Here is a 72,089-nt window from a genome sequence, read left to right on the forward strand (position 1 = left end):
CAATGTACCGTCGCCATTGGAATAATCTTACATTTGTCTCTTAATTTTATGTGTTTAGCTTTTTTCGTTTGTTTGCTGGTTTTATTGTTTGTGTTGGTGCACCAAGTGGAAGACAAATGAGGTTGTTTCTGGGCAGCCAAAATAATGAATATTATTATATCTCATTATGCCTCCCAAGATATCTAAAAAAAATCTCGCTTCCCTAACTGGTTCTTTCGTGAACTCAGGAAGCTTTTAAAACGGAAATATTTTTTGCACAGGAGGTTTAAGAAAAGTGGTCTTCCAAAGTGGGAAGTTGAATTTAAAGTTTGCAGAAAGCGATGCAAGAAATTTTTAAACCGTGATTGCCAGGCGCATTGTGACTCGGTGGAATCAGATCTATTTAAAATCCGAAGAAATTTTGGAGTTACGCTAAATCGCGCTTGGGGAAAACTATTGAGTCGGAAATCATCTTGAATCAGCATAGCGACAGTGCGAAGGGCACGTCTGAGTTGTTTGCGGATCACTCTGCGTCAGTCTACAATAATGATACTAATAATAACTGCTCCTCAAGTATATTGCCTCACTCGGACGGGTTTGGTGACTCATTAGGTTTTGTAGTTGTCGATGAGGAATGTGTTAGGCTATGTATTAAAAAATGAGACCCTCATTGTCTGAAGGTCACGACGGGATACCCGCTGCAATTGTTACGGGTTATCATGAATTATTTACGCCCATAGTATGCACAATATTTTATAACTCCCTGACGTCAGGAATATTCCCTGACTAGAAAGTGGCAGTGGTTGTTCCGGTCCTGAAATATGGAAATAGTGGTGACGTTCTTAATTACAGACCGATTTCTCTTCTCTCTTATTTTTTTTCAAACTCTTTGAAATGGTAATACATCAATTCCTGTCTTTTTAGTTTTGTAGTACAATCATTCTAATCACCATGGCTTCATGTCCGGCAAGTCGACATCTAGAAATCCCGTATCTTTTACGTCTGCTGAATCTAAAGTAGTTTGTAATAGACGTCAGCTCGACTTTTTTTTTTTATTTTGACCTGAGTAAGGCTTTCGACACAGTCAACCACAACATCCTCTTATTCAAGCTTTCCTTGTACAGAGTATGTGGTTCGATATACAATTTCTTAAAAAGCTATTTGTCTGATAGGCAAGGCTACGTCTGCGTCAACAATACTATCTCGTCCTTGTACAAGGCAAGATCTGGAGTGCCTCAGGGATCTGTATTGGGCCCCCTCCTTTTTAATTTTTGTAAATGATGTCTCTCAAGTTATATCAAACTCTTCATTTCTGCAAATTTTTTTACAGACATATCTACCTTAGAAGATTGCATCGCGCTTCAGAATGACGTCTATTCTTTCGGTAATTGGTGTTTAGACAATGTCCTCCGTTTGAATCATTCTAAAACAAAAGTAGCGACATATTCTCGCAAGATCCATGATATTTTTTTTATATATAGTTACCATGGCAAACTAATGTGACGTTCATAATTACTTACAGCGCGACTGGGACAAGGACAGAAAGAGGAGAAACACAGAAACACAGGACAAGCGCTAATGTGACCTGTAAGTGAACTGAGAGACCTTTGAGTTGTTTTTGATTCAACCCTGAGATTTGACAGTCACGTTACCAGAGTGGTTCAATCGGCCTTGCGCATGTTAGGTGCCGCGTCTCGCATAACGAAGGAATTCAAAAGCCCGTCCGGTTTTTTCACGCTTTACTGTACCTTATTTAGATCCCAGCTAGAGTACGCCTCGGTTGTTTGGAAAGGCATTTCCAATATTAACAGTTTATTTATCGAGCGAGTTCAAAACAAATTTATTTTTATCTTTAAATATCCTTACCTTGAGAAAGGTGATCCTTGTCTAAACGTTTGGCGTAACTCGACACTCGTCAACTTGGTGAGTCTGCAGGAGCGTCGGGTGAAAGCAGATCAGTTGTTTTTTGTTTAAGACCCTGCACGCCTGATTAATTCTCCCAGCCTGCTGTCTGAAGTGAGCCTCACAGTTCCACGTGTGCCTACACGGCTTCAATCATCTTTTGACATAGCTCGACATTCTAGCCACTTAAACCCGATTCAAAGATTGGCTGAGTGTTATATCCGCTACCCTGATACACTTGGTATTTTTAACTCATGCAGGAGCAAGTTCGGAAACGCTGTTCGAAACTTTTTCTTGCAAGAAAAGGGATGATCAGTTGAAGGTTTGATGTTTGTCAGTACTTTTTGCTCTCATACCTGGTGATGTCTCTGTTTTGTGCTTTTGATTTCCCTTATTGATTTGAGTGGCTTTCGTACTTGTCAATATTTTTATTCTCAGACTGGTGAACTACGTTCTTCTTTTGCACTCGTGTGTATGTTTTTTGTATGTGTGTGTTTTTGCTCGTGTTTTTAAGTGTGCCAGCACTAAGGCCGGTTGGTTGTTCCTTTACACTATAAATAACACTGATTGATTGATTGACTGATTGATTGGTTGTTATTGCGTGACTTATTTTGAGTAACGGATAACGTAGTTGGGTAATTCCCAACTCAAACATCCTAGACGTTGAGCTCGACCATTTCGATTTTTAAAAGAAACTTTGTGGCTTTTGTTCCAAGGTCCTCAACCTTTCCCTAAAATATTTTCACCGAAAAAAATTTTGTTTTAGCGTGAGCGTGGTTTTAACTTTTGATGTGGTATAAAACTAGACATGAATTAAGAGTTGAGTAAAACTGAGATATTCTTCGAAAGGCGTCACAATCTATGTTATAATATTCGAGCGGTTTTTAGCTTGCTATATTGTGATGAGTATGAAACTTTTGGTGTTAAAATATTTTTAAAAAATTCAACAATATTAACAGAAATGTTTATATTTCTAAATATTTTGTTTAATTGTCGCTAAGCGCCTCACAATTGTAACTTTTTTTTGTTGAAAGCCCTGTAGATGCGATAGAAATAAAAAAATGCTTAAATCCGTACAACGAAATATTTTACAGAAACAACAAATTTAAAAATTCGTTAAAACCCTTTTTACTGCCTTAACAGCCGTTTATTCTACCATGAGGTGGTCTAAGTGAAAATACAGAACATAACTACTTTGGAGAAGTTTATTGTCTTTCATATATGAGAGTTTAATCGAAATGGTTTTTGTCTAAAGCGATAAAAAAAAAATATCGAACTTGAGCTCCAGCTTCGCAACACGGACTGACTTCTTAGCTGATCTTCCTCGCAGAGCACGGCACTGGTGACACTGTAGCCATACGAAACCCACGATTGTTTGTCTTGAGGGGAGTGTCCATCGCGGGTAGACGCAGAAACGTTGTGTTTTCCTATAGATATTAATGGGAAAAGGCTCGCTTCTGCTTCCTTGGGTTGCCAATCGCTGCAAATGCAACCGCCGACAGCGGGGGAGTGGTCCCGTGATCTAGCACGGTTTGTCATATCTGCTGTTATTTAAGCGTTGCTTAAATAGCAGCAGATCCACCACCAGGTCAGTTGTTTCACACCACATTTTTTTCCCTCTTGTCAGTGTCAGGACATACGTAAGCAGCAGCATAAAAGCCCCGTGAGTAGGCGATATGAAAACGACCTGTACTATATGGTGATGAACATATCGCAGCAGTGCTATGTTCTTGCTCATGCGGCAGTCGAAGGACCACGCCCCGTTTGTTTTTCCTACTTTTGCGATTTTCATTGGCGAAATTTTATGAATTAGGACAGCAATTCTGAAATATCGGTTTGGAAATTGCAAATTCCAGTGTCTCTCAATAGGACATAAATCCAGCGCGTAGGGTTGAAGGTGATGCTAGCTTGAAGTGATGAAAACTCCGCGTCCCTTTGACAGGAAATATTGAGCTGTATTGTGTAGTTAGCTGAATTCGGTTTTCTTCAACCATTTCTATTCGAACTAAAAAATTGTTATACCTCCAATGTTATTTTTGGTCCAGGTTAGCAGCTGACAGCGCGTCATAATTTGATTTTAAAAGGGACTTTCAAGACTGGCCCGTGCTACCCCCCCTCCCTCCCCCCCCCCCCCCCCCCCCCCCCCCCCCCCAGGGCGTCACTCTTTCCCTACTCCGGCACAAGCACTATTGCCGAGCAATGTGGCAAAACATTTAATTCAGGGAAAGTAACGTAATCGTTGCAACTGAACAGAGCCGGTCAAACATTAGGAGAAGTAAACAGGAGTGAACTATCATCCTAGTTTAGAAAATTAAACCACACGAATGTCCTATTTACACACAGCAGCATCCGCACCAACCGCTGATTGACTTGCATGTGCGGATTGAACTGCTTCATCCACCGGTGTGGAATCGTACTCTGCCGAAATATAAACTTCTTTCTTGGCCAGATTCCCGATCGCACAAGTCAGCGGTAAGATTATTCGCAGACAATACCCCCCGTTTTTGTGCCCTTTGTACCAGTCGGTCCTTTCCTTTCAAAACCGTTTCACCTTATGATGGACCGCAGCAGACGCTACGCGGTATTTTAGCCATTAAAATGCCGCGTTAATGTCACGTGACATTCGAGAGGGGCACAGCGACGCGCGAGGCGCGGTTGGTGTGATTCGTGCGCAACGCTGGATTGGCTAGGATTGATCGTAGCCTCCACTGCAGTACGTAGTAATTTGAAACTCAGTATAGTAGGAATTTCGCTCTAAAAAAAAGTTAGGTCACGAACGATCTGGTCAAGGTTTAATATAATTTAAGACAAGCACCCGAAACTGGAGGAAAATACGAATGACAACACAGCACACGAAGTTTCAAACCTTAAATTATCTCAAATCTCGCTATAACGTCATCAGGTTTTCTGAAGACAGGGAGAGGCCGGAAAGATGCCGACGCCGATTACGCATAACGTTTCGGAGTGAAGGGAACTGACTTTTGGTATAAAAGGCGCAACGAGCCTGCTATGAAATGGCGGCACGGACAATTATCAGACGATATCCGCCGATGTTTACATTACAACCGAGAAGAAGGACGAGTGGAAGCGGCCGTGGCAGACCATGGCGTATCTTTAGTTGTAAACAGTGACTGTCTAAGACAAGGCAATCACGAGTCAAGAATGCGCATGCGCAGAACCCCCTGCGGAAATCCCATCCTCGACCAGGAATTGCCTTTCATGAGCGCGAAGCTTCAGACCTCTCGTGTCAGCTCTCGTGTTAGGTGTCTTGTGCAATAAAGCGGCGCTAAGAAACATTTCCAGGTTGCGACGCGGAAGCTCAACTTATATATTTTATTTCCCAATTTAGACAATAACCAGTTTGATTAAACTTTCAGAAATAAACTCAATAAACCCTTCGTATAAGGCCGTTATGACTCGTATTTTCACTTGGACTACCTCAAGGTAGAACACACGGCTGTTTAGGCAAAGAAACGTATTTTTTAGAAATTATTTTGTTGTGTCTGGGTACTTTTTTGTTGTACAGCTTCAAGCATTTTATGTATTTATTTATTTCATATATTAGTGTTCGATCACACGGATTCAAGAAAAACGTTTATAATTGCCAGCCGCAAGGCGATAACTAAGTCAAAATTTTAAATATGCTAAATGTTTGCATTTAAAGAAAATCATCTTTTAACTATAAAATTGTCATAATTGTCGCAACATAGCAAGCTAAAAGCCGCTCGTATTTCATACAACAAATTCTTAAGCGTTTCGAAACAAAATATGAATTCTACTCAATAATTGATCGACGCCTAGTGGTACTCCTATATTAGCAAACCACGCTCACGCCATAAAACAAAATTGTCGAAAATAATTGCGTATAAGTTTAGGGACCTTGGGGTACAAAGCCATTATTTTCTTTTAAAGTCGGAAATAGTCGAGCTTAGCGTCTGGCACGTTCGAGATGGAATGGCCCAGTTACATATACTCATAATCTATTCTCAATGCTTAAAAACGTTGAACTTCAATTTCTGTCGTGTTTTAGGCGCCAAGACATGAATTCTTGCGTTTTTTCGCCATTTCTTCGCCTCTTTTTTCATGAGTATTCAGGTGAAACAATAACAAATTTAAGGTACTTATGTTAGGCTTGTGCGGGAACGAAATCTATATTGACATGTGGCACTTTTGCATACAGGTAACGCCGAAACAGTAAAACGGTTTATTTTATAAATAAAAAATAACGACGATGTAACGCGTGTTACTTTTTTTTTTGCTAACGGTAACGGTAACGCATTGTTTTAATCTGAAGTAACGTAGGTTGGTAACGTGTTCGTTTTGTTTCCAAGTAACGAATAACTTATTTCGTTATTCGCTACTTGGAACGTCTAAAATTCCGTATGATTTAAGCACTGCGTGCTATAATGGACGTCTGAAGTCACCAACCTCGATATAAAAGGGACTGAAAAAGTCGACGCCTGTACGAAGCAATCTAAACTTTTTGTCGAAGGTGAATTTCACGGGTCTCTTTTTCTTGTAAAATTACAAAGCGTAGCTCCCTTTCTGAAACAAATGGAGCCAAAACACTCGCCAGGGTCAACGGCTGGTGGCGACGCAGACGGCTTAGTCGAGCGAGCCGTGGGGCGTTTTGGCGCACGTATTCATGGATGGCATCGGTAGCAGCCGATCAGATAAAGAAAGCAGACGGTGCACGCAAACGAAATCTGTCGGCAGCAAGAAAGCCGTCGTTATGCAACCGCGCTTTGCTTTTTTGTCTGCATGTATTTTTAAACCATGGGTACACAACAAAAAGATTATCTTCATTCTAGTAAATCACGGTCGTCGCGAGCAGTATCGACATGGAGGTAGCGCCCCGCCGCTCGATTCATTTGCTTGCGTCGCAGCCCGCCGTTGACACTGGCTAGATTTTGGTCCTATTTTTTCCGTAAATGGAGCTGCGCTCTGTATTTTTACAAGAAAAAACGCACTTCTGAAATGAACCTTTGACGAAAAGTTTAAACTGCTACATGTAGGCGTCGATTTTTACGCCGAGCCGTGTATACAGAAAGTTCGACCATTGAATGGGAGGTATAGCAGAAATATGAGGAGGTATCATTGGCCGAAAGTGGGCTGGGCGTGTTCCAGGGTGTCTTGACAAATTCGAATGTGGCCAACCACACGCAGGAAATAATTCCCTGGCGGTGGTCGCGAGAAACAAACTTAATAAGTGTGTCGGAGTAACTCTCGGTGATTGAAAATATGGTGTACGTGACGTTTCAATCACGATAATCCAAAATCATGTTAGAAGGGTGCGACTAACGGAATGATCGACATAATCCGTACGCCAGGCGCCGAGGGCAGGGAATCTGCCGTCCGTCAAGGCACACTCTGTCCGAGCAAAACAGAGTTGAGCGGCACATTCGTTTTTTACATCTTTCTGCATGATAATGATTGAAACATCACGTTCAGCCTATTTTTATCCATGAAGGGTTACTACATGTAACACTTACAAGTTTGTTAAAATCATATAACTATGATTAAAACTGTTTTTCCGCTACCACCACTGCGGGATTCTTTTCGGCTTCTGGTTGGCCAAGAAAGCATTTCAAGCCCTCTTTCTGCGCCTGGTGCACGCCCTGGCTCTCCCCACTCCTCCCATTGACCAAACTCTTTCTATACACGGCTCTGCTTTTACGGTCAATTTTAGGTCAAGCCTGGTAACTTCACAAACCCTAAATTTATAATTCCAGACGTTGAGCCGGAACAGCATCCAATGAGCTTCGAATGTTCGATGCGGGTAGATATGGTTACTGATACAGTCACTGGCTGCTCAAAAATCAAGGGGCGTGGCTTATTGTTTCAAACGCTTCTTGTTTTGCGATTCGTTCTTTGGCGCACTTATCGGCTAATTCTGCAAACTCATTGACAGCAGAGATATAATCCGATGCTTGAAATGTTCCCCGTTCTGCGTTTCTTAATTTATCAGTTACAATCGTGGCATCTTGCAATGTACACCAGTTTCAGAATTTTTTTTTTCTCAAATAAATAGAGAAATGATAATTGGAAAGTAAAACATTCTCTTAATGACGTTCTCTCCACGACTTGTGGGATTGAATTGTACACGCTTCCGTGTCAGATGAAAACGAATACCTGACAAATTGAACAATCCGGGTACGTTAAATTTCCTAGTAAAACAATCTTGTATGTATAAGAAATTGCTTGGTACAATAAACGCTTATGTTTAAATAAGAAGATATAAGAGCATACAAGAACCTTATAGGAACATATAAGAATAATATATTATTAATAAGCTATTATAAGAAACTAATAAGAAGTTTCTTATCACTTCTTATATAATATTACATTGTTTTATATGCCCTTAAAAGGTTCTTGAAAGTTTCTATATGATCTTATTTAATAATATACGTTTATTGGACCAATAAACGTCTTATATATATGACTTCTACTAGCGTTTTGGGCCCTTCTATGCATCCAAAACTGAAAGGTACTGTACCGTGTCTCAAATATGACTCGTCATGCAAGAGCGAGGATTCGGTCCATTAATATTATTGTAAAAGAAGCTCAAAGTATTTTTCAAGAAAATATATTTTGTTTCGAAGAACTTTTTTAGACGTCAAGACGCCTTTGCCACCTGCTTTTCCGGGCGGCCGAAAAAGCGCAAAAAGAAAAAAGGTGGCGTTTGAATGGTAAATGGTAAACATCTTTCTGTATAGGCCACTACAATAATCACCTTCCGTCAGCTACCATGTATATGGACTGTGCTGCGACATGAGCCTCGAGCATGCGCTGAAAAGCGCATGCCGCCCATGAGCCTCAAGCATGCGCTTGGTGATAAGCGCTGAAAAGGTATATCTCCTCAGATCCCGCGTACATTCTAGTGCGTGCTTGTTCTCGATACGAAAAAAAATGAAAAACAGGTATTCCAAAAGCTGAGACCGAATGGCAATCCTTGTGTACAACTTCTGCCTCGATTTGGTGACTGTTTTACGGGGTATGCATCGCTCAGACGAGCCATGTCTATCTTTCAAAATGGCGATGGCGTTGATTTAAACGTCTCACTTACTTTATCCAAGTGTCATCATTTTCAGTTTATCTCGTTTTGATGATAATTGGTATCTCAAACAAATTTAAAATAAGTTGGAGGATTACAAGAATAATAGGAACTTTCTGGGAGTCCGTTGAAATATTTTCAACAAAAGTTTTTTTTTCTTTTGCGTATATTTTCAATAAAATGCATATCCTCATATAGAAAAAAAAACATCATGCTTACAGCTCTAAATGTTTTGGAGTGACATTCCTTTACCCTATACTCAACCAAAATCACTTTTTTTTATCAAACTATGTGCAATGTACGCCAGATCTAAGGAGTGTATAACAGCTCAGAAGTATTCCCCATCAAACAGAATAGTAGATAGTCTCAAAATAGTTTTACATCCACTGCAACGGTGCCGGAACTTTGTTTTTTGGCCCCACGAAATGTAACAAATTGCTAGCTGCCTCTGAGCCAAAGAGCATTTAGGAGTCTAGCAACGTCCATAGATCCCATGGGTGCTTCGCGGACAAATTCGATGGACCAATTCAATAAACCTACGCGAACCCACCTGGGGACTTCCCAGAAAGTCTGTTTGGGCGTTCGTTGTCGAGACGCCTGATACAAGCTTATAAACGGTCTGTCCTTTAATTTAATTTAACCTTACCCCAAGTAAAACACAATAGAAAAAACTTGTATAACAAAAATTAAAAAATCCTGCTACTTCACAATCGATTACAGTCTTCCCAATAGGAACCTCTCAGACAGCACCGCTAAATTGGAGTTGAAGTTGAAAGCAGTTAGAAGATGCGGACAACGCAAGCCTGTATAATAAAACCAACAAAAAAGTCTCGATTCTTTTTCTTCTTTAAAACAAAAGCAGCGCAAAACTTTTGTTTTCAAAGCTTTTTCTTGCAGGTTTTCTTTAAAGCCTTAGTTTCGGTTCAGTCGTTTTTCATGTTTTCTGACCAATCACCGAGGCTCAAGAAGTCTGCCAAACAAAGTTGAGGCAGGAACTACTGCTTGCTTTTCTCCAAAGACGATACGAAATAAATTTCAAAGCTCGCAGTTTGGACGCGTTCGGCTCAGATTATTGAATGCTGCGTTCACTGCTGGACTCCTGGAGGAAATATCCGTAATCAGTGCTCTTTGGCATAAACGATGAGCCGCTTGACGCAGTTGTACGTCTAGGATGCACCCGATAGCGAGACAGGAAGTTGGGGTTTACTCGTAGACGATGGAGCACGTTGCGGCCCGAATGCGACGTGTTAAACGGTCTAGAACATAGCGCTCTGTGTGGGCGGGTTAGAGGCCATTGGGTGGCTCTCCTCCCGTAAGTATGCCTGAATTTGGAGAAGCTTATACGGGAGTGTGACGTGTAGAGCGTTCCACTAGGACGGTTTCTTGAGTCGCCTTTTTCAGTTCCAGTAAACTGTAAGTATGACTCAATTTGGGGAAGGTTACACGGGAGAGTGACGCATAGAACTTTTCACTAGGACGGGTTCCCGAGACGTCTTTTCACTTCCGGTAAACCCCGTTCTGCTATGTTGATGAACAACGACCGCTACTTTCGCCATTAGTTCGATGCAGACAATTAGCCATTGGCGTCGTTCAATAATGTTGATAAAACGCACAATAATTACGAGTGGCTTCGTCAACGACAGAGCTGATAAGTAGGACCGGGAGCGTATTTGATGCCGCGAAATAACAATATTTACTTTGTTTTTTTCCCCGTCGGAGTCACCATGGAGGCACCTACTGCGGCCAAACTGGCCGGCTACGGTTTAACTTTCTCCATCGCTGGCTCCTCTTAAGTCTCATTATACTTTTATGTGCAAACGTCGAGTACCAACCGATGCTCTTTTCAGTTCTTGACTGCTGTGGCTGGCGCAGTCGATCGGGATGCTAAACAAGAGAAACCTGGAAAACTCTGCCTCCGATTATTGAAAATCATACGGCGAATTTTAATTCATTTTTTTTCGTTTAATGTAATGAAAATATACTGCGTCTTACACACGTGGCTTTGACCAAGTAGGGGAAGATAAATTTTTTTTCTATAACATGCGATAATACGTTTATGAGCACTATCTCGCTACAGAAGTAATGGCGTCTACAAAGTCCTCAAGTAATGGAAGCCATCATATCATTTGACGGCGAATTCCATTCGTTCATTGCAGCTGGGAAAATTTAATACGTTAAAACATTATTGTCACGATTGATTTCTTTTAATACAATGCTATGAATTAATTTGGACGATCTGGTCGTTGAAAATTTATACATATTTTGCGCTTAACTTAAGAAACAATATAATTGCCAAAGAATATACGGTAGTGAAAAACTATTTTTTTCCCTTTTTAGTACAGAAAACTCGACTCACGTCTAACAATTAAATGACCGCCAATAGTTTAAATAAATTTGCTTTATTCCTCACTGCACGTCATCGTGAAGTCTTTTTAACAGTAATTATTTGAATTCTGCAAAATCGAAATTTACTTTTTTTTTTTTTTTTGCTTTCGAATTGAGGCATTGCATGTCTTCACGTTGTGGCAGTGTCTGATGACCGCCATTTTGCTGTTTTTTAGAAAGAATCTGAATTGGTTATGGTTTTCTAATACTTTCCTTTTGACATACGCATAATTATCAAGCAACAGAAAAAAACTGAGGGACACAAATTTAGCGGAGAATGTCTAAAAGGTGACTCGTATCACCAGTATCACCATCAACGATTTTTGGAATTAAAAAAAGAACGTTCGGAGAGGGCGTCTTTACTCAGTACTTTCGACGACACCCAAGGTTGACGTCCCACCTGGTCGATACGAATATTGTTGGGGCGAGGCACACGAACACTCGACTGTCGGCCATCGGGATTTTTTGTAGTTCTTTCATGAATCGGGATTCAAAGTGTCTCCATGGACCGCGAGACGCCATGTACGAGCTGCAGGACTAAATGCTTGTAGGCCAGAAGTTAATGAAAAATAAAACAAACTTGGCATCCCAGTTAAAGTGGGCGGTCAAATACCTCAACTGGACTTCTGACGTACCAGTTAGTTTTTTTCTGTTTGGTACCGATGGAATTCAGCACGCGTCTCGTCGAAAGGGCGTCACATTCGATACCTGCTATTGGCTGCCTACAGTGCAGCATGATGGAGGGAGCGTCATAGTATGGAGCCCTTTCTCTGCCCGTAGTCCACTGAGCTAACATGCATGGTGGAAAATACGCCTAAAAATACGGACAAAGAAAGAAGCACACAGGACCGAGGCGTAACTTGCAACTGAATGTTACTGAAGAAAACACATAAAAGAATAAAACTGCACATGCGCAAAGATGATGGGCTTTTATTAACTCCCTGGAAAGCCTGCCGTCACTGTTAAATGACCGATAAAAGCCTGCTCCTTATTGGATCAGCCAACCGAAGGAGCACTAATACACACATTCGTGCCATGGGCCCTAATCATGAATGCCTCGTGTATCTCGCGTTCCAATTTCGTTTTGAATTTTCCCATAATCTTAGTATTATTGAAACTCGGCCTGACACTCACACCTATAATGTTTGTATTTGTAAAAGCCAATGTTCCTCTTTCTTTCTTTTCGTGGAATTGATCCTCTTCACCAATCTCATCGGATAATGACGAAAGACGTTTGGAAGAGTAGTAGTGATAGTAATAGTGAGTGATATTTATTTTAGCTCAAGAGAGCCGCGGCTAAACAAAATAGCACTATCACTCTTACAGACCTCCTTCATCGTTATTCAAGAAATTTTGTGAAAGCAAAAACATCAAGAACAGAAATAAATAAATATAATTCTTGAGGACAGTCATGCTTTCCTAAGCACATAGGAAATTATTCCGTAGCTAAAAATTCTAAAAAAAACAGTGACCCCAATCACTAATTCGGAGTTAAAAAAATTTGTTCAGGAAAAGAAGGCGAAACCTGATGGTCTTTCCATGTAAGTCATCGGAACTTAATTTAATCAAGCATCTTTTGGAAGGGTTGGACTGCCTTCTCAAGGAAAAGAAAGCCAGCAACATTGAGCAGACGTTTGACCAACTCTAGCATGAATGGGCGAACCTAGAGCAGTCTTCAACAATTAGTTAGATTTCATGACTCATCGTTGCCAGGTATTTATCGATTTTAAACGCTTCTTCACGATGTATTCATCAGCTTAAGTTCATACCTGAAGATGAGGGCTAGCATGGTGTTTTATTTTGTCACAACAGCCATAATATCGCCAATGTCCTGTTGTGCGGCTGGTACGAAGTTTGGAATATATGTTAATAAGAAATTAATTTTAACTCATATTCCAGTAAACATCAGTTCGTACCATGTAGAGGTTAATTTAATTTTACATATTTAATATCCAAGTACTACAGTTGTCGCAAAAGTTAACCACGTAAAACTGAAATATAATATATAAATGTCACCTATCCTAAATTTTTTAGTATATTTATCTTCGCACTTGTCTCTAACGGTTAAACATTAGATTCTGAAAGCAAATTTGAGGCAGAAGAGCTAGATCATTGCATGTCGATCAGGCAAGTTCTTAAACCGTATTCATATTTGTTTTGCAACAAAACTCCATAAGACTAGGATTCCAGGCATTTCTGGTATCCGTGTGGAAATGCATACACGCCTCGTCACCTCGATACGGATTTTGATAAGAAAAGACGTCGAAACATGTAATGATGAAGATACGAGTGGTGATCAGAAAGTTTTGCAACTCGGCTATAACCATAAGTATGACAGGGATGTCTATATAACAGTTGGTTAGCTCATCTATCTGGCCAAATATGTTCGTAATATCAAGACTTCCTGTTCCGCTTTTGGTCTGCACCATTCAGTTAAACATAGCCTCCTCCCCTGATTTCAAGGTTGAGTGCCGGAGCGTGATAAAGTTTTTCTGCGAAGGGAGTTACACCAAGGAAATTCACAGTAAAATGGTGAATGTGTACGGCGATCAATGCCCTTCATATGCTACAGTAACTCGTTGGTTAAACGAGTTTAAACGCGCTCCTGTGGACGTGCAAGACAAACCAAAGCCAAGGCGGCCCACCACTTCGGCCGATTTGGATCATTCAGCCCGAGCTGAGATCCTCATTCTAAAGAATCGCCGAATTAAGGTGTCCGAAGTTGCTACAGAATTGAACATTTCGTATGGCAGTGTTTTTACAATCATTCATCATGTTTTGGGTAAGTCCAAGGTCTCGGCACGATGGGTGCCACGGAAGCCACGCAGGATCGACAGCACCGCTTGCATTCGTCAAGGGAGCTTTTGAGCTTCTATGAGAGCGACCCAGGAGATTTTCTCTCCCACCAAGTGACTGGGGACAAGACGTGGATTTACCAATAGGACGCGGAAACAAAACAACGGTCTATGGAGTGGAGGCATTCGGGGTCTCCCCCTCCGAAAAAATTCAAGACGCAACGCTCGGGAAAGAAAGTGATGGCGACAGTTGTTTTGTTTTTTTTTTACATAAAAGGAATTTTACTGAATGATTATCTATTATCTAGAAAGCGGCAGGACAAACACAGGCGAATACTATGCCAACGTTCTCGGCAAACTGCGTGAGGCCATCGTGAAAAAACGAGGAGTATTGGTGACAAGAGGCGTCCTCCTTCTGCATGACAATGCCCCGGTGCACAAGTCTCGCGTTGCCCAAGATGTCATTCGAGAGTGTTCTTTCGAAGAGCTTGACCACCCACCCTGCAGTTCTGATCTGGCCACTAGTGACTTTTTTTTATTATTCCCGAACTTGAAAACACACCCAAAAAGCAAGGTTCGATGATTTGAGTGCACTGCGAACTGCCACAAAGCAGTGGCTTGACAAGCAAAAATAATTTTTTTTTTTGAAAGAGAGAGATAGAGAGAGAGAGAGAAGGAGAGAAGTATCAAAACTTTTGAAAGAAATTGAGAGATGCATTTGTGTAAAAAAAAATTATGCTGAAAACAAAAGTTTTTTTCAAAGCCCTGGTCGTTTTTTGTCATATGCGAGTCTAGCAGCGGCAACGGCAGTACCTTCTTGCCCTAATACGTCGAACTTACAATTCCAGCTCCAACTGACCGCTGAATTGCTTCGTTGCTCCTGGACGCCGCCGACTACTGCAAGCTATCACCTGACCGCCATTGGACAGCGACAAAGAGGCTGAGCGACGACACCACGCTAACGCGGATAAAACGACTGTCTTCAAGACGGCGCATCAGAAGCAGTCTAGCAGCGGCAACGGCAGTACCTTCTTGCCCTAATACGTCGCACTTACTATTCCAGCTCCAACTGACCGCTGAATTGCTTCGTTGCTCCTGGACGCCGCCGACTACTGCAAGCTATCACCTGACCGCCATTGGACAGCGACAAAGAGGCTGAGCGACGACACCACGCTAACACGGATAAAACGACTGTCTTCAAGACGGCGCATCAGAAGCAGTCTAGCAGCGGCAACGGCAGTACCTTCTTGCCCTAATACGTCGCACTTACAATTCCAGGTTGGTGCATTGCTTTTTTTTTTCTATTTCCTTAAACTTATAAGTTTCACTGCCATTGCTGCTGCTACTGCTACCACTAAATTTAGGATTGTTTTAGTGCGATGTCATCCGATGAAGGGGATTCAGCACGTATAGCGTGCGATGAACCCTTGCCAAAAAGTGACTCACTTATGTGTTGTGCTGAATGTGAGTTCAGCTTCCACTTGGGGGCGTGTTCGGGAGTGCCTAAAAGCGCATTCAAAAATGAAAGCCGCTTACAACCCCCTGTAACGCCGAATTAGAGCGCAGCTCTTGAGGAGGAGGAGGGAAGGGCACTGCGGGGGGGGGGGGTTAAACTAACCAGGGGGGGGTCACGTGACCCCCAATGCCGATGATGTCATCAATGACGTCACTGATGACGTCATCAGTGACGATGACGATGCGGGTACCGATGACGTCATTAGTGACGTCACTGATGACTTCACCAGTGATGATGACGATGACGATGCGAATGTCGGTGACGTCATCAGTGACGTCGCTGATGACGTCATCAGTGATGATGACGATGACGATGCGGATGCCGGTGACGACATCAGTGACGTTACTGATGATGCCATCAGTGATGATGACGATGACAATGCGGATGTCGGTAACGTCATCAGTGATGATGACGATGACGATGCGGATGCCGGTGACGTCATCGGTGATGATGACGATGGCGATGTGGATGCCGGTGACGTCATCAGTGATGATGACGATGTGGATGCCGGTGACGTCATCAGTGATGATGACGATGACGATGTGGATGCCGGTGACGTCATCAGTGATGAAGACGATGACGATGAGGATGCCGGTGACGTCATCAGTGATGATGACGATGCGGATGCCGGTGACGTCATCAGTGATGATGACAATGTGGATGCCGGTGACGTCATCGGTGATGATGACGATGACGATGTGGATGCCGGTGACGTCATCAGTGATGATGACGATGACGATGCGGATGCCGGTGACGTCATCAGTGATGATGACGATGACGATGTGGATGCCGGTGACGTCATCAGTGACGATGACGTCATCGGGGGGGTCACGCGACATCGGCGGGGGTCACGTGACCTCGAGGAGGGGGTCACGTGACCTCAGGGGAGTCACGTGACTTCGGGGGGTCACGTGACCTCGGGGTGTCACGTGACCCCCACGAGGTCACGTGACCCCGGTGGGGGGCTCGCGCGGTGCATTATGGGACATTTCCCATGATGCACCGCGCGGTTACGCAGACTGCGACTTCGACGCCGCTCACGCCGGAAACGGGCCCCTAAGAGCTGCGCTCTAAAAGAAAAGTGCTGCTTCGAAGGAATCCTGGACGTGTCTAACTTGTAAGAAAGCAAAAGCAAGAATTGATCCAGTAGGTGAAAATCCCAAATCAAGCAACGAAAAAGATGATGGAAACACACTTGCGGAAATAAGTAGAAAACTCTCTGTTTCGATGACACTACACGCAAAAGTTGACGCATTGATGGAAATCAAGAACACTGTTGATGGAATCGAGCGCTCGGTCCAGGTCATGTCTGACCAGCATGACGTACTGCTTACCGAAGTTAAGCAGCAGAAAAACGAAATCAGCGAGCTAAAAAAGCGTATCGAGTGGGTGGAAATAAGTGGCGACACCGAGGTCCAACAGCTCAGGCGCGAAGTGAACGATCTAGAACAGTACAGTAGAAGGCAAAACATTGAAGTGCACGGGCTGGCACCTTCCGCAAATGAAAACTTACTGGGTCAACTAGACGCGCTCTGGGAACAACTTCAGTTACCAAAGCTGACCGAGCAAGATATCGAGGCAGCACACAGACTCCCCCCCAAGTCCGACAAAGTTCCAGTCATCTTAGTGCGATTTGCGTCACGTCTCACCCGAGATAAGTGGCTACAGGGAAATGCGCGCCTAAGGCAGATGAAATCTAAAGTGCGAATCTCTGAAAACCTGACAGCTCAAAACAAAAAGTTATTCTGGCAGATTAGGACCAAAACCGCTGAAAAGGGCTATCGATTTGCATGGCACAAAGAAGGAAAGATGTTCGTGAGAAAAGCTTCCGGTGACCGTCTTATCAGGATAGAACGCGAAGATGACATGGAACTGATACGTTAATCAGAAACGCGAAGTTCACTTTTACTTTTATTTTTTCGATAATGGGTAGTTGTTCCACAGAACACAGTTATTATGATAACAATTCGTTCAGAAATCTTGCTAATGGAAACATTGCACACAATGACAATAGATTATCTGTATTTCATTTAAACACAAGAAGCATTAGAAACAAATGTGACGAAATTGAACAGTTACTTGACTGCCTAGAACTACGCTTTGATATCCTAGCATTCACTGAGACATGGCTTACGAATGGTTCACATATTCCTGAATTTAACGGTTACTACCACACAGAGATATTTCGAACTGGGAAAAAAAGTGGGGGAGTGTCCCTCTACTATAAAAGCTACTTGGCATGCAGTGTTATCTCTGAATATACTCGTGTCTCTGCGAATTATGAGTGTCTTTTTGTAGGGTGTCGTGATTACATTATAGGTGTTGTGTACAGACCGCCATCCGGATCACCTAGTGTTTTTCTAGACTTCTTACAAGAAATTTTTCTGTATGCATCTGAGAGTAAACTTCCTATGATACTAGTTGGTGATTTTAATATTAATCTGATGTTGTCTGACTCATGGCAATTAGAATTTTTAGATCTCGTGCAATCACATGGTTATGAAAATGTAATTGATTGCCCTACCCGCGTTACATCTGAGACGGAAACTTTAATTGATTTATATTTGACCAATGCAATGAGAAATGACGTAGTATCTGGTGTACTGACGGTGGATTTAAGTGATCACTTACCTCTCTTTTGCTTTCTTCCATGCGCAAACGTCGGCTACAATAAAACGAATATAACTAACCCTTATTATCGAGACAGAAACGATTATAGTATCGAACGCTTCGTTACGCTTATATCGACCATACACTGGAATGATATATACAATGAGCCAAACCCTAGTAAGTCCTACGATAAGTTTATAAAAAAGATAAAAGGAGCCTATGAAGATGCGTTTCCATTTAGGAAAGCTAAAAGACACAAGAAATCACGGAAACCCTGGATTACCCTAACACTTCTCAAATGAATTAATGAGCGAAATAAACTTTGCGACACATTCATAAAAACAAAAGCCCTCGATATACTGGCTGAATACAAAAAGAGACGGAACAAGTTAAACTCCGACATAAAAAAGGCGAAAGTAAACTATTATAAAAATAAATTCATTACAGTTCAACATAATCCAGTGAAAGTATGGAAGACGGCAAAAGAACTGATGTCCAAGTCAAGCAATACCATCCCCAATGTCCTTAGAATAGATGACGTGGATTATTCTGATAGAGAACTTGCAAATCTATTTAATGCTCATTTTTTGCTTTCGGGCTCTCCAACCTTTTCCTTACAACAGGAAAAAAACTTTGAATTTCATACCCGCGTATGTTTACAACAGTCTATATTTTTGTCACCAACTACAGAGACTGAAGTGCTTAACGTAATAAATTCATTAAGAAACAGCGGCGCATGCGGCGATGATGAGTTGAAAGTTAAACCTATAAAAGCAATTGCTGGGGTAATATGTCAACCACTATCAGCAATCTGTGACAAAATATTAAGCACCGGGATATTTCCTGCTCAATTAAAAATCGCCCGAGTATCAGTAATACACAAAGGTGGGCCACTTAATAATTTAAACAACTACAGACCTATATCTGTATTGCCAGTGTTTTTAAAAGTAATAGAGAAGATAATAAACTCCAGGATGTCGGACCATTTTATTAAAAATAACCTAATTGTTGAACAACAATATGGATTTCAAAAAGGGAAATCAACCGAGGAAGCTTTACTGAAAATCAAGGACAAAATTTTAACCAATTTTGAGACCAAGCTTTACACATTAGGAATATTTTTAGATTTCAGGAAAGCGTTTGATTCTATTAAGCATTAAATAATTCTGAAGAAGTTGTATAACTATGGTATTAGAGGAGTAGCCCTAGAACTTATTCAAAATTACTTATCAGGTCGTGTGCAATATACGACTTTAAGTTGCGAGAAATCAGAAATCGGTAAAATACAATATGGTGTTCCCCAGGGGTCTATCCTTGGCGTATATTAATGATATTGTCAACATTCCCCACACACCTGACATTCTGCTATACGCCGATGATACAAACGTATTTTTTTCTGGTGCCAACATAGATGAACTTGAATCACTTGCGAATGATTGGATGTTAGAGTTAAGTGCATGGTTGACATGTAATGAATTAGAGCTAAACACCGAGGAAACAAAGTATATGATATTTCGAGCAAAAAATAAAAGTATTAATCAAGAAGTTAACCTACGATTTAGAAATAGTGAAATTCAATATGTAAAAGCTCACAAGTTTTTAGGTGTATACTTTCAGGAAAACCTTAATTGGTCTTATCATATTGATCAGATCCGGCCAAACATCTCCCGGTCAATAGGCATTATAAATAGGCTCAAATATATTATTCCGGTTTGGTTAAAACGACAGTTATACTTTACTCTTGTTCATTCTCGTTTAAATTACTGCAGTTTGGTATGGGGTACGTGCTCACAGACCTGTATATCCAAGCTGCTCATTCTACAGAAAAGAGCAGTACGGTCAATTGCCAATATCTCATATAAGGAACACTCTAGCCCATATTTTATCAAGTATTCTCTTCCTACGGTAGAACAATCACTCATTCAAAAACTGGCAATTTACATGTTTTACAAAATAAAAGCACACCCTCAATTTGTACATGAAAATTACATCAACAATGCATCAATATACTCATTTCGCCATACCCACTACACTCAGTCCAGAGTACGCACAAACTACGGTAAACAAAGAATATTTTATCAGGTCGCACAGCTATTAAACAACCACCCTGAAATACTGTCCATGATAAATAATTCCAATACCATATACACATTTAAACGAACACTGAAAACGTACCTTTCAGGTATAACATGATTTATTAAAGTTTCCGGCCGCATTTCTTTTGTTATATCAATGTATCTTAGTGTAATCCCACTATTAGTATTTGATTGTTTTTGTTCCTATGTTTCTGTACGTTGTGCTGCTGACTGTACAGGGGGATGGAGCCCTGTCAGGCGATTTAAATCGCCTTTTGCCCCATCCTCCTAGACACTTGTCTGAATAAAGAATATTATTATTATTATTATTATTATTATTATTATTATAAAACATTCTGATCACCACTAGTACATTCGGGAACAATAGGTCTTCTCCCGCTCGACTCGGGTGAAGTCGCCGCTTTACATATATAGAAGCAGCAGCTGCCGAGCAGGACATTTCATTGTGTTCTGCAGTTGCTATGGAAAGACCATGTATAGTTAAAACTCCCGAAGAGCAACGCGCTTGTGTGGAGCGCCATCGGTTATGTATATATTTTATTTTAGCAAAGAATCTCACGAATGTTATAATGGACTCGTAAGTGTATATCATAGCGTTCCCAAAACAATCGTCACTACCGTTTGAAAATGATGTTTATTTACTGTAAGTAAACATTTGGTGAAGAGTTTTTGTGTCTCTCGGTGATTCATTTGTGGTGGTGCCCTCCAGCTTCGCTGGCCAACCGCCTTCACCTAGCAAAATGTCTCCAATGTTTGTTTGTTTTATTCCTACAGTTGCTGCGGATAACATACAATATTTGCATATTCCAGAATAGGCCTTGTGAGTGTAGTATTCTCAGTTCTTTTCGTTTTGCCGGACGCAGCAAACATGACGCCCTGCGAGATTTTGTTTTCGGAAGTACGCCACGTGGAACCGCCCAATAGTCGCATTCTGCGCACGGCCAACTTTGAACACGGTTAAAGTTGCGCAAAAGATTTGCGCAAATCAAACTGTATTTAATCATTACCAACTCTCCCAGCTTATCAACTAAGTGCAATTTTTGTCAGTTGTAAAACGCGTTCTGAGCTTGCGCTGTACTCCTCTTTCGCAGAATAATAAAAACCGCGCATAGTGTCCGCACCCTAGTGATTCTACAGATTTCGCCGGCATAATAAGCGATGGGATTATGCATATTAGTCTAAATGTCTTGGTACACTCTTGTGGTGTTCTTTCGTGACGTCCGGATCAGAAGTTGCGAACTACAAACTTGACGGTGCGCGAAATATTAACGGCGCAAGTTCGGAGTCATCACATATTCAAACCAACATCATCACGGTTGACACTCTGACATAACTTTAGAAAGAGGTTTATACGTAATGACAGGGAACGAGGCAACACTCTTTCAACGTTCAACACACAAATGATTTATTGCCGACACGCATCGCCTTGTGAAGCTCACCAGAGGAAAGGGAAAAGGTTAGGAAGAGGGGGTGGGGGAGGGGAAGGACGGGACAAGAGAAGGCGCCCTGGAGAAAGACGGGGAGAGGGCGCAGTGGGGAAAGTAAAACGCAGAGGCAGCGATGAAAGAGAGGAAGAAGGAAGGCGGCATCCCGATTTTTCTCGAAAGCAATGCCCACTCGCCCGCCCCGCCAAGGTCCTCAACTCTGGCCCGAGGATAGTCAACTCCCTCTCCAACAGCGACACGGAGGCTGACGAAATGGTCCTCGGCGCTTCTTTTATGGCGTACGCCTCCAAGATCTCGCGTCCGTAGTTGTTCTTGTTGGACTCCAAAACACGCGCGGACGAGAACTGGGGGGCACAGGGGGTGAAAACTTTGAGGTGGTGGACCATGGGGTGACTGGAATCCTCTTCGTTGTTGTTAGTTCTCTTTCGGGTTCGCGCAGGCGATCGCTGAGGCAGCGGACAGTCCGCCCGATGTAATCTGCGCCGCTCGAGAAGGGCACGGAAAACACCAGTCTGGCCGCACAGGAAATAAAGAGGTCGCGTGTCTCTTGGTATGCCGGGCAGGCTTCTGTGCGGTGGCTTTTTTGATGATTGGTTTTCTGAGTGTGAAGGCCAGCAGGTCGCGTGTGTATCCGGCGTTTTTGAGGCGGCTGAGCTGTCCCTCCAGGCTGGATGGGGAGAGGTGATTGCAGAACTTTGTGCGGGTAGATGAGAGTAACCAATTTGCGGTGCCCGCTTTTAGAGTCTTTGAGCGGTGGTTTTAAAATGGCAGCACCGCCTTCTGCTAACGCTGCTGGAAGTGCCAGCGGATGCCTTCCTGAGTGGCGACGAGGCGTACATCGAGGAACTGGAGACCCTCCCCCGGGGGGTTCTCCCTGGTGAAAGTCACGGCCGTTCGCGTTTTCCGTGAAGGCCGAGTAGATGGTGGCGGTGGGCGCGCCAGAGTCGCTGAGCACCAGACAGTCGTACATATATCTGTACACTTGAGTTCCTGGGACAAGCCTGTCCAGTTGTTTCCTCCACGAAGGAAAGGTATGTCTCGCTGAGCGCAGGTGCCTGCCAGAACCCGATGCAGACACTCGATCTTTTAGGTATATCTTCCCGTCATGTTTGACCACGGGCGACCGGAGATAACTCTGAGTAACGCGGTGAGGGTAATGCCGGAAGAACCTCGGATGTTGACTATTACCTGTGTAGCAAAGGCCTTTTCTACCGAGTCCAGGATACATGTCGGCGACGTCTAGAGAGAACAAGGAGTTGCATGGACCTGATGTATGAAGAGGCTGGGGAACTCTGAGGAGTTCCTGAGAGATGCCGACGCGGAACGACTGATCCAAAGGTACGGCTGCGAAGTGCTGCTGCAGGTAGAGATCCAGAGGCTTCTGCTAGCCTCCATTTTCTGACACGATGCTCCTAAGCGGGATCTCCGTCTTGTTTGTCTTGGCGGTGAAAAGCACTGTCATGTACTGTTTTGTAGGGGCCGACACTCTTGTGAAAAGCGGCGAAAGGTTGTTCGGCCTGCAGATTTTTTTGACATCCGAACGGAGGGTGCCGAACGGCCTTTTCCTTACTAGGACGGAGATTTTCTTGTTGGCGAGTTCAATCTGCTTGCCGAAGTAAGACTCACTCATGACCACAAAGACTCCTCTCTTGTCTCCGTCCAAAATCCTCAGGTAATGCTCCTTGAGTTCGTGCACCACTTCTGGAAAATCTGGTTTGGTTGGGCGGGTTACTCCATGCGTGCACACCAAACTGGAAACAACACCGAAGACCTCCTGTCGGGCAGGCTCTGGAATTTTCGACGCGACCTGAACTTCACCAGGGAGGGCTCTGCGCCGGAGGGTCTATAGTTCCTTGATGAATGCCTCATCGCCATCTAGGTAGGCATTTGCTGACGCTTTCAGCAGCGTTCGCAGAAGCCGGTGCTGCCATTTTCAAGACACCACTCAGAGATGGTAAAAGCGGGCATCGATCGCAAAATGGTTAATCTCATCTACCCACACGAAGTCCTGCCGTCACTTCTCCTCATCCAGCCTGGAAGGAGAGCTCAGCCGCCTCACAAACGCCGCATAGCCGTGCGACCTGCTGGCCTCCGCACTCAAGAAACTGATCATCGAAAAAGCCACCACACGGAAGACTGCCCGGCAGATATTCAAAACCATACCTTATTTCCACAACACCGCCCACAGACCAAAAGCATCAGCTTAACATTTCGACACAGACGTTGCGTTCTCGTGACCCTTCAAGTTAGGCACGATGTGCCGCTTGGTAAATTCTCCCCCTCCTCCCAAGATCAGCTGCACCAAGAGACAAGCCCCCCCCCCCCCGCCCCCTCTGTTCCCTCTGCCGCCGGACGGGTGTATTATTTACTTATCGATACTACTAATCCTCATTGGAGGATTTTTGTGGGGTGGTACAAAACACAGATGCATAACCATAGTGCAGAAAAAACAGGTATACAGAGGGTAAAAAAATATATGAAACAAACGGACTGAATGAGACATGGTATTTTCACATCATGAGCGCTTCGACATCATCCATGAACTGTTTCAGCGACCTAGTGTGGACCACGTGTCAGGGCGAAATGTTCCATTCCTGGACTGCTAGCGGACGAAACAATCCAGGATGGCTACATCATAAGCACGATTTAAGTGTAAAACTTGAATAACCTTGCTGGTATATTTTGGCACCATATCTAGTCTAAGCGAGGCTACCACAATGTCATGGTCAGATATTCCGTCAACGATGTTCACGTCTAGTTCTTTTATAAAGTAGCCGCTCACGAATATCAGGTCCAAGACACTCTGCGAGGAAGCCTGTGTACGTGTAAAGTCTGACACAATCTGGGTCAACTCATAACTAAAGCAAATAGCGCACATAGGTTTTGTTCCGTCAAGGTATGCTAAGGGGTCTTGAGGTTCGGGCCAAGTAATTTCAGGCAGGTTGAAATCTCCCGCCAGTATTATTTTATCATTTGGCTGAACGTTCGATTTCGTGTAATTATAGAGAATGTAAAACGAAAATTAGCAGTTTCGTTTGGAGGCCTGTAAGCAGCACTAACGTACAGGGTAAACTCATTAAACCAAAGTTTCCACCATAATGACTCAATGCCCGTCACATCCAGCACCGGCGTGGCTTTAAAACTCGTTTTGTACAAGATAGCTACCCCTCCGCCGCGTGACTGTCGATATTTTCTTATTACTAAGTAGTTTGATATATCAAGCTCGTTATCTTGAATATGCGACGAGAGCCAGGTTTCCGTCACTATCATAACATCTGGATCGTGAGTCATGGTTATGGCCTCAAGCTTTTTCAATTTGTTCAACAGGCTTCTTGCGTTAACGTTTAGTATTTTTATTTCAAACTTTTTAGTATTAGCACTCGGACGCAGTCATTTGTGGGTACTGCTTCCAGGCAGGGGAGTGATGCCGTTTTTGTTTTCATCCCATGCATACATTTGGTCATTTATTTTCACTTTCTCGAAGCTTAGAGTTACCTTATCTCCGGACGTTTTGTTTGGTATCGTTCGCTCCGGCAGCTTTTTTCTTACTTCTTGTACGTTTTTTGAAAAGTCTTCGTTTATCGAGAATTTGGATCCTTTAAGCTTCTGACAGTTTCGTAGGATTTTCATTTTGTCACGAAAATTTATAAGTTTCAAAATGACGGGGCGGGGCTTTTCATGCGAGAATTTACCGATGCGGTGAATTCTTTCGATAGGTACAGGTTGTAGCTGCAAGCGATCTTCTATTATTTCTTTTCTTACTCTTGCTTCAAGAGTGCTGCTGTCATTGCGTCCAGATTCTTCAATTCCATAAATTATTAAGTTGTTCCTACGACTACGGTTATCTAAGTCGTCATACTTGATTTTGAGGTCGTTTAGACTGGCTTCCAGAGCTTGTACGTTCGCGACACAAGTATAAAGTTTTTTTTGTTTTTTTTCATCATTCCTAGCTCTTTGAGGCTGTCTTCAATATTGTCTAACCTGATCGACGTGGTTTTTTTGGTTTGTTTAGATTTCATTGAGCTCGGTACCCATTGCGTTCAGCTTAATCATTACATCCTCCAGGGTATGGGGCCGGAGTTGCTCTCAACGTCTCCGCAGAGCATAAGAAGCTTTTTCGACAGTTTGAAAACAGTGCCCAAAAAAAGAAGTTGGCTCCGTGGGCACGGCAGCAGGAGTAAGCAAATGTCGTCACTTCTAATCGAAGATGTGTTACCCCCTCTTACCTGCATGAAAAACAGGAACGGGTTTGTGGCCGTCATCCTTGCAGAGCCACCGTGCCCACGTAGCGTACGTTCCCGGGGAATCGCCTTTATACGATCCAGTGTCGTTGATGCACCCGCCGACGCCGTTGACGATTTGTGAAGATAGCCGAGGAATCGTAGTTGCACAGAAGTATCCAGTCCATGGTACGACGTCGGCAGCAGTTTCACTGTCTGGGCGTCTATCACAGTAAAGCGTCCGTCACGAAAGGCAGAATATCGATGGCCCTCCGTGAGATGACCAAGCGAAAATGTGGTCGGCACCTGCATGAAAAACAGGAACAAGTTTGTGGGCGTCATCCTTGCAGAGCCACCGTGCCCTTCTCGTGCGGCCTGGGTGTCCCTTCTCGTGCTGATCTCGTGCGGATTCTGTGCCCTTCTCGTGCGGCGTAGAGTACATCGGCCAGATGGTCCACTGCCTCAATGAGCACCTGCACCAACGTGAAAGAGTAGTAACAAAAAGCAAAGACGATTCCTAACAATCCATGGTTCATCACCTCAAGGTTTGCCCCTTCCCCCCCCCCCCCCCCCCCCCCTGTGCCCCCGAGTTCTCGTCCGCGCGTGTTCTGGGGGCTAATAAGAACTGCTATGGGCGCAGGATCTTGGAGGCGTACGCCATAAAAGAAGCGCCGAGGAACACTTCGTCGGCCCCGGTGTCGCTCTGAGAGAATGAGTTGACCTTCATGGTGTAACGGTGCTGCTACTCTGGAAACCTGCTGCATCGTGGGCAGCGCCACCGCTGGCCTATTTAAGGGACGCACCATTAAACTTTATTCTCTTTTCTTCAATCGCTACCCCATGGCTAGTGTCTTTATTCGATACATGATGTCAGAAGTGGGATATGGAAGGATAAAGAGCACCTACAGAGCTCCAGCTGACGGGAAATGTTGCCGAGAACTGGCGTCGCTTCAAGCTGCGGCTAGAGGTCTTCATGACGGCAACAGAACCCACCGCTAAAAGGAAGGATCGGCAGAAGACAGCGCTGCTCCTTCATGTTGCTGGAGAAGAGGCCAAGGAGGTCTACAGCTCCTTCCAGCTCGGTGAGCAAGCGACGTACGCTCAAGTCGCAGCTACATTTGAGGACTACTGTACACCGAAGAATAATGAAACGTATGAGAGATACGTCTTCAGAACACGCATCGAGGCCGAGGGTGAGCCATTCGAGCAATTCTATCGCGACTTGCAGTTGAAATCCAAATCGTGCGAGTTTTCGATGCTGACAGGGTCAATGATCCGAGAAGAAATCGTATATGGAACTGCAAGCAAGAAATTGTGCCAAAGACTTCTTCGGGAACCCGATCTGACGTTAGAAAAGGCTGTGGAAATGTCCAAAGCGGACGAAATCGCTGCCAAGCAGATGAAGGCATGGCAGGAGCCAGAAAAAACGGTCCACCTCATTAAGGGTAGAGCGTCGGAGGGGCGAGTCTCTATTTACAAACAAGGCGAACAGAAAGACCGGTGCGCAAAGTGCAACTTAATTCACCGGGGCCCTACTTGTCCAGCTTTGGGCAAAGTTTGTAGAAGGTGTAACAAGAAAGGCTATTTTGAGGATTGTTGCAAGACGGACCGAGTGCATGAAGTAAAAAACATCGTGGAACAAGAAAGTGAAGGCAGCAAAGATTTCGACATTCTTGAAATCAGCGGGTGCAGTGAAGGACGTGGTTCTGAGTGGCTGGCACCGCAACTGTGGCTGGCAAGGAGATCTCCTTCAAAGTGGACTTTGGAGCTCAGGCAAACTTACTGCGGCTCTCGTGGCTGCTGCGTGCCAGAAAGAACATTGCGCTGCAAAAGAGCGCTGCAGTCCTGCGAAGCTACAACGGCGGTTTGATTTCCCATAAAGAAAAAACCAGCTTGATGGTGTCATGCAACAACAAGCAAGGCCTACTGGAATTTTTTGTGGTGAAGAAATCCCGCACTCCGATTTCGGGACTCCAAGCCTGCGAGTAGTTTGGTTTGGTAAACCGAATATCAGCGGTCAGCGACAACACGAACGCAGTCATTTCTGACTTTCCCGAGGTATTCAATGGCTTAGGCTGCATCAAGAAAACCTACCACATGGTGCTTAAGGAAGGAGCCCAGCCGGTTGTTCAAGCAGCACGGAGGGTTCCTGAAGCGCTGCGAAAACCATTGGAGGCAGAGCTGCAACGTCTGACAGCCGCCGGAATCATCCGGAAAATTGACAAGCCCACCAGCTGGGTAAGCCCTTTGGTGATTGCCCACAAAAAAGACGGGAACATTCGAGTGTGCTTAGACCCTCGTCATATTAATGAATGGGTGAAGCGTGAGCATTATCAGCTTCCGAAACGCGAGGACATTGAGGCAGAACTTTGCGGAGCACAGTGGTTTTCTACCCTAGATGCTAACTCCGGTTTTCATCAAATACCGGTACACGACGAGACCGCAGACATTTGCACGTTCGCCACACCGTTTGGGCGGTATCATTACACGCGACTACCTTTTGGAATTGCCTCAGCTCCTGAAGTCTTTCAAAAAACGATGTCAGAAATACTTGAAGGTTTGCCGGGAGTTCGTGTGTATATAGACGACATACTTTTCTGGGGTAGATCCGAAGCTGAACATGATAAACGTCTACGGGCAGTGCTAAGCCGAGCAACGCGAGAAGTTCTCGCACTTAATTTAGAGAAGTGCAAGTTATCCTGCAAAGAAGTCACTTTCCTAGGAGACGTGATAAATCAGAACGGAATCAAACCGAGCCCAACCCTAGTTCAGGGTGTCCACGACTTTCCGACGCCATATAACAAAAATGATGCGCAGCAGTTGTTGGGATTTATAAACTATTTTGGCAAGTATATACCTAATTTGTCGCCCAAAACAAACTTATTACGTGACATCATCAAAGATAGAACTGTATTTGAGTGGACTGGGGCGCATCAAACAGAGTGGGAGGGCCTGAAGACACTCCTAGTGACTGCTCCGACACTTGCGCTCTTTGACCCTGCGAAACCAGTGAGAGTATCGACAGATGCGTCGCAATACGAATTAGGGGCTGCATTAATGCAACTGCACGAAACTGGGTGGCGGCCAGTGGCGTACGCCTCGCGAGCTCTGTCAGATACAGAGACCAGGTACTCCCAGATTGAAAAGGAGACCCTGGGAGTCACTTACGGGCTCGAGAGGTTTCATGACTTTGTGTACGGGAGGAATGTTTTAGTTGAAACGGACCACAAACCTTTTATCACCAAAGCAAAGAAGTCTGTGAATGACATGCGCCCACGATTGCAAAGGTTCTTTCTACGATTAATGAAGTACGACTGTGAGTTGAAGTTTATTCCTGGAAAGGATCTAGTCGTTCCGGACGCCCTCTCCAGAGCATTCTCAAAGAGTAAGAAGGAAGAACAAACGGAATCAAAAGTTGAGCTACATGCTGTAGGGGTTGAATATAGTATGGTCAGTCCGAAAACACGGGAATAGCTAATAGCTGCGACAGCTAATGATGAAACTCTTGCTCAAGTAATCAATAGCCTTGAACATCAGAGACCTATTCAAAGTCTATAGAGGGCCTTTAAAGGGGAGTTAACAGTAGTAGAAGGAATTCTTTTCAAGGGCACAAAAGTTGTCATTCCTTACAGCATGAGAAAAATAATTCTTGAAAATATTCACGCAGGTCATCTCGGCATTAACAAGTGTAAGGCCAGAGCAAGAGAACTGGTTTTCTGGCCTGGTATCAATGAAGACATCCAGTCTCTTGTTCAGCGATGTCGGGTTTGTCAGCAGTAGGCGTATAGGCTGCCAAGTGAGCCCTTCCTTATGCGGTCAGTTCCTGACCTCCCGTGGAATTGAATTGGCGTTGATCTTTTCGAGTATGCTGGTTCCTCTTACCTCATAGCCTATGACGCTTTCTCTAACCTTCCGGAAGTCGAAAAACTTCGAGAGGTCACGTCAGCGGCTGTGGTGGAGAAGTTTAGCAGCTTATTCTCAAGACATGGAATACCACTGGAACTATGCTCGGATAATGGTCCACAGTTTTCCTCACAAGAGTTTCGGCAATTCGCTCACAAGTACGACTTCGTACACACAACATCAAGCCCTCGCTTTCCTCGCTCAAATTGACTCGCCGAAAAAGGAGTCGAGATAGTTAAACGAATTTTGAAAAAACAACGATTGACGCCAACGAAGATTTTTGGCTTGGACTGTTAAATTACAGATCAACTCCCCTGGACGATGGCCGGAGCCCGAGCCAGCTGCTCATGGGACGGAGATTGCGGTCTCCCATTCCCGACCTTGCGCCACGGGCCCCATCACCAGTACAGAAGCGCTCTCAGTGCCGCAATCGGGGATCTACACGGGTTCCTCTTGCTGAGTTTCAAGTCGTGCGAATCTGGGACGATTGGGGGTGGAACAGAAAGGCTCAGGTACAACGAGGTGTAGCTCCACGTTCATATATAGTAAGCACGGAAGATAGAGAAGAATTGAGAAGAAACAGGGTGCTCCTCCGTCCCACCTACGAAGACTTTGTGCTAGATGCAGACCACCCCGAGGCCTGTGCCACATAACGTGCTTACTCTTCCGGCCCCTCAGCAGAAAGTGAAGAAACTGAAAGTGGAGACACTTATCTTCAAACGCCTGCGCAGAGCAACTTCGTGGCAGACACGCCCGTGGATACAAGGCAGCTTTCCACAGATCAAGGAACTGCCGCGAAACGAACGCGTGCGCGACAACCAGCCGCAAGGTTGTGGTACGACGGGCGTTTTCAGCAGCACCCGTAACTTCACTGCTTTCGCCATCCCTCACAAAGAAAGGGAGGTGTAACGGTGCTGCTACTCTGGCAACCTGCTGCATCGTGGGTAGCGCCACCGCTGGCCTATTTAAGGGACGCACCATTAAACTTTATCCTCTTTTCTTCAATCGCTACCCCACGGCTAGTGTCTTTATTCGATACACATGGGACCATATTTGGCAACCTTGGTTGGGGCGGCCGAGTAGCCATTGCTTTTGAGAAAAGTCGGAATGCCATCTTCCTTCTTCCTCTCTTTCCACGGTGCCTCTACGTTTGTGCCCTGTCTTTATGTCTGAAACTCTTTGGAAAGTTACAATATTTCCAAAGCGCTCACCAAAACCTACGACCCTCTGGCGTTGCACTGATTTCCTTTAATTAAAGAAAAGTTAATCGTGATAAATACGTCACAGTGAGCGTTTGGCCAATCGCAAATTGCGACCACAGCGACCCTTTTCGTCGCGCACGTCGCTAATCGCTGGTTGTGTCAATAAAACAAGCTATGTTTGATACGTGCTTTTGTGGGTTTTCCTTTCTGCGTCTACCGTCTCTGGTTTCTATATACGTGAGGATTAAACCCAGCTCTACGACTTTGTTTATTTGTCTTTAAGGAAATGTATACTTAGGCAAAATTCTAGGACCGTATTTATCTAGATATTTGCAAACAGAATGACATAATCTTCCCCATATACATATATATATATATATATACCGGGTGATTCAAGGAGACGGCAGGCTCTTTAAATCGACCGGAAAATTCGGTTCCTTAACCTATCGCGCTACGACTTTGTGCAGCGTTGCCCAAAGATGGTGTTTTTTTGTTGTTTTTTTTGTAAAATTTGCAAAGAGCGAACTTATCTGAGGAAAAAGTAAAGAAAGAAAAAGGCTTAGCTCCTATGGAAACGCAGCGACGCCACCGGTGTTCAAACAACACGGCACCGTTTCGCACAGGAGACAAGAGATGGCGCAAGCGGGTCGCGACGCCAATTGCCGCCAACGAACGGGCAGACGGCGCCAAGAGCCGGCGTCTTTAGCAGACAAGAAACTGCAGTTCCTTGTTGTTACCGCTCCTGTTTTTGTTTCTGCAAGTGTCGCCGCCGGCGGAACGCGCTCCGCTTTGGAGTCGAAAAGATTGTCTGCTAAAGACGCTGGCTGTCGGCGCCGTATGCTCGTTCGTTGGCGGCGTTCGTTGCGCCATCTCTTGTGTCCCGTGCGAAACGGCGCCGTGTTGTTTGCAGACCGGTGGCGTCGCTGCGTTTCCATAAAAGCTAAGCCTTTTTCTTTCTTCACTTTTTCCTCAGGTAAGTTTGCTCTTTGCAAATTTTACAAATAAAAAATGCACCATCTGTGGGCAACGCTGCACAAAGTCGTAGCGCGATAGGTTAGGAAACCAAATTTTCCTGTCGATTTAAAGAGCCTGCCGTCTCCTTGAATCACCCGGTATATATATATATATATATAAATATATATATATATATATATATATATATATATATATATATATATATATATTGTTTTTTACTTCTTCATTTTAACGGGAATTCCAATCCCAAATATGGTACGTCTGTCCGTGCATTTCCCTTGTAAATTTAAAGGAAAAACTCTCTCGGTGTTCAGGACACGTTATGTTACATGATGTCACGTGATCTGGAGTCAGGTGTTTTATACACCAATTAAGTTTCCGCACCAAAATCGGCGATAAAATTGATGACACGTGAATCGGCGTCACGTGGCCTACATACCAATTCTCTTTCCCTGCTAAATTCAGCGAGGTAAACGTGACATCCCCTGAACTGACGTCACGTGACTATACACCAATTCACTTCCCCCTCAATTTGGCGGGAAAATCAATGTCACTTGACCTAAACACCCTTAGGTTCCCTGCTAAATTTAGCGGGGAAATTGACATGATGTAACCAGAACACGCGCGACCATGTATAACAATTCAACTTTCCCACTAAATCTAGCATTAAAATTCACGTCACGTGACCTCTACACCGATATGGTTCCCCCGCTAGATTTAGCGTGACAATTGAAGGAACGCGACCTATGCACCGATTTTCCCCACTAAATGCAGCCAGGAAACCTTTAATGTCTTTAAAATCGTTTTAAACAATTGCTCCTTAAATACCGCTTTTCCTGAATTATAGAACTTTAAATATTAAGGTCACTGCCATTTTCTTATTATAAATATTTACAGCTACGTCTTCTTTTTTTTTTTTACCCCGAAGCCTTTTTTGTTTGAGTAAGTCAATAAAAACGTGACACGACAATATGTAATGTTTCTTTTTTAGTCCTGGCTGAATATGAAACAAAAATTAACTGCCGTGGCGAATAGACGAACTATTGTGAATAAGAGAAGTGGTATCGATTAAACAGACAGCACAATCCTAATGAGTTATTTTAAGTGCTTGAATAGGACACGTATCTAACAAAATGATCTTTAAACAGTTTTCGCAATATTAACTAGCGAGTCTCATTTTGAGTTAGGAACGATTCCGAAACAGGCTTCTATGTCGAGATGTCGGTACCAAACTAGAAGCATATTTTGTGGCCGCTCAAATAGATCCTGTGACTGAAATATTATCTAAAAATGTTTCTCGAATGAAGATTCCTTTTGCGACGTATGAGTTTTAACTGCGCCATACAAAATGTGTTTCGACGTATTTGTTTCATCTAGGCCTATAAAAGAGTTCTGAAGGAGTACCACTTGTTATGAAACTCCCTGAAAACATTTTCTTTTCTGTTAAGGACAAATGGTATACGGTGTGAAATGTATAAGTGACAACTTGAAGTTCGCTATTCCAGCAACAATCACGCCATTTAGCAGGCTCTTATTCTTTTTTTGGTAATCACTGCACTTCCTGTGTGTCACCCGCATTTCAAGAGAGATTTACGCTGGTGACAGATGAAGAAGCAGAAAATCAGTGCACGCCGAGTGAAAGGCCCAGAGTAAGGATACATTCTGATTGGCCACTTGAGCGAATGACATCTGTCTAAATGGCATTTCAAATTCCCGCGTGTCACGAGATTTAGGACTAACACAATATACATAATCTGCAGAGAATCCTCCAAGGAACAAATGCAGCTTCAAATTCCAAACGTAATGGTGTCGTGTTGTTATTGTTTTTGTTGTTGTTTTTTCAACTGCAAGACGTAAATGGCACAATGATATTAAGCGCAACATTTCGCGCGTCAAATTTTTACCGCGGAGTTGAGGTCTTCAAGGAAAAAAGACAATTTTGTGGCTTCCAACAAATGCACCCCAGGTTAATGTGGACAGCTGATGTTTTAAAAAAAATGGCACTGACCTTTGTCTCCGCAGTCCAATAATTTGTGAATTGCAGTATTTAAGGTGCGACCGTTTAAAATTATTTAGAAGATATAGAACCGTTGTTTGGGAGAAAAAAGAGCCTCTATTTTTCTAAATTTCCCAAATAGACTGAGCGGGTAGATTGGGTGCATAGGTGACGCGGCGTTACTTTCTCTGCTAAATTTAGAGGTAAAACTGACTTGGGGGAGAGCTCAGGTGACATCAGTTTTCCTGCCAAGTTCAGCGGCAAACTGAAGGTGTCGAGGTCTCGTGACATTGATTTTCTGGTCAAATTTAGCGGATAAACTTATTTGCTGTATAACATATCTCGTGACGTCAGATCAAGTAACATAAAGCTTTCCACCATATTTAGCAAAAAACGAAAATTAGTGTTTAGGTCATGTGACATAACGCTACTGGATTGGTGAATAGGTCGCGTGACGTCACGCCAAAGGGTGCCAAAGGGTGCGGCCAAAGGGTGCGGGATTTTCCCGCTAAAAGGTGCGGGAAAATCAGTGTCACGTGACAATGATTTTCCCGCACCCTTTGGCGGGGGTACTAAATTTGTGTATAGATCACATGAAGTCAGGTAATGTGACGCGAGTAGACGTCGCGTTAAACTAAGCAGCTATTTAGTTTCCCCGCTATATATAGCGGGAAACGCGCGAACGGACGGATGAACAAATTTCGGGATTATGGGTAGCGTTAAAACGTTTTTTATTTTTTGTTTTGTTTTTCTACGTTTAAAAAAAAAAAGCGAAGGTAAAGATGCACACAAGGCCATTAGTGTCCCTGTTCCCTCCTTTTCCTTCAATGAACGTAGGTGAACTGTCCACATTAACATATATGAACAAACTGTCTTAGCGAAATCCCATAGCGCGTTTTATGACAAGCTTTAAAGTGGAGCATATTCAGATAACTTTTTCGCGAGCAATTTCATTAGGATGTTAACAATAATATTATTTTAGCGGTTCTTCAATATCTGCAAAATTGCCTAATTCCTATTAACTCTGCTGTCAAACAATACCCAGGTCTGACCAGAAAATATTTAGCTTTTTTTTTAATTTTTCTAAAAGATAGGCATTTATGTATGATGGCGCCTTAATCGCTTGTAATATACTCCCAGTGGGACCGCACACAGTTGTAGTTACGCCCGCCTGCTATCCACTTTTCAAAGCATCCTGCGAAGCTTTCTTTCGAGATCACCATCAGCTGCTTCGCCGTTACTTAGTTATTCTCGTCAACGGTTTTATATCTCCCGCCTTTGAACTGCATTTTTAGCTTTGGGAAATGTAAAAAGTCGCAGAAAGCCTTAACTGCTCTGCAGGGAGGCTGGCATACCTGTGCGACGTCAGTGTTTTGATAGAAGTTTCTGCACAGTAAACTTGGCAAAACGTATTGTCGACTAAAAGCTGCCCGTCCCAGCTGCCTAAAACTTCAGACGTTCCCTTCTTACGCCATCGCTCAGCCATTACAGAATTTTATCTGAGCGTCACTCACTGAGTTATTGCCGAAAGCCTTCTTGATGTTTCGAACAGTGTAGGCTGACAAACATTGAAGTTATAAGCAATTCTTGATGCACGTGCGGTTGCCAGCACTTTCAGTCATATTATCTCCGATGATCACACAGCGCTTCACCTAATTCAATGAAGTATGGCTGCCGACTGAGTAGACGAACAGCAAAGTGATTGTGTATGTATGCGCTCACGGGACCTGTCTGACTCTCCGCCAAATGACATCGAAGCTATGCCCAGGAGTAGGGAGATAACAAAAATGCCGGGATGGTATGCTTGGACAGACCTGGTACAAGTTTAATTAGGAGACAACGCTGAACACGGCCCTTGTGCTCTCATTCACTCGCAGTCGTACACAGCCAAAAAACAAATAAAAAATAGGCGAGAAGTAAACTTGTACGGCCCCACTACTCTTCCCTTGACTGCTCGTGTATGGGACCGTGCGTGTGTGTGCATGTGCGTTTGCGCGCAAATGTTAGCTGTGCGATCATATTCCAAATAAAAGCCCCAGTGGGCAACAGCGTATTTTCTTAACTACTAAAACGTTCTTCATTTTTTTTTTATTCTGGTGTTTTTTTTTATTTTTATTTGAATGTTTGGAACTAGATTTTAGGCCCACTAGAAAGATTCGTTATAGAGGACAGGAGCGCAAAAGACACAGACATGTAGATGAACAGGACAGGACAGCACAAAGTACTTTGTCCTGCCCTGTCCTGTTCTTGTACTTGTCCGTGTTTTTTGCGCTATTGTCCTCTATAATGCATTATTAACTAGCCCAGCAGTTAATTATATATATTCGCTTTATCTGGTACACGCGCTGCCATGTGTCCGAATCCACGATTGCTTGAGAACGCACTCCGAACGTTCATGTACATAAGGGTCTCGTCAGCGTTCGTCATGAAACCGGCTATTCTCGGATCCAGCAGTCGGATCCAATCAAACACTCCGTACTCAAGCAATAGCGGCCTCCAATCATGCTTAATGCGCTTCTCAAATGTTTCTGTTGAGGCTATCGTGAACCACTTCAAGTGGTTCACGCAAGGAGTAAAAGAATCTTTCGTTGAATCCTCAGTATTTGCAATCACGATATATCATTTAATATTTTTATCAATATTAGTAATATTATTTGAAGAGAGCGTAATAATAAAAAAAGGCATCGGATTTTACCAGAAAGTTTTCCTCACGGCAATTTTGCCAGGTTCACTTTGATGACAAGTGCTGTGAATTCACGACGCACCGACTAAAAAAATTCCAAAGCTCGCACTTAGGCTCGCTGCCCATGCTGCCCTCTCTACTCTAGCTGGCGCCTCTGTCTTGTCTACTCGCTTGTCCTTGTCTCTTTCGCGTTATTTTATCATGAGCCTAAAAAAGGCTCATGACGATCGTCGATTGGTGCCTTTTTCAAGTCTTGCCCGTTAGCTCTCAGCTTAAAAGATCGGCAGACGGGACTACATGTCCGTTTTGAAATGGAAAGACAGCGAGGTACAAGTATGAGCAGGAAACAAAGCAAAACAAAAAAATATCTGGGCCTTAGTGAAAGTTACACGACCTACTATTTTTCTTAATAATATTATTTTTTTTTTATGATTCGCCTAAAGCTGCATTTTTTTTTTTTAGTTTCACAGTTCGAAGCGGCAAAGTGCTCGTCTCCAACGAAGCATCGAAGAGAGAAGTCTGAATGGCGGAGCAAGCCGGTAAGAGACTGCCTAAAAGCTTCCGCGCCACGTTCGCAGTTAAAAAAAAGGAAAAAGGAAGACGCTGAAGACCGGAAAAAAAAGTCAGAACTAATGCATAAAAAAAAGGTTTACAACGGTAGACTTCTTTGGTTTTCAGTTTTCTATCTGCCAGTTGATGTGTTCCTCTTACAAAACACTGACTCGGACATCTCCGCTCCAGGGTTCACAGATTCGGGTCCGAGCAAATCAAATCTAACTTCAAACAGACGTGTTTTTATTTTTATTCCTTTTTTCGAAGCCAATTGGTAAAAGGCATGAAGTCCGTCTTCTGGAAATCCTCATTCGATAAAAGGTAGCCGATTGTGATCTTTCTTTTATTAACGCTAGTGAACATTATAACTGACTTAGGCTAGGCGCATCTAGCTTAGAGCTTCCACTTGTTTACAAAACGTAGTGGGAGTTAGAGAAGCAACAACCTTGCGCCATTTAACTTGACTGGGGCAATAACACCCCGGATTTTTGAAGTGATCGCTTCTAAGTGGTGCCTGGTTTTGCTTTTTTCTTAATTCGCGATCAAAAAATTCACGTGCAAATTGACTACTCACAAAGCTTGTAACTGGTAGCAAGGACGGATACCAGTTAGTTGTTTGTTCAATCCCCGCGGGTCACTCTTCTCATAAATACAAGGCGTGGTTGAGTCACGTGCTTTGTGAGTCACAGACAAGGCGGTAGGCTGTGGACATTCACTGATCGCAGTGAACTCGTACCACAACCTTCATCGGTGGCATCGCGTCTTCAGGAATCAGGATAGCTTCTGAAGCGAGATGCGCTTTCCTCATAAAATTTCCTTTTGAACTGTAACCTTTGAAAATCCGGACACGGATGTCGATAAGTATAATATGAACTGTACTTGTCTACTTGCCAACAAATATAGTGACAATCTAAGGGCGAGGTAAATGCGCGCGATACGGTATTTTCTTTTGATACATTGGGTATCTTAAACCAAAACTCATTCAATTTCATTGTTGAGTCTTTTATTGTAACGTCTCCCCCATATTAGGTTTATAACCTAGCTCAAACCTTATTGCCAAGGTAGATACCACTGGCTTCTCGCCAAACTATCTTCAGTATTACGTTATAATAAAATATGATTTAGTTTCGAAAAAGCCTTCGACACAAACGACGGTTCGCCGATAAATAATTATCTTAAAGGGAAACTAAAGCGGTTCTGTATTTGAGAACAAAAAAAACACTTCAGTGGCCTTCATTCGGGCCCCTGGATTACGAATATCGAGATCGTATTCCAATTCGGTGCAGGAAGGCTGCAGAAATTATTTTTTTAAAGTACCACAGAAGTCCCTCCTTCCCGGGGTGTGGCGTCATACTAAGAGTTTTTAGAATCCTTGCTCTCGCGCGTCTTCAGCGCCTGTCAAAGCTTGCACGCGCACTCTCGCAATTTTCAAGAAGGTAAGAAATAGGCGTCACGGATGGTGTCAGTGCGGGGAGATATACCTGACAAGCCTGCCAGTGTACGCTCTGCCCACACGAGCGACACGTGCTTGGCGGTCCAAAGATCCCAGTTTGACGTCACGATTGCTCGGAGGTTTTTCGTGTTTTCTGACCTTTAGTTACATCTTCGGGACAGCACGAACGTGATATTCAGGTTCCCGGGATAAGAATAGGTCAGAATCAACCTCACACTATCTTTTTTTCAAGAAGTGTTTTATCTTTTTCAGGAATTCTTCAACTGTCATCGCGCTCATGATACATTCCACTTCGATAAAATGATGTTCGTTGCAATATACTATTAACCAAACGTCGTTTTACGGATGCTGTACATATGTACACTCATTCACCATCAACTTCGCATTACTAAATATATACTCTAGTGCCGGTTTAACAAAAATATTAGGTAAAATGTGCCAAATATTAAAAATCCTGTTCACAAGCACTGAATACTTTGTAAGGAAGCTTATTTTGACAAGAATAACCCCTGCTCTTATTACCCCATAAACAACTGACAAACATTAATTTAAAACTATATTAAAAATCTTCATTACAAAATACAGACTGTAAAATGATGACTAAAGAACTCTCCCGTACATAAGAGATGGTTTTATTTGAAATCCAACTTGCGTATCGGGGTGGGTATTTTCATATGTTTAGAAAGGTATATATTACTGCCTTATTCGCTCAATAAACAGAAACACTTTAAGTATATAAATATATATATATATATAAAGAAAGAGAGAGAGAGAGACAGAGGGAGAGTGAGAGAAAAACGTAGCGCCGAATGACGAAAAGTAGATACGAAAAAAAAACGCACTATAGACGGTTGTTGGAGTTTTTAAAACATATTGTTCGTAAAGTTCGTCGACGTTTCGGCCTGAGACAAACCTTTTTCGAGACAGTCTCGAAAAAGATATGTCTCAGGTCGAAACGTTGACGAACTTTACGAATAATGTGTTTTAAAAACTCGAACAACCGTCTCAATTGCGATTTCTTCGGTTTACATATTATATATATATATATATATATATATATATATATATATATATATATATATATATATATATATATATATATATATAACATGGTGGGACATAACCTAGTAGTAGTACATGCGGGACTCATGATGCGTTCAAGGGAAGGAGCTAGAACCTCGGCACACACATAGAGGTTGGGATACGTAAGCTGAGGGAGGTCCCTGAGAGGGTGCATGTGCAAATCTGCACTAGCCCAGAGGTCTGTGGACACTCTTTTCAAACAAAGCAGCGGGTTATTGAAGCTGGCCGGGTGATTAGGGGGATGAGCCAACGACTTCAGCACGACATATTGGAACTAAACAGGGTGGTGTATGAGGCTGGCTCCGAACCTTTCGCATGGGGCTTCCGCTACAGTGGAGCCACAGGTAGCACGATAGGGGACAGGATTTGACGTAATGTCGTAACTTTTTTGGGACCCATGGAGCCCGCAGGACACCGGCGTAGATGTGCCAGTACCATATGTACCACTACGAGAGATTGGGAAATCTCTTGAGATTTCCCAATCGTGAGAGCAGCAGGGAGAGCAGGAGGAAGCCCCGTACATACGAGGGAGCAATAGTCGACCCAATATAGGATCTATAAACAAGCAGGGATGTAGATAAAAAATAAACTGGGAGGAGATTGGTGAACAATTAGAGGCTGAAACTTTTACAGTGTATGGGGTAGCGGAAGCTCACTGTAGAAATGAAGAGGTACCACCGTACATGCCTGGCAACTCCTGGATGGCGTGCAACCGAAGGAAAGGTGAGCGCAAAGGCGCAGGTCCAGGCATGTTATCTAAAGGACAAGACTGAGAAAGAAAGAAGGAAAACTGCAGATAACACTTATGACTGAAAGGTAGGGTGGCAGGTGTGAACATACTTCTGGGGTTTACTTACTTGAAAAATGGGAAATGACTCAAGGGAAGAAAATAAAGAACATTTTACATGTATATCGAGCGACATCAAAGAAAATGGCCTTCATCAGAAACTAATTATCATAGGCGACATGAATGCCCACTTAGAATAGTTTGACGGAAAACCGGAAAGTTTCTATAATATTTCTGTGATGCCCTGGACATAGTGTTAGGTAATGCACAAGCAAAATGAGGCGGGAGAACAACGTGGGAACGAAACAACTCACACTCAACAATAGACTACTGCCTCATGTCCCACAAACTCTATGACAGGCTAGGAAGTATGAAAATAACCGAGAAAGCTAAAACAAGCTTAGCGAGTGACCACAAAAGATTTAATATTAAATTTGGCGCATCCGAACCAGAACAACAGGCTCAGGAAAGAGCGGGTAATCGAAACTAAATGAAGCTCAAATACCAAAGGTCCATGAAAGTGTTGAGAACATTCTATTGAAACAAGCAAAAAGAGAATGGAGGTATAAGGATTGGATAGGAATTTTTAAAGATAATTAGAGAAGTACTGTACTAAACAAAAAGAAAAGCAAGAACGAGGACACAGACCAAAAAGCTGGTGGGATAAGGAGGTAAAAGCAGCCATATTGCGGCGCCAAGAGGAATCTAGGGGGCATAGGTGGGCAAAAAAACGGGAGCCTTGCCAGCTGAAGCAGCATAAATGTTGGAGGGATTTTAAGGACGGAAAAGAGAGACATCACCTTTAGTGCAGACCAAGATTGCGAGTGCAGGAGTGCAGTGGATGATGAAAATATATAAACAAAATAGAAACGCTTCAAAAACGTTTTGGGAGCACACTAAAGCGCAGGAGAGAAATACAGAGGGTTCCCACCACATACTGACCACAGGAGAGAAGAGGAGTAGAGTGGAAATAGGCACGAGAATATATCAGGCGGACAATCGATGAGGTTGTCTTCTAGCTTGAGTAGAGGTGGGAGATAGGGACAGGGGATAGCGCTGAGAGCAGCAGTGTAGAGGAGGAGCAGATTTCCGTAACATTAGAGACATCCACGGGAGAATGGGATAAGGCAGAAAGTAAGGTTCCAGCAGGTAAAGCGACAGGCCCATACGACATACCCATGGAACTCGTTAAGAAACCAGGAAAAACAAGCAAAATGAAGCAACGTCGTGTGAGTAATCAAATAATTATTGGAAGATATGTACCCAATGATTGGAAACTAAGTAACACGAAGCTAATATATTAAGGCATAGGATTCAAAGACATATCGGCCAATAAAGGTAACTTTAGTTATGTACAGAATAGCTATGCAGGCAGAAAAGAGAAGAATGAAGGAATGGACAGAGGATATGAAAATACTGTGCGAGCTCCAAAACGAATTCCGAAGAGATAGAAGACTGGAAGATAACTTATTACCCGCCATACAACGTATAGAAATAACAATTAATAACCGAATTCCTTTATGGTTAGCTTTTTCGGACGTCAAGGGAGCGTACAATAAGTTGATGATTGAAAAAAATTCTGGGGTCAGCTGAAGGAATATACCTCAGACGCAAATTTGGTTAGGTTTCTTCAGCAACTGTACACAGACGAGAAGTTAGGTTTAACATAGAAAGCAGAAACTACACAACCCGCAGCAATAAAAAGAGGGGTTCGACAGGGCACCCCATGTCACCTCTGCTCTTCGTGATATATATCAATGAAATTTAAAATAATTTAGAGCAGAGAACTAAGGTTTTGATGTAAGTTATATGGAAGGAGGGAGAAATGTATCACAAGTAAGACCAGGACTGATGTAAGTGGACAACATATAACTTATGGAAACTACCCAGAATACGTTACAGAAACTAGCTGGCATATGTATAGAGGAAGGGGAAACCTTGGGCATTTATTTCATTAGTGACAAATCTGGATTAATTGTGTTTAACGACAAAAAGAGGGAACCCCTGTGGTTAGAAGACATTTAAATAGAGCGTCTAGGAAACTGCAAGTATCTGGGAGTCTGGCTTAATAAGGGAAGGAAATATCTAGAGTAACATGAGGAGAATATAAATAGAAAAGATAAAACAAATTCATCTAATATGAAGACCAAGGCACTATGAAACTATAATAGATATGAAGTTGTCAGAGGTATTTGGAAAGGAGTGATGGTACCAAAACTGTTTTTTGGCAATGGGGTACTGTGCATAAAATCCGAGGTTCAATCAGGATCAGAAATTCGACAAAAAAGCGTAGGCAGATTGGCACTGGGAGCACACGGAAAGACACCAAATGAGGGAGTACAAGGGACATGGCCGGTCGACTTTTGAGAGCAGGGAGGCAATTAATAAGTTGAAATTTTAACAAAGTTTGACCGAAATTGATGGTGCGCAGTGGACACGGAAGGTATTCAAGTATTTATACAATAAAAGCTTAAACACAAAATGGACAAACCGAATCCGAAAGCTACATTTAAATACCTACAAACTAGTGATGGGGCATAGCAGTCTACTTCGGTGGAAAAGAGAGTGAAAGAAGCAGAAATGAAATGTTGAAGGTAAGAATGCAGGACGAAGCAGCTCGAACAGTGTACAGGACACAAAAACCGAACATAAAAGAAGATAATGTCATTGAAATTTCACTGGGAAGTTTTTTGCTGTTTGAGGCGAGAAGTGGAGTTTTGAGGACGAGCACGTATAGGGCTAAATGTAATTAGAGAGACACCCCCATTATGTGGTGCCTGCAATACTGAGAACGAGACACTAGAGCACTTGGCTTTAAAGTGCACGGGGCTTAGCCCTGCCCTCCTTGAGGGGGTAACAGACTTGGCTTCGGCCCTGGATTTTGCTGGCGACGGTGAGAGGACGGCGCAGAAAAAGGATTACAGTCACATGGGGTCGATTAGAAGACTGGTGGAAATTATCTACAACTAACGAGCACAGCTGTGTACAGGCGGGACAGAGGTAAATTGGGACTCCCTCCCACGTCGCGCCGGCCCAAAGTCTCAACCATGTACCCTAGTGGGACCGTTGCTGAGGTAACGCCAAAGTTTGACTAGAGGAAAATTGGCGACTCTCTTACCAGAGGGAGATGTTTTTTTGTTGCTCTTTTGTCCGATCCTTCAGATGACATCCTGGTGATGTCCTACACTACCTTGTGATAATTAGGGTGTAAATTGGTTTAGAAGGGATGGAGGAATCATATGTTTGTCTTTATAACCTTAGGCTAGGTGGCGCAAGCTGCCGCCGTTACGAAGGGTATATCCATTAACATCCATCCATTCATCGGTAGAGAAAGGGAGGGGAGGTAGTAGCGTGCAGGACACTGCACGGGCCGGAATTTCATGATCCGGCCCGACCCGGCCCTGTAGAAGTACGGCCCGGGCCCGGCCCTACACCGATAGAATATTTAATTTCTAGGCCCGGCACGGAAAAGAAACTGCCGAGCCCTGCCCGGACCAGGCCCGTCTACGGCAAAACTTTTATACAGAAACTTGAGCCCGGCCCGAGCCCGAAAAAGTTTTTAAATATAAGCCTGAGCCCGGCCCCAGCCCGGCTCAGGCCCAACTGAGCCCGAAAAAGTTTGCAGCCCGAAAAATACATGAGCCCGAAAACGTTTGCAGGCTTTGACGTTAACTAAAAGCTGTCTAACCATAAAGCGAGCATATTTTATTTAAATTTTACTAAAACTTAGACCGAGTAGTTTTGACATGACGACTTAGGCGATACACTTTGAGGATATGAGCGGAATATGAACTTCAGAAGTAATTTTGAGAAAAAACAAGCGCAATAGTTTATTTATGCATTTTTGAAGAGATATTAAACTTCTCGTTGTTCAATTCATTTCACAAATAACCTTCCTCTCTGCATGTTCTTTTTTGTTTTGTTTTTTTATGAAGAAACAATTACAATTACGCTAGTGCATCTTCAAAAGGCTGTATAAGCATAAAATTATCTGTGGTAGTTAGCTTATCTTTGGTGTCGTAGTAAGGCCCCCTGCACAAAGTGTAAAGTCAAGCTCGCGCATATTTCTTCTGTTTTCGGTTCTTTTTTTTTTTTTTTTTTTGAAAAGCGAAGGAAAAAGGCACTAATGCTGTACCCTGCGACTAAAGTGCCTTCGTTTTCTCGACCGCACCTTCCCACTATGCTGGAGGAATCCGTACATTTCCTGTCTTATCAGCGGGAAGGCCTTATTAGTGCAGACGTATTTCTTTCTTCTTTTTTTGACCGGCGCCGTTTTTTTGCATTTCGCTTGTTTGTTTTCATTGAACCTAAAGAATCAATAAGCACCTTTTTTGTCATCAACATTTCAGAATTTGCGGCACACGACTGCGCAGCCACGGCCCGTGACATATTGTGTTCAGGCGCGAGCCGGGCCCGGGCTCGAGAAAAGGCGTGCTAACCGGCCCGGGCCCGGCCCAAGCCCGGCCCGCGGGCCGGGCCGGGCTTGGGCCAATGGGCTGGCCCGGGCCCGTGCAGTGCTCTAGCACCCGTGAACATGCCCCCATTAGGCAAAAATGTGTTTCCCTGCCCCTCCGGTATTCCAACGCCGTTGGCAACGCGTTTGTTTGTTTGTTTTCTTGTTGATTTTTTTTTTTTTTTTTTGGGGGGGGGGGGGAAGGGGAGAAGTGGGGAGATGGGAAAGGGTTTGATGATTTTAGTTAGGACACTTGAGTCGGGCCACAGATTTTGGGTGCGAAGCTGCAGGGGGTGTAGCCTTGTCCGGCCGGCGTCCGAGCTCACATCGATTGCCATCCCATCTGTCTTCTTAAAAAAAAGAAAAAAAAATGTTTGCGCAGTCGAGAGGATTCGAACCTGTGCGGGGAGACCCAATGAATTTCTAGTCCATCGCATTACCCACTCGGCCACGACTTTTTTTTGTTGTTTATTTCCTGTTTTTTGTTCAGGTGACAAACACATCACACATTCAATTAGAGGTTAAAAAAAAGCGTCAGAGGCTATTGTACAAATATCAAGCTCATAAAACACCTTCACAGACCAGTGATGGACGCCAGCTCCTCAAGAAGCGGCAAAAAGTCCGGGGGTGACTGTTGAACCTTAAACATTTCTTTCAAAAAACGCATCATTTCAACAAATACCTGTGTGCGGGACGCACGTCGACGTCCGCGTGTCTTACAGTCATGCGGTCTCGCAGAACTTCTCAGTTAGTTCTACGGCTTACTTTACACTATCTTGGTCAGTACGAAAAATAGCCAGAGCATAGGCGTATGCCAAAAAACGAACCTCACTGGCTTGTAAATTAAAGCCGCGTATATACTCCCTACGTAACACACTTAAACAATAGGGTTCTACAAAAATACAAAACAGCAGCGGCGAAAGCGAGAATCCCTGCCGCACAGCAGAAAAAAGGGGGTACGTTCACTCACACTCTTATTCACAACCAGTCGGGTGGCGCAGTTAAGGTAAGCCATGCGTACCCCATCGCGCAGCAACAAACCTAAATTAAAATATTCTAAGAGGGAAAAAAAAATTTCGTGAAATACGCGGTCGAAGGCTTTCTCGAGGTTTATCAGTAGTAACGCAACCTTCTGTTGGAAATCGTCGCAGCACTCCAAAATGCTTCGCGCTACATGCACGTTTGTAACAATTGTCCTCCCCTTAATACCACACGTCTGGTGAGGACCGACTATAAGGTTGATCACGCCTTATAGTCGTTCCGCCAGCACCTTCATCAAAATCTTATAGTGCACATTCGGCAGAGTAATCGGGCGGTACGCTCCAAACGAGCGTAGCTTAACTCGATCCTCGCTCTTGGGGATTAAAACAGTATCTGTAGACAAAAAAAGTGAAAGCCGTTTACAACTCCCTGTAACGCCGAATTGGAGCGCAGCTCTTGAGGAGGAGGAGTGAAGGGTACTGAGGGTAGACCCCTCCTCCTTCTCCTCCCCTCATTCTTTAATATGCTCCGAGGGGGGTCACGTGACCTTGGGGGGAGGGGGTGTCACGTGACTTCAGGGAGGGGGGTCACGTGACCTCGGGGAAGCGTGACCTGTGGTTCACGTGACCTTGGGTGTCACGTGGGGGGTCACCTCAAGGTCACGTGACCCCCAAGGTGACCCCCACGTGACCTCAGAGGGGTCACGTGACCGGGGGGGTCACGTGGGGGTCGCCTTGAGGTCACGTGACCTTGGGAGGGGTCACGTGACCTCAGGGGTCACGCGACCTGGAGGGGTCACGTGACCTCGGGGGTCACGTGACCTTGGGGAGGAGACCACGTGACCTCGGGGGTCACGTGACCTTGGGGAGGAGACCACGTGACCTCGGGGGTCACGTGACCTCAGAGGGGTCACGTGACCTTGGGGGTCACGTGACCTTCAAAGGGTCACGTGGGGTCATTTTGGGGTCACGTGACCTTGAGATGACCTTGGGAGGGGTCACGTGACCTGGGGGTCACGTGACCTTGCGGGTCACGTGGCCCCAAGATGACCCCACATGACCCCCAAGGTCACGTGACCTTGGGGGTCACGTGACCTTCAGGGGGTTACGGGGGGTCACGTGACCTTGAGATGACCTTGGGAGGGATCACGTGACCTGGAGGGGTCACGTGACCCTCAAGGTCACGTGACCTTGAGGGTCACGTGACCTTGGGATGACCTTGGTTACGCCGACGCCGACGCCGCTCAAGCCGGGAACGGGCCTCTAAGAGGTGCGCTCTAAAGGGACGGGGGTAAGACACTAAGTCGGAACGCCTCGGAAAAAACACGGTGCAAAAAGGAGCTACTCGATCTTTAAACACTTTAAAAAACTCCGCTCCTAAACCATCGGGCCCAGGCGACCCCCCCCCCTCCCCTTTTAAATCGTGTATTGCCTTTTCGACTTCACCTGACGTGAAAGGCTGTTCTAGCTTTTCCTTAAGCTCGTCTGCCAGCTTCGGCATTAACGCTATAAAAAAAAAAAAAAAGAACTTCGAAAATCGTTTTTCTTGGGTGCGCAATAACTAAAACGTTCTTTGTAATGCTCTACAAACGCTTTTCTGTGCTTTCCTTGTCACTCGACAACGTACTCCGATACAGAATTTTTCTTATCTCGTTCTTGGCGGCATATCTTCATTGAATGCCAACTGCTCTTTTGGTGGGGATCTCCCCATCCGATATGCGTTTTAAACGCGCCCGCACAACAGCCCCCTGATACTGATCAGTATCTAGCGCTTCCAGACGTTTCTTTAGACTGATAATGTCATCAGTGAAAAGCCCAGGCGATAAAAAGTCTTCGTGTAATAACTTTCTCAGCAGGTCATCTAGTTTCTGCTTTACCGTTTCCTGCTCGTGTTTAAAAATACTTGAGCGTTCAAGCGCGGTCATTTTTACATCCTGTTTAAAAAGTTCCCACTTTACACCAAAATCGTTCCCCTCGGCCCTTGCGAACTCGTCTAGAGTTCGACGAACTAAATTCATAAAATAATCATCGCTAAGGAGCTTACTATTTCATTGCCAAAGATTCCAATCAAACTTTTTTGGCTTCTCCTTTGATGAACATAGCATAAAATAAACAAGGCAGTGGTCACTAAATGACACATGATCAACAATATAATTTTTACACACTCTCAGCAGTTCAAAAGAAACATACACTCCTTCAAGGCGAGCGTCACTTGCTCCTTGAAAGTGTGTAAACAGCCGAACCCCTCCACCAGACACGCTGTTGGCAACGTCTTCTAGGCCGTAGCGTTCGACCACTTTTTCCATAAGTAAAGCACATTCATCATGAAATCTTCTGCTGTTCGACCGATCACGAGGCGCGCACACACAATTAAAGTCCCCCATCAAAATGACACGCCGATCCGTCCGAACATACTTCTCAAAACTCTAAAAAAAACACTCTTTCATCGATTCTATCCGGTGCGTAAATGCAAAGAACACGGAAACGGTTACAGAAAAGGAAAAATCACAAAGCACAAAGCGTCCCGACTCATGGCTGATAACCTGCTCTACACTAAACAAACCCTTGCGCAAAAACAAAAGACGCCCGCTAGACATTCCAACAGCGTGGCTTACACAAACATCGTACCGCGACTCAAACATCCGCACCGTGCTCTCCGTCTGGCCTTCGCCTTCCATCTTTGACTCTTTAACCGCCACAATATCGAGGTCGTGCTCAATAAAGAGGCGACTCAGTTGGCACTGCCGGCTCCGGGAACACAGTCCCCGTACGTTTAAAGTGCCCACGCGCAAACACTTTTCTAGCATGCTTTAATTCTGGATAGGACCAACTGGAAAACACTGCGTTTAGAAAACGAAAACCGTGCGAAGAAACATTTTACAACAGTAGTGAAGGCCGCGACCACTCACTTCAATCGCTCCTCCTTGCGCTGGCGAGACCTCGACCGTTCACAGTTAAGTCCCCCGTTGCCAACCCACTCGCGCTCGAGGCGTCGCAGTTCCCTGTCGGCGATCATGGAGCTTACGCCTTCTTGCCGTCGCCTCGCCGCTCCGGTCTCTGCGTCCCTGAGCCTGCCCTCGACGCTACCTTCGCCCTCCTCGGGGTTGCCGCCGTCGTCACCCTTGACCTTGACTTCTTCATGAACTTCAGTCCCGACGTCTTCGTCGACACGGTTCTTGCCGTCATCGTTCCCCGGCATGGCGGTTGCCCCTGGGACGTCTGGAGCGTCCGTCACCTTTTCGGCCGCGACCTCTTCGACTACCTCGATGGGCCGCCTTGTCTTTTGATGCCCCAGGCGAAGGTCTTGGTTTCGCCTCATCACAGACTCCGCCGTTCTCTGCGGGCCCGCCCTGGGTTTGCTGGTCTGTCGGCGTCGTCGCTGTTGCTGCTCTCTTGGCCTCGAACACGTCCATGCACTCTGCGTCGTCCGACGCCACGGCGATGTTGTTGCCAGTGACGCGTGCGTACGTCTTCACACACGACGGGGCCTCGTGTCCGAAGGCCTGGCACTGGTTACACCGGGGCACCCTGCAGTCTCGGCGTATGTGCCCCGCTCGGTGGCACAGGAGGCATATCGGCGCACGGCCAGGGGCGACGTCCAGGACATTCCCCCCGCAGATCCGCAGCTGGTGTGGGCGGCTTTCCAAGGAAACGCCCTCCTTCATCGTCATCCGCACCACCAGCGTGGTGGACTCAATGTCGACAAAGCCTGGCACTTTCCACTTTTCTCGGCTAATTTCTTTCACCGAGCCGAAGGGCTCGAAGGTACGACGCACCGTGTCCACTGGGACGTCGAAAGTCATCCAGTGGAGCTTGATGCGCAGCTCCCTCCGACTCGGGTCTACAAGATGGCAAAAGCGGCCCTTTACTTGCAAGTTGCCGGCTTCCAGAAGCTTGGTCTTTGTTTCCAGCGAGTGAAGTTTCAGCAGCCAGAAGTGGCTCATTTGGAAGGCCCACAGACCAGCCACGCCCAGCAAAACTCCCACCTTGTCCAACGGTTCATGGAAGTCCTCAATCCGGTAAGGTCTTCCTTGAAGATCAGCGTGAAGAATCACGCTGAGCTTAGCAGCATCCCCGATGGGCAGAGCAGGCAAAAGTACACGATAATCGTTTGGCAGAAAAGAAACATTCGTTTCACCGCGGCCGATAGCGGCCGCCGCCTCTTTCGGGGAGCGATTTATAGCGCCGTCCGCTCTGGCTGAAAGCCGGAATTGGGATCCTCACTCGGCCACGACTGCGGGACGAGTAGGGGGCTCTGAGATTGGTAGTAAGTCAAGAGCTGGGGATGTCATGGATGGAACGTTGCATGCAACCACTCAACGTCTATACAGGAGACGGCGCTGCGGTCGAATGCGTATATAATCGCGTTAAACTTTGCATGCATTGGCTCAACGTTTATAGACGAGAGGGCGATGCGGTCAAATGCTCAAATGCGTAAAATAACCACGTTCCATACCACACATTCTCTTTCTGACATGGACCGTTGACTTAAGCGGTGGAGATGCGTTCCCACGGCTTCTAGCGGACCCAAGCTGATCGGCTAGAAGAACCACTGGCTCTGCATTTCACCGACCATAAAGCAGTAATAATGAAGTCGAAACGCAACCCGGAACTCAGCACTACCTGTGAGCAATAAAAACAAATCAGCACCATCAGCACTACCTATGAACAAATTCAGTATCTTCAGCACCACCAGAGCTTCGCCCCAATCAACGTCAATCATCACGTGGAAACGCGGTCATTTTTTTTTTAAATTTTATTTCTCATCTTGGTCTGTATTTCTCTCCTGGTAAAATCCATATGATGAGATATACAAGAAGCAGTCTGAATTGCAGCTATCATTCCTGTGATATGCTGAAGCTTTTCTCATTCGAAGTTGATTGTTTCAACTTTTATCAATTGCTGTAGTTCACGAATTTAATCAGGTGTCCTTACGATGGTCGTCATTAATAAAAATATCGAAATGAATGTTTTAGCTTCGTGACAAAGCACCTGGACGAGGATCTGCTGAAATCAACATTGCCCCCTCACAGCGCTTCTGTGATGAAGTATACTAACGTGTTTTCCGAGAAGTGCTTCGCAGGCCTGGCTGAAAACTGTGCCAGTAAGTTAAGGTCAAGTTTGTGCTCGAGTGTAGTTTCCAAGCATCAGATATGCTCAGAGACGCGAAGAAATGAATTCCCGGCGGCGGACTAAACAAGACTCCCCGGAGATTCCCAGAGTATAACAAAAAAGGCTTACAGTCAGAGCTGAAAATGAAGGACAAACCAGTTAAAATGTGAAAATGTCTTTTTTTTTACAATTGAGTTTTTGCTTATTAGAAGAAATAAAACAGCTCAGGTTTACCAGCTTATTGATCCTGCGCCGTGTGTGGTGAGTTGTGGCTCGATGTGCGTCAATATTTTATCGTCTTTCACTGTCAAGAAAGATGCCAGTTACATCTACTCACTTCTATCACCATTATGGTAATTCCCGATTAATTTCCCACACAAATGGAAAATGGAAAATGGAAAAAAACTGCAGACTCATTTAGGTGCTTGAAAATTTTAAGGTTTTACCGTACAGGAAAGGTTGCCGTCTAGGTAGTGGACTTGGCCACCGAGATCTTTACAAGGACGATCTTCATTGTTTAATTCAAATTTCAAACGTGAACCATAGCGTGAAAGCCTTTAATTATTGCCATAAAAAGCTGTAATGAGAGTATAGATTGTAAGGTCTTTCTGCGACCTAATGATCCACATAAGTTGTTTCTGAAAGTCAAAACGGAGATTACATTTTATTCACTTCATCTAAAAGGAATAAACATCAACTCAAAACAAAGAGTATGGGCCTACGTTTGCTGTACCAATTGCTGTCTTTGTTTTTCTACTCGCTCAAAGATGAAATGGCAAAGCAAGAACTGAAAATCCCTGAACCTTTTACAAACCTGACCTGAGCAGATCAATGTTGAGGTGTTTTATAAGAGCAAAACGTTCATCCTGATATATATATATATATACATATATATATATGTATATATATACATATATATATCAGTGTGTCGAACCGAAAAAAATACGTGTTCGGTTACTGTTCAGGTTCAGGTAAATTTATTTTGTTCCGGTTCAGTTTCGGTTTGATTAATTCGATCCGCGAACCGGTTCGGGGCGCTGAACCGGTTCACGAACCGGTTCGGAAATTATAAATGACAAATTGAAACATCAAAATAAATTACAAATAAAACATCTGAAATCAGCACATACGAAAAGGGATACATCTTAGAGTAAGGCTCAGGGATTTCTACCAGGAATGGTTTCTTTATGTGCACTCAAAGGTACCTCACCGACGTTTACGCATTCGGACTTCATCTAATTGGGTCCGACGCAGTAGCTGTAAAATCCGCGACCTCCTTACAAACCCACTTACAAGTAGAACTCGCTAACTATCCTGCCACCTCGGCGTGTAAGCAATTGAAGGAACAGTGGGGAGAAAATACAGCTTTCTTTATTTGAACTAGCGTTCGGTAACTCAAATTAGACCCTTAAAGAAGTTTTCATTAAACAAGATACGGAATATGAAAACCACTTCACCGAACGCAACGCCAGAAGGACGTAATAGGATAAATATTAAAATAGAAGGGTTCGCTGTCTCACAAAGATGTTAGCTTCAAAGTGCCTATACGAAACCGGATGCATTATTATCAAACTCCACAGCCTTTTCTTTTCTCATTCCGATGAAAGCAAGCTTCAAGAACTCGCGCGTTCTAGAAACGTGTTATGAAATGAGCACACAGCAGCATTTAGGATTTACGAGATTGTAGGAAAATAAAATCCCGTGACGCGATTTTTTTTTTTTTTTTTTTTTGCACAGCTTTTCAATTTCTTTCCTTCCGTGCAAGCCGCGACCAGCGCAATACTGGTTCCTATGTCAAGATTCATGGATGCAGCGTTTGTCAAGATTCATGGATGCAGCGTTTATATTCCTAAGATTGAGTGGAGAAGAAAAATATGTAAACGAGGTGTGTGTCACTTGACGGCACTTAAAAAACAAATGGCATTGATAGCACATTCATTGTCAACAGCGCGTGGCCGAACTGTTTTGACATGAGCCAGTAACCGTTATTTTTTTTTCCGGTTCAGTTCCGGTTCGGGTTCATCGCGATAACAATATAACGGTTCGGGTTCGGGTTCACACTGTAAAAAATTTCCGTAATTTTACAAACAATTTGTCGTAATTCTGACGGACAGTGTGTCCGTTTCTTACTTAACGGACATAAAACCCGTTTTTCGTTAGGTTGAATACAATAGTACAGTTGTGTGGCAAAGAGCACCATAGTAGAGGATAAAAGCGTTAGATGTGCTTTTATCGTCTAATTCTGCTAAGAGCAATTCGTTATAGTAAAGAGGCCAAAGACTATACCAAGAAACCCGCAGTACCCTGCAAAAGGAACAAATAAAAGTGGGGGGAAACACAAAATAGAAATAAAGTAAAAGTCTGCAATTCACGTTAAAGCACATTGGCACTGCTCCACCTCAGTGGGAGTGAAGGTAGCGAGTTTCCTGTCTACAGATATTTTCGAGCTTGTGATGATTGTTAGGGGGGTTCTGCGTGAGTGCAAATAAAGGGATTGCCAGAACAGTGAAGACAACACCAAGAAGGAAGGCTGTTGCTCTACAGTACGAAACGGTTGAAAGGCACCAGCCCAATTCTTGCAAACAACTCCCTTCAGTGCTGTCTCATGAACTTGCAGTTCCACAACGCTGTTTAGGAGGCATAATAAGACAACCCGCTGGAGGGCCACACTTGAGATCAACTCTGGTCGTCCATTGAAGGGCCAGAATTCTAGCCAATGTCAAAGCAGTGAGTGATCCGGAGTGAGCTTGGCTGCCGAAGAATAGTGTATAGTTGCCCTTCGATGAACACTTTCAATTGATCTTACAAGATCAACCTCACAGGAGTCTCATATGGAGCTGCAATACTTTAGGTGTGGCAGGACCAGGGCTGTGAAAGGCATGGGCGTACCAACCGGGTGGTCAAGGGGGGCGCTTGTCCCCCAGTTCTTAGAGTGGGGGGGGGGGGCAAGTCATGTGTTTTGCCCCCCCCCCTCCCCCCCCCCCTAAAACAGCCACCACTGGGCAGGGCAAACACTGGCTGGCAGCGCCCAAGGGATACCAAGGGCACCGCTCCTCGGTCCCGGGGGGGAGAGGAGGGGAGGGGAAGGGGGTTTAGTTTGCCCCCCCCCCACTCAAAACCAAGTTGGTACGCCACTGGTGAAAGGCACGTAAGTCTGTTATGGCCTGGTCTACTGGACACGCTAAGTACAAAACCCAGTGTTCCGCACGTTTTGAACAAAACTGTTGTCAGGCTGTGCGAAGAAGCATAGCTGGCTGTTTATAGTAGACCTTGTCGATGCTGTTCTGCAAACCCTGGTGGTTTCTTGGTCCACCTGATAAGCGGCCCCAGTATCAGGTCGTCCGTAACAGCAGTGGAGTTGATTGCAGGGATCACGATTAATAAACATGTTGAGAACAAGTGGACTGAGCACACTATACCGTCGAACTGTCGAGTATTTGGGGCCACTGGAAATGGTTCCATGGTATACACTGCACTCCGAGCGACTCAACTTGAAGACGTCTAGTATGCACACATTTAATTAAATCGTGTTAATGAGCACCAGTGGCTCGCTGGGCAGGTCATAGGACTCAGCTTTCATGGAAGCCAGGTAGCATGCACAGTATAGCAGCCCCTTGCCATGCTTGTGAGAGGTTCCAGCTCCAGGTCGTGGCGTCGCCAAAAGGGTAGTAGAAAAGGTACCACGACCAGCACACCCCTACAGTTCTTAGCACGACCCTTTCTGTAAGCAGTGTGCTCCACTGTAGCAATTGTCAAGGTGACTGCCATAAACCGAATCCTGCATTTACGCTTTACATGCCGCTAGAACTGTTCAGGGATGCGTCTCTTGGAGTAAGTGAAGGTGCAGCAGCTTATTGGGGACCAAGTGCCCTGCTTGAGAACCACACTGCGAGTTTAGGCGACGCAAACCAGGGAGTACAGGGATGGGGTTCGTCTGGGCGGGCCAGGGTGGTGGAACACGGGGGGCAGCGTCGCTGGTTGCCCGGGCAGACCAGAGTGCGGTGTCCGTACTCGACACAGCTGTTGCAATGATGGGCTCGAGGTTTGTGGGGACGGCAGCGTAATTCAAGGCGGCGGTAGTACACTGTGTAAGGGACATGGGTTCCGATGAAGGTGATGATGGCTGAACCTGCTGTGCCTACTCGCTTTGCTTGAAGGATGTCACCTTGATATGACTCCAGATCATTGATGATCTCGTCGGGGGTAGGTAGGAGTGGACGGGAGGGGAAATGTTTTGTAAGGTGATATTGGTGATGCGAAGTAGCCAGTTGACGATCGCTTCGTGATGGGTGCGGAGGACGGTTATTTTGCCGGAGGTGGAGCGACACGTCGGTACATGTATGAGCAAGGAGCTGTGTGGCTTGCAAGAACGCCGGCAAACTGTCAAGAGGCAGCGCAGCTGCGCCAGCAGGACGGACTGGGAGATGCACTATAACTACGTGAAGTTCGGGGTCAAAGTCGGCCGGAAGACGAGATTTGCGGGGCTTTCCAGGGGTGATCCATTTCCCACCTTGGTCGTCTCGCTCTAGAGAGATTTTCATGTCCTGTCTCAGGATGGACGCAGAGATATTGGTGAGCTGCGAAGCGGCGATGTCGGCTGTAGCCATATTCGAAGCAGAAACGGGCGTGCCGCTCGCAGAACGAGACTCGAGCGAACCGATCTCTCAGCGGACGTGCTTCGGCGGGCCTAGGCGGGCCTACGGAGCGCGGCGATGTTTATACCAGGATCACGTACAGTCGCGTACAATTCTCTGGGCTTTGCGGAGCCCGGAGAAGACGTCCGCTCTCGTCGGAGGTTTGCAGCAGTCTCCGGACACTGAAGGTAAGGGCGTTCACATCGCAGAGTTCACTATTGAAGGGGGGCTACTGAGGCTTTAAGAGCCACTGATCGTAGCAATCGCATTCCGAAGACACCGCGTTGTCGTAGATTGTTTTTCACCGGCTACGTCCTGTAGGGCTGAGGCCAGGGCTGGGGGATCCATTGCCGGAAACGCGGAGGAACCAAGCAACGACGTGAGGCTTGCCGAGTCGGTTCGTGGGTGCCGACGACATTCGAGCAACGCTTCCAAGAAGACTGGATATTCTTTCCGGCGAGGACACAATACTTAGACAGCATGCTTGGGGCTGATGAGGATCGCAAGAGGTGGATAACAGGACAACCAATGCACAGCAAATAGGTCGAGCACGGTAGACGGCACAATAGTGGTCGCCGCCATGTCAAATTGAAACGAAGCTGACGAAGCCAAGCTCCAGTTTAGCACACATTGCGCTTCGACCTGCTTTATTACAAATAATTTTATAAATCTTAAAACAATTTTTTTATATCTTAAAGTTTTAATTTAAGTCGAATAAAACAAGCAAATTCACGTTGCGCCAAATAAACTTGGTCGGAACTCGGAACCAACGAGCATCGCCGCATCGCAATCGCCATCGCAACAAAACACAAAAGCTTTCAAAAACGAAGCGAGTTTCAAAACTTTCGCAACTTTCGGGCGCTTTCAGACAGAACAAACATCGAAGAACGTTCTTGGAAAAAGGAAGTGTCCTAGGTGCCGGCGTGCCCATAAAACCAGCTGTGGATATGAGTCTAATTGGTGAGTGCTCGCGCACTCGTTTTACTTTTTGAGTCCTTTCTGTTCGGAGCGTTTATAACGTGATCCTTTTGTGTGCAGTCAGCGTGAAAGCGAACGTGTGCGGTTCCTTGTCGCACAGGTGCTTTCCGCATTGGATGACCCTCGAGCTTTTGCCAAGGAAGCCACGGAACAGACCTGTCACTGCACGGGCAGTCAGATTGTGGGAACGCAACCAAAGGCAAAGGTCCCACCGGAGGCAAGGGGGGCCAAGCGAGACACTTGGTGAGTGTATCAGGGAGCTTGATTTCTGCAAATCGGGTGGCGGCTTGGTACCAGACAGCTAGGCGGTGTGTTTTGCGGAACCCATGACTGCTAAAGGTACCCGTTTGTGTGATGGCGCTTGTATTCGCTTCCACTGTGCGAGGTTAGATTCAAGTTCGATTTTCGTCCTCGGAAACTACTCGAAACATTGCGTGACGTGCGCCTTTAGAAGTAACGTCTGTATTGATGATGTTGCTTGCGAAGAGTATAAACGAGTTCTCTCTCGACTGGGGCACTGACTTCTTATAAAAAAATTATGTGTATGGTGCACTTATTTACTAACCCTCTGGCAGTACTTCACTGTAAAGGTTAGGAGAGAAAAAAAAAACGCGCATTGACTAGTGTCAAAAGAAACAGAAAAAAAAAGTGTTTTAAACTACTTCCTCCTCAGCTCATAAGCAAAGGGAGAAATCACGTGGTCGTATTTCACTGGAACCCAAAGTTATCCCAGCAGTCTGAGAGTCAGCAAGGGCAAAGCCCTGAATAAAATGCATGCTTCACATTTTGGCAAGTGCCAACAACTATAAAGTATAAAACGCATGTAAGCAATTTAGCGATCAACAAGAAAAGTGATGGCGACCCTTTTTGCTATCGCTCGATCAGCTGCACGACGAGGCAAGCCACATGAAAGCGACGAGAGCAAGCGACCGAGGCGATGAGCAAAGCTTTCTAGAGATCCAAAAACCGAGCAATGAGAGCTCTCCGTCGCTCATTGCCGTCGCTCGCTAAATCGCGTACATACGGTTCAGCTTGAATTGTATGAACGCGAGAGACACATGCAACTCACTTCCAAATGCCTTTCATTTCAGGGCTACACTGCCATTTGCATCCAAGTGCTGCACGGGCCTCGTGCACTGGCACTTTGACACCACTTAAGAAACTAACACAAACATATCCAGGGGTTTTAGGTTGGGTTAGCCATCCTACACAAAGGTGCTGCCCAGTTAATAGACGATTCGCTATTTTCCCGAGCGCCCCGGCCCGCCCGCGAGGAATTGTGGGAGAGATTGTCCTCGCCTGGCCGCTCTGCCTTGAGATCGCATTGCCTTGTCGCTTGCCTTCTCTTAATCCTGTTTTTTGATTACATTACATATTTTTATCTATTCCAGTGTATTTTTTATCGCTTCTAAGGGTTTCTATTCTCTTCTGTGCACAATGTTTCTTGTATATATATAGTATTTGTGTCTTTATTTTGCCTTTTTCGATGGGAGTGCCGACAGACAACACGCCGCTTCGCGCGTCGTTTCCCGGTATGAATACTACCATTGCTACAGATTCCTATCGCACTGTTAGCTGTTTGTGTTCGTTCAATTAGACCCGCGTACAGTCGAGAGGAGCCGTTTATGAACAGCCGCGCACATGTCATAGGGATAGGCACAGCTCTGAATCAACTATCGTGATGCGAGAGCCGAGCGCGCTGTGATTTGGCCACCCACGCTCGCTCCATTTACTCGCATTGTAGCGTATGCCTTCGACTGCCGCTTACTTAACTAAGATACAGCACACCGCTGTATCTTAGGGGGGCAGGGCAGGGCCCGAGGGTAAGGCCCTGCCCTGCCCCTCTCTCCCCCCCCCCCCCCCCCGCGGATCTCACCAGGGGGGGCACGAGCCTCGATGCCCCCCCGAAGTCTACGCCTATGCTTAGAAGCAATAACATATACATTGGAATAGATAAGGACAGGTAATGGAATCGAAAAACAGAGGATTAAGAGGAGGCAAGCGACAAGGCAATGCAATCTCAAGGCAGAGCGGCTAGGCGAGGGACAGTCTCGCACAAATCTTCGTGCTTGGGGGATTTTGCAAAAGGGCTATTTATATCAAGTTCAAAATGAACAGCACTCTTCATTGATGGCTGAGTCACACGACGAACTGATCCACAGACGGATTGATCATGTCCGCGGTTCGTCCGTCTCCCAAGCGCATCCACACGAAGGAGCAGACACGCAAATGACAGCCAGGACGAGCCGAACATGTTTGTGACCACACTGTGGCACTGTTGTCCAAGATCGAAATCGACATTTGCCGCTTTGAACAAGAACTGTGCGCCACTGTTACGTGCGGAGTGAGACATAACACCATGATAGGCTTAGTGCGAATTGCCACTAGCCTTACTAAACCAAACCATGGCAGAGACACAAGCATGGTCCTGCTCGAGGGGACTTTGGCGTGGGGGCGGTGAAGTCCTGGGCCCGCTAAGTGGCATTTGGAGATGCCTCCACTCACTTTGCACTTGCGCCTTCAGTACACCACAGCCACAAGAAAGGTCTTGCTGGGTGAAAGATTGATTGGAGATTCAAAGTGATTGCGGCGTGGTAGACGCGTCTTTACAGAAGCTTTTCGACGCAGATGAGTACCAGATTCTGCGTCGTGTCAGTTGGGCAAAGTTCCTCATGCCAACCTTTTTGGTATGAGAAATGAAATGAAAGAATATCTTGTTGCAATAGTTTGGGTCATTTTTCTTAAAAAGCCTTACTTGCAACTTTCAGGAAAGCACAAGCATTACATACCAGCTGCCCTCACAATCATGACCCCCCCCCCCCCCCCTTTCTCTTCCTGGTAGTTGCTGTCGGTGAGTAACCTGATAGCCTTGGGCTTTTCCGCTTTTCTAATAGAAATTAGCGGTTCTTGTACATGTGCAAAAGTGAAAAGTATGCTACTGCCATGTTTGTCAGTTTTGTAACTCTTTATTTCCTCAGACCGCAAATTTGCCTTCAGCTTGGTTCACATGCACAGCACATTCATGGCATCTTATATCCAAAAATATCTATTGTGGGTTGGATGTGTGTTGGGGGGGGGGGGGGGGGGGCATTACTTTGCTGGTTGAGTTGGTAGGCAGGAGATTGCGAGAAACGAAAGGGTAGATAAAATACAACCGTCACTTTTACTATGAAAACCTTTTAATACAGGACTGGCGAAAAAATGAGAACATGAAAAGGTATGACGTCCCGTCCTCCTCTTACTCTTTACTTTCCGCAACCTAGTCTGGTAATTTAGGATCATATACTACTACATAAGATTCAACAACGTGGAAGGTGTTGGTGCACCTTGACCCATTTTGGACGAGCCTCGCTCGTCCACCTAGGGTTGTTCCTAAACCGTTTAGGATGGGTGTAACTCATCCGCGCACTATACCTCGCCCCTTGGCTCTTTTTGGACATCCCAGGCTTGTTCCGCCGAGCACAGTTTGCGGTGCTGCTCAGAGATGGCAGCATGTATTTTTTTTATTGTACACATTTTTAAGGATGGCGACTGATTGTGGAGACATGTGCAGCTTGGGCTGTACGTGCAATAAATATAGAAAAAACAACTTAGGATCAAAAACTGAAGAAAAAAAGAAACGGTTAAGGTAAACAGTGTGCGGCATTATTATGCAGTTTCCTCGTTTCTTCGACAATGTCTAATTGGATACGAGACACACTTTTATGACGTGCAGGCAACGTCAACAAAAATGTTTGGCTTGAAATGACGCGCCAAAAACACAATATAAGATAGCTATACTGCTAGGACCCATTGTATGTTCCTGTAACCCTGCTAGATTTGTTTTGAGAATGGCGCAATAGTTTCGTGGATAAATCCACTTAAATGTGAATCCCTCGGAGGGGCGGATCCAAGCAGAACTGGAGGCTGGCTTTGTTGCCAGCCTCCAGCGCGATGTCTCCTTGCACGCACTGACAGATTTGGCTATTTTGGCGTCTCGAGCTTCAGTTTTCTCGTTTACCTTCCACGTTTCGAGCATGCGGTTTGTGATGATTACGTCTACGACATCGCTCGCCTTGTCAGAGTGTTCGACATTGATTGCAGCAGCGATGAGTATGATTGCTATCAAGAGATGTTGAAAGCTGTTCATTTTGACTGCGACCCGCTGGCGACAAACTCCAGTGACGGCGAGTTACGGACGAACTCGTTGTGGTCACTGTCGCCCGGGAATATCTCGCAGGCGCATGCAGGGTGGAAGGTCAACGGGCCGGCGGCGAGAGCGAGAAGAGCATTTGGGTTACCGAGTTGCGCGAGCGGTTTTGATCGTACCGCGGCGAGGAGAGCTTGGGCGATCATGGGGGCCCCTAGAATGAAAGAGCGTTCATGGTCACATGCTTTATGGGCACCATGATGTGACTAACTTGGGCAGTGTTGCCTGGTCGCCAGATGAAAATGATACAAATTCATAAATTGAATAGCGCAATTACCAGAGCTCTAAAATTGCGTAACTTGGTGTATATACTACGTAGTCTATGAGCAATCCATTTCAAGAATAATAGATCCGTTTAATTTTCGTGTTATAACCCCTTTAAGTCACCGCAGACTCCGCTGTCCTCTTATTGCCGATTCACATGAACTTATCCGCAGATAAATTGATCAAGTGACAAGACGTCCACGGAACATCAATCCCCCAAGCACATCCATACGGAGGAGACGAGCAGATGACAGCGAGGACAAACTGAACCTATTCCCGGCCCTGCGTTTCCGCAAAATGCCAACATCGCACTGTGGCACAGTTTTCCAAGGTCAGAAGTGATGTTTGCGACTACGATCACTGTGCTATTATGAAAAAGTATTGTGTGCTGCTGTTATATACCGAGCAAGACAAAGCATCATGACAGGCTTAGCGTGAAGCGCTACTAGCTTTACTAACCATATGACACAAGTATCGTCCTGCTCCAGGAGGCTTCAGCGTCTAAGTGATGAAGTCCTGGTGTTGCGGAGGGGCATTTGGAAATACCTTCACGCACTGCTTGCTTGTGCACCACTCTTCAGCGCACTATAGCCGTAAGAAAGGTCTTGGCTGGGTTGAAAACTAGGTGGACATGCAGGGAAGCTTGCAGCTTGCTAGGCAAGTTTTCACTGAAGCTTCTTGACACCAACCCGGAGGAGTACCAGAACTTGCGGCTTGTCGGCTGGGCAAAGTTCTTGCAGCTTCTTTCACGAGTGGAAAATAAGAATGGTTCGACAAAATGAAACAGCGAATGGACAAAGTACAGTGCACTATCTTTGCTTGGCTCATTCGAAAACCAAAAATATTGCTCTGCTGTTGGTGCTCTACGTAAGCGCTTTTACTCTTAAGGCCCGTTCACACTCTTGCGACTGACTTCGACCGAGAGAGACCAGACCGGTTTTTAAGCCTTTTGCGACTTCTTAGGACCGGATGCGATGCAGCGGAGTTGGACCTAAGAAGTCGCAAGAGGCTTAAAAACCGGTCTGGTCTCTCTCGGTCTAACTCGGTCGCAAGAGTGTGAACGGGCCTTTACTCACCCGCTAAAAATCTGGGCATGGAAGGGCACTTTGCCCTTAAGTCTGGGCGTCTGCTGACGAGGTGCAAATCGGAGGAATAGCCGACATGATGGTAACGTGACAAACGGTCCACGGATGAAAATTGCGATTCAATCCATCGCGTGAATCTGCCATTATAGCCGCCTCGGTGGCTCCGAGGCGAGAGCGCTGGCCTACGGATCCCCAGGTGGCGGGTTCGAATCCCGACCGAGGTGCCCGCAATCTGACGGAGGCTTATTGCGGAGAAGGCGCCGTGTAACCGAGCTTTCGGTTGCACGTCGAAAGATCCCCAGGTGGTCGAAATTAATCCTCAGCCTCCGCTGGGGCGTGCGAGATGCCCGTCGTAGGTTTGGCACGTAAAACTCCCAAATTTGACTTTTTTAATCTGCCATTATTTGACAATTGTCCTAATATGATTAATTGATCCCTATTAAAAAAAGAACAATTGTTCTCTGAAACAATGTAATGAAAGGAAGTTTTTATAAACAATGTCTGCTCCTTTGACAACGGAATAGTACGAGCCTTGGTATAACAGGAACTTTCCGTAGATCAGACATACGTTTATTCCATGCTCAAAGTAGAGACATGAGTTTGTCTTGGCAATGCCAACCTCCTGTGTATATTCTGTAAAACGTCCTTAATGACCGTGGTCAAGGGAGAGGAGTTTCTGCTTTCAAGAACAGGATGGGGTGAAAGAAAAAGTGTCTCGATGAACAATGAATGCTCCAGCTTATCCACTTAGCCAAGTTTCTGCAACATGAACTAGGCTCTAAGAGAAAGACGTAGGGTAAGCAGTTCGAAATCTTGAGGATTTGCCAAGGGATGAAATTAATTAAATGCACAAAAAAGTAGGGGGAGGAGGATGGCAAGAAAATTTTGGGGCTTGTGTTCTTACACATGAATTGTTTGTGCAGGAACCATTACTGAAGCAGCACTTCATTCCTGAGGCAATAATTTATTGCTAGTCAAAGCCTGTTTCCAGAAATGCACATCAGGTGAGCGGCTTTTTTTTTCTCTTAAACATGAGCTGTTCTTCAACATTGCCCTCCAATCCCAAACCACGGCTAGGAGATTCTTTTCGGCTTCTGGTTTGCCAAGAGATCTTGTCAAGCCCTTCATTTGCGTCCCGGTGTTAGGCATCTGCATTGCCCTAACTTCGTTTGCGCTTTCTTCTCTGTTCTAAACTCCCAAACTTAATTCAAGCAACAAGCATCGATGGCGACAGTCCCTCGGTCATCGGGACACCATTGCTCGGTTTTAGGGTACACGAATAACGACAGAAAGCGTTGAATACAGTCCGAGGACCTATGTATCTTGCACGGAATCCGGCAAGGTGAGTGCGGCTGTTTCTACATGACCCCAATCTCCGGTGGCAGTGGTTTGCTTCTGTAAACTGAAAAGACTTTTCTCAAACGCTATCCTCTCGACCGTGCTCGTAACATTTTGTGAATGGAGCGCACACCGAACTTAACGCTGTACCGTCGATGAACATGGGGTACGCTCGCAAGGTGCGTGCAAGTTTTCTCGAGATAATGGCTGTTTCAGGTTGGAACATTTTCTAACTGAATTTATCTTAATATTGATATTTCAAAGTGTTGACAATGACTCAATTTTATCAACAACGCTGAGTTGAAGGCTCATTTCTGCCGCCGGGTGTGGCTGAAAATTGTTGAAAAGCTTGTTCTGTTGGTCTTCCTGAATCACGATCACCTGAGCAATACCAGAGAGCCATGAACCTATGTTGACCGTCACAATGCGACGAGATTCTTATTTTAAAAATTAGTACATAATGTAGCCGGGAAGAAGCCTTCAATTTCTGTTGCTGAAAGTTGAAATATGCTCATGCATCAATTTCGAATCGTTGAATCATTGACCGACTCGCTCAGGCAAAAGGCCCATCTCGACTTTGCTGTTTTCAGTTCTCGACAAAAGACACACTCGTTGGCACGGGATCCTCAAATAAAACGTTTATAAACACCGATGCATGAGCATGTTTCTATGTTTATAAACAGTGATGCATGAGCATGTTTCAACTTTAAGCAACAGAAATTGAAGGTTTCTTTCCAGCTACATTATGTACTAATTTTGAAAATAAGAAGAATCTAGTCGCATTGTGACGGTCAGCATGGGCTCATGGCTCTCTGGTATTGCGCAGGAGATTGGGATTCAGGCAAAGCAATAGAACTAACTTTTTGACAATCGCCAGCCACACCTGGCGACGAAAATCAGCCTTCAACTAAGTGCTGTAGATAATAAAATTGAGTCAATGTCACCACTTCGAAATATGTATATTAAAATAAATTCAGTTCCAAAATGTTACAAGCTGAAAGCAAATATCAGGAGAAAACTTGCACACACCTTGCGAGCGTACCCCGTGTTCATCGACGGTACAGCGTTAAATGTCATGCCCACTCCATTCACAAAATGTTCCGAGCACAGTCGAGAGGATGGCGTTGGGGAAAAGTCTTTTCGATTTAGGGACGCAAGCCACTACTGCCGGAAATCGGGGTCATGTGGAAAGTGATGGAGCTTAAAGGCACTGCAGTCGCACTCGCCTTGCCGGATTTCGTGCAAGCTACACAGGCTCTCGGACAGTATTCGACGCTTTCTGTCGTTATTCGTGCACCGTATAACTGAGCAATGGTGTCTTGATGACCGGGGGACTGTTGCCATCCAAGCCCGTGGCTCTAATTAAGTTTGGGAGTTTAAAACAGAGAACAAAACACGAACGAAGTTCGGGCAATGCTTACACGGAACACTGGCAAAGCCTCTCATCTGGGGCTTTCACTGTCTTTAACGCTCCAGCAAGGGGGAAAGCGCCGATAGCCCTTTCCCCTTTTATCTCTCGCACTCTTTTAGTAAAACAGTTTATACACGGTTCTGCTCTGCTTTAACCCCATTAAACAAACTTCTTACCAAGCACCGGTGCACTGCGGAAAAGCAACACCAGCGGAAGCAAGCTCCACGGGTGTTGCTTCTCCGCAGTGCACCGGTGCTCCGAAAGAAGTGCGCTAAATGGTGCTGCGAGAACAAAAAGTATGAATTACACGAAAACATCGTTCGAGTTAAGCGGCTTATAAATACATTGAAAATGTAGCGGGTCAACCAAAGTTTTGAAATTTGTTTGACTTAACCAGAAGTATTAAATATCCGAGTTTGAATTATCGCGAGCCTACTGTATATACTAGGGGAGATCTGGCTCAATCCAATGTGCTTAATATCACTGAATAGTTGTGCAATTTTAATTGGCTAGTTTTATTTCTCAAGCACTTGATATGTTCGGCATTCAAATCAATGCAAATTTTTACTTTGGTTCAATTTATGGGGGGATTATTTTATAAGTCATGTTTAGTAGGAGCTAGGCTAGTTGGTAAGCACGTTGCTCACTTACTTTAACCATGCATGTCATATACAATTTGTTGCGATTGTGTTTGAATGCAAATCCTCTTCTGCTCTTTATTTCAGGCTGCTCTTATATGCACCATGAAGATACCGAGGAGGTCTTCAATTGAATGACAACTTCAAGCACAAGCATGGAGGGGCATCTAAATGGCCAGCACAAGGACAACTATAATGTAAATTTTCTCCAAAGTTAAAGCAAGGCATGCCTTCTTCCAATAAAGGTATGGTGGCGAAACTTCTTAATTGGTTCGTTTGTTGAGCTGTCATCTATAGGAACAGCTGAGCTCACACAAACAAAATCCTGGCAGTGAGAAGTACCGGTTGTGTGCTTTTTCTCTTTTGCAAAACATGAACTTTTTGGCTGAGGATGAAAGATTATTCAAGTTCATATCTACAATGACGGAGCTATGAACTCTCCATACCAATCTACCTCAAAAGCTTCATGTGACTTAGGCTTGCTTGAATATGGAAGCTTTTTGCACTAAATAATGAAACACTTGAGATTTACGTCTTTTTGAACTGGACTCTCCGTAAAAACAAGGCATATAATTTTGTGGAATGGCGAAATTTCTGTAGCCCACATTACGCACAGCTATCCGTAGGAAATGTGAAAGCTGTCCGCACTAAATACCGAAGGACTATACCTTTCCGAATTATATAAGGCCAAAGCTACGAGTCATCCGCACCAGTCCTGCACCTCCGATACGTCAGGTGACACCCCCGGCAGATCTAGAGTTCTGCCAGGTGAGTCACCTGATGTATCGGAGGTGCAGGTGGTACGGATAGCTCGAGGCTTTGGCCTTATATAATTCGGAAAGGTATAGTCCTTCGGTATTTAGTGCGGACAGCTTTCACATTTCCTACGGATAGCTGTCCGTAATGTGGGCTACAGACGTTCCGTCATTCTACGAAATTATGTGCCTGGTTTTTACGGACGGTCCCGTTTCTAGATTACGGCAAACCATACCGGCAATATTGAACCGGAAACTTTTACCCGTAAAATGGAAAACGGATAACTGTCTGTAAAGTGAACTACGAACGTTTCGTCATTTTACGGAATTATATGCCTTGGTTTTACAGACAGTCCCGTTTCTAGATTACGGCAAACCATACCGGCAATATTGAACCGGCAACTTTTGCCCGTAAAATGGGTTGAAAATTTTTTACAGTGCAGTTCCGAAAAAATTACCGGTTCGGTTCCGGTTTTCGGTTCGGTTCGGTTCCGGTTCGACACCCTGATATATATATATATATATCTATATATATATATATATATGTCTGCCATCATATTGACAGTTTACCGAATCTGTAAACGTCAGTCCCTATTGAAACATGACATATGTAAGTTCGAGTGAGAAAATTGGAGAAGCTAGGGTACTGGATTGTTAGCGACAACACTAGGTATACCGTTTGTAGATGTAATCTGGTTTTAACAACCGTTAAGATTGGGTAGTTCATTCTTTGGGAGGAAAATAACATGACAAATCGAAGAACACAGACAAGATGAGAGATAAAAAGTATTATATATGCTAATCTAAGTTAAGCAACAATACCCCTGACTCAAGTGCCCTAACCTAATTAATAATTATAATAGTATAAAAGCATGCGTTGCCAGTAACGTCATAAAAGCTGAGGGGGAGGGGCCTATAATATTTTTCCCAAGGGGGCCCACCGCCTGGTCTCCGCCGCCATTTTCAAAAGATGACAGATCGAGGACGCTGGACAAGTAGGACCAAGCCAAAGCTTCATCGGAACACGGAAAAGACATCCACGATTTACTGGTATATTACATAAGATGGGGAACCCATCACTTATCTAGCCTTTACGCAATCACCACTCGACCAAGGCCGGCGATTCTTTTATAGGTAGAGGTATGTGTTTTAGCTTCCCTCACTGTTGCCCCTTCACCTCTCAAACACGTCCGACATCCCCGCCATTAGCATATTAAGGCTATAAACGTTGCAGTGAAGCCAACTTCTGAAACTACCCTTTTGCCGATTCGGTTGCATGTGTGCATGTTTAAGCACTTCTTCCGAAAATACAGGGGGGAACATTGAATATGCGCACACAAAGTTATCATCATTGAGAACAATGCAAACAAAAACTAAATAAAGAAAAAAAGAAAATTGGTTTCATAACGCGGCTGCAAATTATAGCTAAATTTACTTATTATTGAAATTTAAAAATTTAAATAAATTTGTTGTAGATACATTTGACTAAAGTTGTATCAGTGGAGGGCACATGCATTGTCCTACGGACATGTTGTGTTTATAACGCAAATTAATAATGAATCCTAAGATACAAGGCTCAAAATATGTCATCAGAACTTCAGAAATCCGATGTTAGATATTTTTTGTGGCATTAAATACGCCAAAGCACTTTAGTTTAAAGAAGCCAATAGACCATTCGTCATATATTTACAAGACTAATTACTGGGACTGTTTTATTGTTTGCCTATTTATAACAACCGACAGAAATGGGTGCAAAAATCAAGCAGCCAAAAAGCAGCACTTCACCTTGCAAAATTTAAAATGATTTTTGAGAAATATTATTTTAAAAAAAATCAAGGGTTGTTTTCCATATTGCGGAAATTGGGCAATCATGTATACTTTTTTGAGGCAAATCAAGATACCCACCCTGACACGCGTGTTCGATTTCAAATGAAACTTCCCAATTAAGTTGAAATCTGTTTTATGGACCCACGTTATGACAGGTTATTAAAATTTCCTGAGGTCTTTGAACACGCCGAAATTTCAGACCTTTTTCCGTCATAAAACGTTTATTTGCTTTTATAATTTCAATAAGAAATTATGCTTTATCGTCAACCCAGAGCAGCAGGCTGAATATGAAACCGTACTCTAACCGACCTTAGCTTTCAGCCTACGGATGTACGACGCAAGATCAAAGACCTAAATTGTCCGTTTATTTTATTAAATTACCACATAAACTTAGACAGGTTAAACCCTTATTGTGACCTTTATTATCAGTTCAGGAAAAAGAACATAAGTTGTTGTTTTGTTGCTTTTTTGCTTTTTTACTCTACGCGTGTCATATTCGTTTCAACATCCTCTCGTCTCAAGCAGAAAGCACGAGAGAAACTAGCTACTTAGATATTACGCACTAAAATATTAAGGTGAGCTAGTTGGATATGCATTTGAAGGTAGTGCGTAATATCTTAATAAATAGCGCAAAGGTCAAGTGGACACTGACGAAACAAGCGCTAACTGGCAACCATCGTTTTAATATTCATACTGAAAAAAAGAAGCAGGTAGCATTCCCTTGTCTTCTTTCTTTCCTGCAGATAAAAACATTACCGAAATAAAATTGCCTTGATGGAAGGACGAAGTTACTTTCACGAGGCTATACGAGGCGATGACCATCAAAAAAAGAAAAAAGTCGTGTATTTGTGTACCATCAGTGGCATTAACGCACAAATAATTTAATTACCCTAACGTTCCTACATTAGGCTGCTTCAGTGGTTTACTCTCAGAAACTCTTGTTTTTTTTTTTGTTTTTTTTTTGTTTCTGCAGTTTCTCAGTTCCTTGACCGTAACTTCCTCCTCCCATTAAGGCGATTTTAGTTTGGGAAGAGTTTTTAGTTGCTGAAAATAAAAAAAAAACAGAAAGAAACGCTGTCTCTTTCTCTACCGTATCCGTTTGAGGACGGCTCTTGTGAGCCATCGCCCGTTCCGTCAGCGCATACTTGACCTTCGCGCTATTTATTAGGATATTACGCATTACTTTCAAATGAGTGGTATAGATAATATTTTTGCATGACTACTTTGTCTGTCTAATGTATGTTTTTTTTTACGAACCCTTACGTATGTCGGTATTGTTGGCGGCAGTTGTGTATTCGGTACTTAGTATTAAGAAATCTATAATTGCATTTACATTGGACAGTCCAGAAAAAAAATGCAGTTCTCTTATTGCATATATTATTTCTCTATTTGAGAAAATGCTGCTACAAGGACATAGTCGTCTCCATTATGTTCGTTACACGCAACACGACTTGCAACAGCGAGTTCTGTACTAAAAAATTTAAATATATAAATACCGCAATAAAAAATAATTCGTTTACGCGATCATTGTTTATAAAACATCAATAGAAGAATTACGTGTTCAATAATTATTAATAAAAATAAAATAGATAATTGCAAGAATGCTATCTATGCAAACTTTATCTCATTTATACATCTCTATAAAATAAAAAAAAAAACTGCATGCAAAGGTTGTTAAGGTAACTTTGTTTCAATATAGAACCTAAAAAACCGATGAAGAAATGTGCATTCCTGGTTTCGCCTTGATTGCACGGCGCAGTCGACTTCAATTTATTGTCGTTCCTATGAAACGCTTAAATGAGTCGAAGATTATCAACTATAAATTAGCTGACAGTTAAAGGCCGCCGTAGATCGCCGAGTATGAGACTGTTTTGGAGACTGGAGGCTGCTTCACTTTCACCTTAAATTCTGTGGGCACCCTGGCGGCTCCCAAGCCAAGTTGCCCGACTGCGAGGCTCAAGCCGAACTTTTTCCGCGTGGCGGCGACGTCACGCCAGCCACGCGCACATCGGATGCGCCGCCTTGATAAGGCAAATCAGAGGCGGCGCACAGGGAGTCGCTGCCTGGACTCAGGCGCCGCTGGTAACCATGTTAATCGTCTCGTCCATGTCCCATTAAATGTAGTTTCTTGTTGTTGAAACCGTTGGCTCCGTGTTATTCCTCGGGTCGGGTATGCAGCAAGGCAAACCGACCACAATGGCGCCCAACCGTGGTATGCTACCCACTCGCAGGAATTTCACGGGGCTTGGTCTCTTCTTTCGGTAAGCCTTTTTCATATTCCCCGTGTTTCCTATCGTTGTTTCGTGCTTCCGTCACGTCCACGTTTGTTGTATTGACGTGTTTGTGACCGTGTCTTTGTGAACGCGGCAATCGTTTTGCGCGCTTGTGTTGGGTTTTGGGGGGCGTTTCTTTTTTTGTGCTCGCAGGCATGCTCACGCGGGAGCAGGAAGCCGCGATGGCCGCAGCAGCACAAATGAACCTGCTCACGAAGGTCACGGAGATGTGCGACTCCGTGATGCAGCGCCTGGCCCACACGCCTGGCCAGCAGGAAACCCCACCGCGAGAGCCCAGACCACACTTGACTGTTCCGGTCTACATGGGGTACGACGACGTCAAGTCCGTGGCAGACTTCCTGGGCGAGCTGCAGACGTACCACCTTGCCTCCGGTGCCTCGGAAGCCTTCATCGTGGAGCGGATTGTCCCGCTGGCGTTGCAAGCCAGCGCCAGGTGCTGGTTGGGGTCACAGGCCCCCTTCACCAGCCTGGCGGACTTCCAGACAAGGCTTCGCGAAGAGTTCCTGCCTGCAGGCTACGCGACGCAGATTCTCCGAGAGCTCGAGGCAAGGACGCAGCACCCGGATGAAAGTCTGGTCCGGTACGTTCGGGTCATGCAAGAGCTCTTCAAGAGGGCGGACCCGAAGTCACCGGAGTCGGACAGAGTAGCTCGGGTCAGAAGACAGTGTCACCCCAGGTACCATGTCTACCTGATCAACCGCACCTTTGAGACCCTTGAAGAGCTAGCCCGGGGCGCCCGCCTCATCGAGGAAGCTCTTCATGCCGAGCGGAACTACGTGCCGCCGCCACCAGCCAAGTACGCGCTCGAACCGGCATGCGCATGGCGGGGCCCCGAGGCCTCCACGCAAGTGGACTGTCCGAACGAGACCTCCCTTCCCCACCACGTCAACCAGGAGAGTTGGCGTGGCATGCATGGTGAACTCCCGTGCGGGATAAGCGTGTGTTCGCCTAACTCTCCCCGAGAGGTCCCCGGAGGTCACAGCGAGGCCCGTGAGGGTTTCGGGCGGGGGTCGCCACGACAGGTGGGAGGTCGTTGGCCGTGCCCTATCGCAAGCTGGGGCCCAACGGAGATCACCACCCAAGCGAACCATCTTCATCAGTCTGCTCCTGCAAGTGCTGGCGAAAACTGGCACGGTGCGGTCGCAAACCCGCAGCCCAGCAGCATTGACCCCCGCCGCAACGGAACAAGCCCTCCCCACAACAGCCAGTCGCAAGCCTGGTGGAGGCCCTCCCATAGTGGTTCCTTATCCGATCACTGGAGGCGGTCCGACGGGCACCTCGGTGCCGGTGGCCTAAGCAGGCAACTGTCGTCGGACTGCTGCTACGAGTGCGAGCAGCCCGGCCATCACCGAAAGCAGTGTCCAAGGCTTCTGGACACTACAAACAAGAGGTGGCACGAGACGGCGGCAAAGGGCCGGAACCAAAACAACCAGGGAAACTACTACGGCCGGCGACGCTGAAACCAGACAGCCACTCGCCGACGGCCGGTGCAGTC

General features: G+C 44.8%; 1 protein-coding gene and 1 pseudogene across 1 annotated transcript; one reads left to right on the forward strand and one right to left on the reverse strand.

Annotated features, from left to right (window-relative positions):
- Positions 1-17,823: 17,823 nt before the first annotated feature.
- Positions 17,824-39,093, forward strand: LOC120842114 (the record flags this gene model as incomplete). The annotated part of the gene is made up of 2 exons (XM_040213139.1): positions 17,824-18,363; positions 39,019-39,093. Coding segments are annotated over 2 exons (615 nt in total), but the record flags the coding sequence as incomplete, so codon positions are not given.
- Positions 39,094-49,049: 9,956 nt separating this feature from the next.
- On the reverse strand, positions 49,050-49,734 carry LOC115330911 (annotated as a pseudogene).
- Positions 49,735-72,089: the final 22,355 nt, after the last annotated feature.

Source organism: Ixodes scapularis, unplaced genomic scaffold (genome assembly GCF_016920785.2).
Source record: "Ixodes scapularis isolate PalLabHiFi unplaced genomic scaffold, ASM1692078v2 PGA_scaffold7__128_contigs__length_106722199, whole genome shotgun sequence".
Classification (NCBI taxonomy): Eukaryota; Metazoa; Arthropoda; class Arachnida; order Ixodida; family Ixodidae; genus Ixodes; species Ixodes scapularis.